Source organism: Dermochelys coriacea, chromosome 3 (genome assembly GCF_009764565.3).
Source record: "Dermochelys coriacea isolate rDerCor1 chromosome 3, rDerCor1.pri.v4, whole genome shotgun sequence".
Taxonomy (NCBI): domain Eukaryota; kingdom Metazoa; phylum Chordata; order Testudines; family Dermochelyidae; genus Dermochelys; species Dermochelys coriacea.
In genome coordinates, this window is record NC_050070.1 from 115,246,181 (window position 1) to 115,318,269 (window position 72,089).

The following is a 72,089-nucleotide window of genomic DNA, read 5'->3' on the forward strand; positions in this document are numbered from 1 at the left end:
CATATGCAGAGGTAATGCTACCCCTCTCATCCAATCATCACACTGGGATCTCATGTTCAATTGATTATCCCCCATGACCCTGAATTGTTTTCACAGTCACTGCTTTCCTGGATATAGACTACCGTACTTAATCTTTTTAATTATTAATTTTTAATCATTAGCCATCTTAAATAGACATCATCAACTTTCAAAATCACATTTCCACCTGACAGCTTTGGAGCTAATCTTGTTACAAGTAGCCCTAAGATTAATGTAACTGAAAGAAATTAACAAAATGATAGAGAATGTGTTTCTCTTTTTTCCAGTCGGTTTGTGGTTTTTTGCAGTCAACAGCACATTGTGTGTAGTCAGTGTCACTGTTTTGTTAATGGTACGTGGCTTTTCCCAGGACTTTGAAGAGATTGCTTACCACTAATAGCAGCAGCAGAGCTGAAAATAAAGCAGCATTAGGCAGAAAGAGATGATGGCATAGGAGCTTGAGGGGTAGAGAAACTGAAGCATGTTTGAGTGGCGTTCTCCGGCCCGCTCAAAAGATCCTTTTATATCTCAAGGGGAGAAGAACAACACTTAGCATTTTTTAAAGGAATTAAAAATAAATAGACACCTTAAAAATCTATTTTCTAATAAGCTTCTAGCCCTCAGTGTTGCAGAAAAAAGCTTGAAACGCTGAAAACTAAACCCTCAGAAAGCAAATAAAAAACCTACAGGTTTTTTTTTAAATCTTGTGATTTTTGGGGAGGGGAGGCTCAATCGTAATTTTTGAATGCTTCAAGTTGGCAATGCTGAAATAAAGACATAAACCAACAGAAGACAAGACCATAACATGGGTGTAGACAACTAGGACTGGCAGAGGGGCAGGGGACGGAGATGGGGGGGATATAGCTGCCTCCCCAGCAATGTAGAGATTGCATTTATAAATAAAGGAAAAACAGTATTTGGAACAGTAGCTCTTTTACCTCACTTCATTAGAAGTGGACAAATTTAGTCATGGTATACAACTACTCATTAAAATGATATTCAGCAGTTTAACTCCAATTTAACTCTACCCCTCCCATATTAAATAAATGGATAAATAAATAATAAAGTTGACTTTGCTCCTGCACAAAAACAGAAGAAAGGCAATAGAAAACAAAATAAGAAAGTGTGATTGTGGCAGCCCCAGGACTCCCACCGTTCCCTAACTATGATGCAGACACTGAAAAGACATTGCTAAGATCACGGGGAGAGAGAGCCAGCATTTTGAAAACTGCCCAACTGTGTCAGATTTTAAAGAGGATGCCAGCAAATGAGGTATGCTACAGAGTTGCAGCCAAAAGGAATGTTTGCCTGAGTCTGGGAAAACAACAGAACCGGAGTATTAAACTTTCCTCTTTCTCACCACATGTTTTGTTCCACCCCTTTTTGCTTATTACCCTTCAACCAGTCCCCATTTTCTTTCTTTTTGGGAAAGAAACTGTCAGTGTAAGGGAAAGTGCATCCTTCTAAATTAAACTCCAGGTCATGGAACGATTTTCTTCCCTGACCCCAGTCTTTATAGCAATTATATGTGTTTTGATTGGGATAATACTGAAAAGCAGCAAGAAAGGGAAGAGTGAGACTAAAAATAAATCTGAATCTCACCCATGGGTGGATGACGACCTCAGAGACAGCACTGACCTTCATGTAGAGGAAGAAGGTAAGGAAAACAGAACTCTACTTAGCATTTTTGTGTTTGATTTTCATCTGTTGGTATGAATAAGGGAGACACGATCCTCTGGACTAATGAGACAGAGTTAGTCTGCGACACAGCTTTGCCACTACAATGCACTGTAGTACTTTCAGTAGTACAGAGATCACAAATTCTACCTCTGGCAGAATAAGTCAGACCATCCCAAAGTAGCAAGTACTGGGCAACACGATTAGTTTAAATAAAGTAATTAATTGTGGGTCAGATTTCCTCTGAGATATAATTGTGAGAGGGGGCTAAAGAAGAGGAAATTGCCTCTCATTATGTTAGAAATGTAGGACTGGGATCTGCTTGGAAGTATGCTGGGGGTCAGATTTTTCAAGAAATAGGTAGGCAGAGAATTTGAACCTACAAAATGTGGCACTGATTTTTGCACTGGGAACCTCAAGCCAAGGCCTCTGTACTTATGGGGCATCTCTGGCCTATGCTAGCAGAACCTGATGCAGTATTGGTGTGTAAGTGTGTATGTGCACAAAATATACAGTTCCTCCTTTTTGCTCTTTGAATATACTTTCTAAGTTCTCTCTGTTTCTTCTTAAACTAATGCTGCAGATTTTTGCCCCTATAATTTTTAGAGCTCTTTTAAAAACTCTCATTTGATGTAAACAACTGTTTCAGCCATTGTGGTTTTAAAGTTTTATATTTAGGTTTTTATCTCATAATGATACATGCTCTCCCAGAGCCCATGTCTCCAATTCTTCAAACTTCAACCAGTTTTCTGCTCCTCTGTCTGTTTCTAATAAACATACCTATCTATTTCACAAGCCTTTTCAAGTTTCATTTACTAGTATCAGGTTTCAGAGTGGTAGCCGTGTTAGTCTATATCAGCAAAAATAACGAGGAGTCCTTGTGGCACCTTAGAGACTAACAAATTTATTTGGGCATAAGCTTTCGTGAGTTAGAACCCACTTCATCAGAAGCATGGAGTCAAAATACAGGAGCAGGTATAAATACATGAAAGGATGGGGGTTGCTTATCCTGCTGTTAATTGATGTATCTCATTAGACTGACCTCACACTTGGTAAAGCAACCCCCATCCTTTCATGTATTTATACCTGCTCCTTGTATTTTCACTCCATGCGTCTGATGAAGTGGGTTCTAACCCACGAAAGCTTATGCCCAAATAAATTTGTTGTTTACTAGTATGTATATCCAAAATCTCAATAATGGAACCTCATTAAGGTGTTGTCACTGTTTCCTAAATTATCTATAACTTTTTACATAGTCACTTCATCTACCATACCCTCCTTACACAATGTAAAAACTAATCCCCTACAAAATTAACAAAGTCCTCTCCTTTTATCACTTTATGCTTGAATTTTCTAGTTAAACTGTGGCAAATTAAAATCCCCGTGGCCAATTAAAGTGATGATCTGTGAATTCTCAGTGTGGCACTTTGACTATGAATGTCTCCATCGGTTTAAAACGTACATTTTCTAAACAAGCAAAAAAGATACAAGTCCTTCAAGACGGACCTTAATGCCGAAGGGTCATATTTAAAATATTTTACATTTTTTCTTTTACATGCTTCTTTTTTTTTAAATGCCAGTAATTTAAAATGGGCCAACTTAAAATTTTGTTCAAAATATTCACAAATTAAATTTAACTTTCATATGCAAACAGATATTTTTGTCCTGTTAGAAAAAGGGAGATTTTTAGACAACCTTCCTCCATTTACTGTAACTATAACACAACAAACATCCCCCTAGTACAGTAGGATTTTTTCACTTTTGAACAACAAGCAATAATCCCTCCTCCATGTGCTGTGAGGCTTAAAGTCCAACTTCTCTGCTAGGCAAGCACCTCTTCTTATCTCTAGAGTTCAAAGAGCCAAGGCACAACATGCTCTGAGCAAATTCTGCTCTGCTTCAGGGATATCCCAGAGACTTGCATAGAACTGAGATCAGAATATGGCCCTCCCTGTAGTGATTTATTGAGCTAGTAATGCCTTAATTAAAGGTCAGATCATACTCCCTTTGAAATCTGTAGTAAAACTTCCATTGACTTCAGTAGGTGCAGGAACAGAGTCCCTGTTTATTAACAGAGTTTCCATTATAAACTATATTTTATTTAAATAGCTTCACTCACTTTCTTAGAAAGGTTCATTTCTACCCGAAATGTCTCCTGTTTGACCTGTAGTTAGAGGAAAAATCATTCTATGGAAAGTTTCAGTTGAATGGAACCGGGTAATTTTAAGATGTTGTCAACACTAGAAATTGTTCTGCTATAACTATACTGGTATAGTTAAAGCAGTACAACCTCCCTAGTGTGGATGCAGTTGTATCAGTATATAAGTGCTTTATATCTGTATAGCTGCTTTCACACTAGTGCCCTGCCTACACTGCAAATGCTTTGCTGGTATAGCTATGCTGATATAGCAATACTGGCAGAGTCCCCTCATGTAGATGCAGCTTATGCCAAGAGGAGTTCTGTCAGCATAATAACACTATTTCCCCCAAATGACACTAGCTATGCTGACAGAAGCTCTCTTTCATCCACATAGCTGCAACTACAGTGAGGGTTGTGCTGGTTAGCTGTGTTGGCTATAGGGTATGGATGGTTTCAAACTTCTGACCGACAAAATCATGCCAACAAAATCATAATGTAGACCTGGCCTACAGCTATTTTTGTAAAAATAAATCACACCTCTAACCAAAATAGTTATGCTGGTAAAACTTCCAAGCAGAGACCAGGTCTAAGATAAGGGACTTGGAAAATAGTCTTTCAGTTTTGGAAAAAAAAATGTATTATACTTCTTGTACAACCATATTTGAGAAGCAGCTCGGTGTAAAACTGCACTGGAAAAACTGACCAGCAATTCTCCACCAGTGGTAGCAATGAAGGAGGCTGTAGTACAAACAGGGCTCAAGTGTTACCTTCCCCACTGCCCAGGGTGGGCCCAGTCTGTCATTGTACTGGTTGTGAATTATGGGTCTTAATTTTCCTAGTGAAGGCAAGGCCAAGGAGAGGTAGAACACAGTGTCTTTTATTTTATTACTTTTTTAAAACCAGATGGAATATTTTTAATTTATTTGCTACAAACCCTCAACTCTGCAAGAGCTAATTCTGCTGTTTTCTGTGACGTGGATCCCTGTTCATTAGCAACTAGCTTGAGAACTCCTATCCAGTTCACAGCCACCAACCAAAAGCCATCAGATGGGAATGAATTTTGGTGAAAATACCAACATAGGTGTAGAAAATATCAATAAGATATTACAATTTTGCAGTCAGAGGCCATCTGGAATCGCTGTCCCCACTTTGTGTGAAAAAACAAGGTTATGATAACTCTGTTTTCCTAATTAAAATTATTGCTTGTTTATTGTCTAAGAGACTAAACTAAACCAAATTGAGGCCATTTGAATTCTGAACAAGAGAGTGTGCACAGAGGTTTAATGCAGTTTAACTAATCCACTTTAAAATCATACGTTAGTTAATTCCGATAAACTTTCCTGAGCATCCTTGTGTAGACAAGCCCTAAGTTTCATTTTTCTTCCTGGTTCTTGGAAGAAGCCACTCAACCCTACTGAAGCTGCTTTACTGTGTCATGAGCAAGAGAACACACGTTGCAAAAGAAAGAAGAGAAAATAATATGATGCTAGTTGACGGACAAGTGACAGCTGCTATCTAGCACACAGCAAGGCAGAAGAAGGAGACAGGGTCTTCTTCTGTGAACCAAGAAGTAAAAGATTTGTGGGGCCATACAGTTCAATACAGTCCAAGCTTCGTCTATACTGGACCATGACTCTCACTTTTTTAACAAACTGGGGGTGAGTTGCCTGGACATAAAGCAAACCACATAGGTAGTGCTTTTACTGAATCAGCACGCCATAAGACTCAAGTGATATTCTTTGTATCCATTAGCACTAGCACTTGCTTATCCATCCATCCAGCAATCCATCCATCCAGCGAGCCTAAAAATGTGCAGTGCTCTGAAAATGACATACCTTTTGAGCAGTAACAGACTAGGTACAGTTAGTTTTACTGCTTGGCTGGACTCACCAGAGCTGCTTAATGGAATTAAATCACAGAGCGTGAAAAGGTTATATGCTACGGAGCGTTTTTTTGTTGTTCTTTCTCCAGTTTAAGAGGAGAATATTGCTTGGAGCCATCCAAATACCAATCATTTGTTAAGTGGAAGGCACACAGTACATTCATTTAGTGTCACGAGTGTCAGCACAGCAGATCTGTTTGCTCTTCTATTTCTATCCCCCTAGAAATTTTCTCATTTGTGTAGATTTTGTAGGTATGTGAGATTTTCTTCTTCTTTACATCTACAATAGCTATTTGCATCTGTCATAGCCATGTTCCAAGGCACTGTTCTGTTACCAAAATAGCACTATGAGCACTTCACTTTTGTTGAAAGCTATGGTAAACATATTTCTTTAACCTTGCCTTGAACAATGAAAGAGACTGAGCACCTCTTATAGCAACAAACTGTGAATTTCATAGCTGCAGTTCATAGTAACAGAAGCCCAGATTTTTTAAGGTATTTAGACATTGCTGCATAGAGTGTTTCAACTCCTAACTGATTTTGGAGATTAAATCTCATTTTCAAAAGGGATTTAGACACTTATGAGCCTAAATCCAATTGCCAATCAATGAGATTTAGGGTCCTAAGTGTCTAAATTCTTTTTGAAAACGAGATTTAGCCTCCTAAATCAGTTAGGCATTACAATACCTAAATGCCTTTAAAAATCTGAGCCAAAATTCTTTGCCTCTGTAAGCAGCGTCAGGATGAGTTCTACCCTGACATCTGGTGGCGAGTCATGGTGGGTTGTGGAAAAGAACTTCGGGGCTGATCTCATTTGCATAGGCACACTCACCCTACCTAGATGGTCACTTTGGCTGCTGTAGGAGCCCCAGTTTCTCTGTTGTTGGGGCAGGAATAAACTGTTGTTATCCTGATTATGTAAATCAATGACAGTGGAATTGTACTTGGCCTTTTGTTGTGATGGAGGGACTCACCATCAACAAAGCAGCACTCGCTAGGCAAGGGTCATGTGTTCCAAAAACCCAGTGAATGGAGAGAGGCTGGGGACAGGTGTTAATACTTGGTGGCATGGGCCCCCTGGCGAGGGCCTTACATGCTAATTGCACTTCTTCCTCTCTCTACTGTGGAATATCAGAGCTAATTTTGATTCTATTAGGAGTCTAGTTACAGGCTGCTGAGCTGAATTCACTTTGGGCTAATGGTGTACCAGCACTGAGGCTCCCCTACTACAAGCTGAAATCACTGAGTGTTGGGTTAAGTAGTGGGGGAGCCTGAAGATATATGGCGGAGCAGTTTGCGGGACAGCTGGCAGAGCAGAATGGTTCTTGGAGCAGAGCAGTTTGTGGGACGGCTGGTAGAGCAGAGCAGCTGGTGGAGCAGAGCAGTTTGTCAGATGCCTGGAGCAGCTCATGGGGGCGGCTGGCAGAGTGGAACCCCCATGGAGAGGTGGGGCAATCAGCTTTGGACCATGTAAGGTGCCCCTTAACTCCCCCCCCCCCATCTCCACCCAAGTTGGGAGGTAAAACTCTGCAGATAAACTTTTGAACTCTGAGGCTGTCCTGACCAGAGACAAAGACTTTTAGGTCATTGGACTTTTGGGGCTTTGGGTGATTTTGGGTTGCTGGACTCAAGAACCAAAGGGAAAGGACGCGTCCCAATTTGCTTAGGGTGGGTTTTTTGCTCATGGGTTGTGTTATGAATCCTGTTGGTGGTGTTTCCCCAACATAATGCCACATTGTTTCTCTCTGTTATTAAAAGACTTTTTGCTACACTCAGACTCTGTGCTTGTGAGAGGAGAAGTATTGCCTCTTGGAGGCGCCCAGTGGGTGTGGTATATATTTGTCCCAGGTCACTGGGTGGGGGCTCAAGCCAGTTTTGCATTGTGTTATTGGAATGGAACCCCTAGATACTGAATCTGGCCCTTGTTGATGCCAACTCTGACAGGCAGAAGGGGGTTACACCTTCAACTCGTTGAGATTTTTACAGTTATTCCACCTAGATCTAGACTGTTGCTGAGACAAGTTCAGACTAGTGAGTCCACCATTAACTGTTAAAAGTCCAGGATCTTAATATACAGATCACCTCTGAAATGTCTTCATAATCTTTGAATACGGTGTTGTTGTAGCTGTGTTGGTCCCAGGATATTAGAGAGACAAGGTGGAGGAGGTAATATCTTCTTCAGGCCTGAAGAAGAGCTCTGTGTAAACTCAAAAGTTTGTCTCTCTGACCAACAAAAGTTGGTCTAATAAAAGATATTACCTTGCCCACCTTGTCTCTTCATAATCTTCCCCAGTTAACTATTGCCATATTCCGCTAAGACACAAGTCGGGAAGAAATGCAAAGTCTCTTTCTGGAACAGATGTTAAGATCAGTGGAGATTTGTGATAAAGGAAAGTAAGCAAGTGAAATTGTTTTGTAAAGATGCATATAAAGCCAATTTACAGTAACAGACAAGGATCATTCAAAACAAAGTGAGCTGTTGTTGCCCTAAGAATCATCCACTGAGATCGTTAGCACTGGCAAGGGTGTGCTACAGTTATATAGAAGAGGTCCTATTTTAGTGAAGCCTGAGTCTGGCAATATACTCTCATTAAATGCACGCACCATTTCTTGTGTAATGTGTATACATACATACAAAAGTGTAATGCATGTATACAGTGTAATTTATAAGACCTAAAGAGGAATCTCTCCACCTCTCAACTGCTGCTTCTGCTCCCATGAGGTTGCCAATGTTCAGAGGTCTTCTCTTCATGTCAGTACATCACCTCTTAATATTATGATATTAGCTGTTGTGAATTATACAATAATAAACTTCAGCATATGAAGAATACAAATTGTTCATATTAATTCTGCACCATTTGACACACCTCTTTTATTAATGGCTGTGTTTATGCCTTGTAATAAATTACACATTAATGTAGTTATCGCTCTAATAATTTTTTTACTGGTTTTGCAGTAGGCTTACAAAGAGTGCTGACAAAGCAGGGCATTCTGTTCATTGACCTGCTTAGGAGGCAAGGTCAGACCAGTAGGTCTCCAACAATTGGCCTAATAGAAACTGTAATACATTTTATGGGTGGTGGTTCTTTAATTCTGAATGCCAAACTAATCCTCATTGTAAGGAGGCAACTAATGAGAGAGAATGGGGGCTACCATTTTCTAGAGTCCTCTTCATTTGGATATGTTAGGGTATTTTCTCCAAACACATTTCAGTTTACAAAAACTCACTACAGACAAATTGATAGGAATGTCTCTCTAGAACGTCAGCGTCTCTGTTGCTTTAGATATAATATTAGGAATCAATACAGTCTGTCTTGTTACTTCCACAAATACACCAGTCTGACACACATTAAGAACTGGGTTTGAAACCAAATACCAACTGTGGGCCAAATTCTGTCTTCAGATATGTGCACAACTCCCGTTGACTTCACTAGGAGTTGTGTGCAGCACATGTAAATTAAAAGGGCAGAATTTGGCCCTTTTAGTTTTGGGAATGTGTGAGATCAGGGTAACTGATTTCTTTTACAGAAGTACCAAGTGTATGATAAAGATGTGTGAATGTGCAGTTGATCAGATATGGAGCTGGTCAGTTAGAAGCAGCGGTGTGCTGAAATCTGATTCACAGTGGCATCCTTAACTGGTGTCATTTTATGTCTCTGTGGACTGCTTACATATTGTTTTTGTGAAGTTTTTATGGAGTACTTTGGGTCGAGGTTACCAGAAGATGGTTCCACCATGTAAACCCAATTTCTTGTGTGCCAGGTCCAAGGAGGAAGGGAGCCCTCAGCCCTGCCCACTTCTTTCTTTCTCTCCACTCCTGCTCCCTCTTCCCCGCCCCCAATCTACTATCTCCCAGGTTCCCAGTGTGTGGTGCTCCTGCTGCTACTTTGGTGGTGACATCAGCAACTTTACAATGTTTGTCCTAGTTAGTATTTTGGCATGCTGCCACCATATTCCTGAGGAATGAAAAGTGAGAGAAAGAAAATCACCATTTTTAACAGTTTGTAACTCAGCAAGAACCGAAGGGAATTTCATGGGACAAATGAGTCACTTCTGTAGCTTGAGGATTTTTCCCTTTCTGAATATTAAAGACATGCTACAAACAATGGAGATGTGAGAGCTTTTGAAGCAAAAGTCATCAGGATCCTTTAAAATGGAAAGTGTTAGGCCACCTAAATATCGGGGCTGCTTTCAGCTCCCTCATAACACAGTTTGCATAAGATGCATACCTTGGAAGGATACGCATTCTCCTTGACATACAGGTTTCTTTTTCATGTTGGAGATCAATAATGTTCCGGCAAAAATGTTAGTCTCTTACTTTACAATCCATTACAATTACATACCACACAGACTATGCTGACACACTCTCAAAGAAACTGCAAAACCACCTGATCAACATCCTCTACAGCAAACAGGGAAAGATTAAGAATGAGCTCTCAAAACTGGATACTCTCATAAAGAACCAACCTTCCACACAAACTTCCTCGTAGCTGGACTTTACAAAAACTAGACAAGCCATTTACAACACACATTTTGCTTCTCTACAAAAGAAAAAGGACACTAAACTATCTAAACGCCACAAGGGGCCACAACAGGGGTTCCCGTAACCCATCCAGCAATATTGTTAATCTATCCAACTATACTCTTAACCCAGCAGAAGAATCTGTCCTATCTCGGGGCCTCTCCTTTTGCCCTTCCACCCCCACGAACATGATACAGTTCTGTGATGACCTAGAATCCTATTTTCGACGTCTCCGACTCAAGGAATATTTCCAACACACCTCTGACCAACATATTAACCCACAGAGACCTTCCTACCAATACTACAAAAGAAGGACTCTGGGTGGACTCCTCCTGAAGGTCGAAACAGCAGACTGGACTTCTGCATAGAATGCTTCTGCCGACATGCACGGACTGAAATTGTGGAAAAGCAGCATCACTTGCCCCATAACCTCAGCCGTGCAGAACACAATGCCATCCACAGCCTCAGAAACAACTCTGACATCATAATCAAAAAGGCTGACAAAGGAGGTGCTGTCGTCATCATGAATAGGTCGGAATATGAACAAGAGGCTACTAGGCAGCTCTCCAACACCACTTTCTACAAGCCATTACCCTCTGATCCCACTGAGGGTTACCAAAAGAAACTACAGCATTTGCTCAAGAAACTCCCTGAAAAAGCACAAGAACAAATCCGCACAGACACACCCCTGGAACCCCAAACTGGGGTATTCTATCTGCTACCCAAGATCCATAAACCTGGAAATCCTGGACGCCCCATCATCTCAGGCATTGGCACCCTGACAGCAGGATTGTCTGGCTATGTAGACTCCCTCCTCAGGCCCTACATTACCAGCACTCCCAGCTATCTTCGAGACACCATTGACTTCCTGAGGAAACTACAATCCATCGATGATCTTCCTAAAAACACCATCCTGGCCATTATGGATGTAGAAGCCCTCTACACCAACATTCCACACAAAGATGGACTACAAGCCGTCAGGAACAGTATCCCCGATAATGTCACGGCTAACCTGGTGGCTGAACTTTGTGACTTTGTCCTGACCCATAACTATTTCACATTTGGGGACAATGTATACCTTCAAATCAGCGGCACTGCGATGGGTACCCGCATGGCCCCACAGTGTGCCAACATTTTTATGGCTGACTTAGAACAACGCTTCCTCAGCTCTCGTCCCCTAATGCCCCTACTTTACTTGCGCTACATTGATGACAAAAACAGACTCCAAGGAGAGACTGCTGAATTGGAATTAATTTGCAAACTGGATACAATTAACTTAGGCTTGAATAAAGACTGGGAGTGGATGAGTCATTACACAAAGTAAAACTATTTCCCCATGTTATTTCTCCCCCCCCACCCCACCCCCCACTGTTCCTCAGATATTCTTGTTAACTGCTGGAAATGGCCCACCTTGCTTGTCACCATGAAAGGTTTTCCTCCTCCACCCCCCCCTCCTGCTGGTGATGGCTCATCTTAAGTGATCACTCTCCTTACAGTGTGTATGATAAAAACCCATTGTTTCGTGTTCTCTGTATGTGTGTGTATGTAAATCTCCCCACTGGATTTTCCACTGAATGCATCCAATGAAGTGAGCTATAGCTCACGAAAGCTTATGCTCAAATAAATTTGTTAGTCTCTAAGGTGCCACAAGTACTCCTTTTTTCTTTTAGTCTCTTACTTCTTACCCTTGTCCTTGTGCCAGCTCCTTACAAATAATGTATGCACACGGTAAATGAAAATGAATGTTACAAATTTTGCAGTGATTTCTTTTTATTTACAATGAAATGCATATGGTCTAAAGTCCAGAATCTCTTTGGATTCTAAGTATGAAATTGGATAGGCTGCAATGCCCCCCATACGCTAAGCTATCCTCAGAAACATTTTTAAACCTGTTTATAGAATGAGCAAATACATTGTATGGGTCCCCCAAAAAACTTCATAGACTAAAACTGAGAGATAATTTCTGTTTGAACCTGTTCAAGACCATATAGTGACCCTCTTGGGACTGTGTAGTATCCCCTTTATTTTGGAATAATAGTCAAATGACAATTAATAAGATCATAAAAGAAAATATTCCAATTTTTTCAACTCTCTATCTTGGCAGATGACTTAGTATTGTTGAATGTCCATTATGTAAAGGCTAAATGGGTTTCACTAAATTTAATAACTGCAAAAAAATAAAACAAATTTTATCCTAAGAACTCTTATATGCTTGAGGAATGTATAAGGGGAGGAATGGATCTCCGAGCCAACAGAAATCTCATCTTATCAAAAAAATAAAAGGCAAGATTTCAGTGAAACGTAAGAATAGTTTTTAGGTTTTAAGAAAGGGAACAAATGATACGGCTAGTTTCTCGCTGGAAAGTATTAAGGGAGACTATGCTAGCTGGGGAAGATGCTTAAGGAAATCGAGGCTCAGGTGATCTTCTGTGGGATTCTGCCTGTTCCTAGAGAAGGGCAACAAAGGTGTGACAAGATTGTGACTATCAACTGATGGTGCTATAAGGAGGGCTTTGGGATGTCTGGCCACTGGGAGGCATTCATGGACAGAGGACAGTTCTCTCGGGATGGACTTCATCTGAGTAGGGAAGGAAATAGACGTCTAGGATGGAGGCTGGCACAACTGATTTTGGTAATTAATTGGTAATCTTTAAATATTCATGGTAAATAGGCCCAATGGTCTGTGATGGGATGTTAGATGGGGTAGGATCTGAATTACTACAGAAAATTCTTTCCTAGGTATCTGGCTAGTGAATCTTGCCCATATGCTCAGGGTTTAGCTGATTGCCATATTTGGGGTCAGGAAGGAATTTTCCTTCAGGGCAGATTGGAAGAGGCCCTGGAGGTTTTTCGCCTTCCTCTGTAGCATGGGGCACGGGTCACTTGCTGGAGGATTCTCTGCTCCTTGAAGTCTTTAAACCACAATTTGAGGACTTCAGTAGCTTAGACATAGGTGAGAGGTTTTTCGTAGTAGTGGGTGAGATTCTGTGGCCTGCGTTGTGCAGGAGGTCAGACTAGATGATCCATAATGGTCCCTTCTGACCTTAATATCGATGAATCTATGAAAGGGAAAGAGGTAGAGATGGCAATACATGAGCTGATGTAGTCAGTCATGCAGACACAAAAACATTATAAGAAAATTACCAGTTTATCTCCTTTTCTGTGTTTTGTTCAACTTAGAAAAAACATTGTTAGTTAAAAATCCCTTTTTTTTTCTTTTTTTTTTAAAGTCACACTTTCTACTTTCTGGGTTCATTAGGGATGAGACTAAGTTAGTGGAATTGTTATTAACACTCTTTAAGCACAGTTTGCTTGGCTGATTTGGACTAGGCCCAGGCTAAAATTGTTATGACTAGTTCCCATCTGCCAAACAAACTGGCCCTGATCCTCCTCTCACCTACACAAGTGCAAATTAGGAATAAATTCACTGAAGAAGTCAATAAAGTTATGTCTGTGTAAACAGCTGTGAGTAGAGAATCAGGCCAGCTGTGTGTTAATGTATGTTAGCAGGAAGCATTTTAAATCAATGTTTTATCTCCAGTTTAATATGGGTTTGTCACAAGTGTAGATCCCCCTTTCCCTCTCCCAATGCTGTCACACAGAAAAAGCACTGTGAAACCACAGACCTTAACCACAAAGTCACCTTTGAACTGAGCTCTGCATTATAGCACCTTTAGTATGAGAGCATAAGCTTTCGTGAGCTACAGCTCACTTCATCGGATGCATTTGGTGGAAAAAACAGAGGAGAGATTTATATACACACACACAGAGAACATGAAACAATGGGTTTATCATACACACTGTAAGGAGAGTGATCACTTAAGATAAGCCATCACCCACAGCAGGGGGGGGAAAGGAGGAAAACCTTCCATGGTGACAAGCAGGTAGGCTAATTCCAGCAGTTAACAAGAATATCAGAGGAACAGTGGGGGGTGGGGTGGGGGGGGAGAAATACCATGGGGAAATAGTTTTACTTTGTGTAATGACTCATCCATTCCCAGTCTCTATTCAAGCCTAAGTTAATTGTATCCAGTTTGCAAATTAATTCCAATTCAGCAGTCTCTCGTTGGAGTCTGTTTTTGAAGCTTTTTTGTTGAAGTATAGCCACTCTTAGGTCTGTGATCGAGTGACCAGAGAGATTGAAGTGTTCTCCAACTGGTTTTTGAATGTTATAATTCTTGACGTCTGATTTGTGTCCATTCATTCTTTTACGTAGAGACTGTCCAGTTTGGCCAATGTACATGGCAGAGGGGCATTGCTGGCACATGATGGCATATATCACATTGGTAGATGCGCAGGTGAACGAGCCTCTGATAGTGTGGCTGATGTGATTAGGCCCTATGATGGTATCCCCTGAATAGATATGTGGACAGAGTTGGCAACGGGCTTTGTTGCAAGGATAGGTTCCTGGGTTAGTGGTTCTGTTGTGTGGTGTGTGGTTGCTGGTGAGTATTTGCTTCAGATTGGGGGGCTGTCTGTAAGCAAGGACTGGTCTATCTCCCAAGATCTGAGAGAGCGATGGCTCGTCCTTCAGGATAGGTTGTAGATCCTTGATGATGCGTTGGAGAGGTTTTAGTTGGGGGCTGAAGGTGATGGCTAGTGGCGTTCTGTTGTTTTCTTTGTTGGGCCTGTCCTATAGTAGGTGACTTCTGGGTACTCTTCTGGCTCTGCCAAACTGGACAGTCTCTACGTAAAAGAATGAATGGACACAAATCAGACGTCAAGAATTATAACATTCAAAAGCCAGTTGGAGAACACTTCAATCTCTCTGGTCACTCGATCACAGACCTAAGAGTGGCTATACTTCAACAAAAAAGCTTCAAAAACAGACTCCAACGAGAGACTGCTGAATTGGAATTAATTTGCAAACTGGATACAATTAACTTAGGCTTGAATAGAGACTGGGAATGGATGAGTCATTACACAAAGTAAAACTATTTCCCCATGGTATTTCTCCCCCCCACCCCACCCCCCACTGTTCCTCTGATATTCTTGTTAACTGCTGGAATTAGCCTACCTGCTTGTCACCATGGAAGGTTTTCCTCCTTTCCCCCCCCTGCTGTGGGTGATGGCTTATCTTAAGTGATCACTCTCCTTACAGTGTGTATGATAAACCCATTGTTTCATGTTCTCTGTGTGTGTGTATATAAATCTCTCCTCTGTTTTTTCCACCAAATGCATCCGATGAAGTGAGCTGTAGCTCACGAAAGCTTATGCTCTAACAAATTTGTTAGTCTCTAAGGTGCCACAAGTACTCCTTTTCTTTTTGCGAATACAGACTAACACGGCTGCTACTCTGAAACCTGTCATTTAGTATGAGACATGACCATGGACAGAGGCTGGCAATCAACCCCAAAAGGAAATTTCACATGTTTGTAATTAGCCCTTTCTTGACTTTGTTCATTTGAATGACCTTTTAGGGGTATGCTTTGGGGGAAAAAAGTGTAGCACTCACATTTTATTTTTGTTAATTTAGCTGAATCTTAGCTATAATGTATTATTTCTTTCACAGCAAGGTACTATTCTTTAACCCAGTTTTCTGGATGCATTGATTGAAGCACAACAGGTCATGACTTGATGATGGGTCACACAAGGAGTCAGTTGCTGTAGCATGATTAGAACCTGGAATGCTCCTGGTCATTTGTTTTAAACAGCCTCTTTATTCATTGGATTTTACAATTAGAGCATTACATTAATGCTTTCTATCATCTGGCAGCTAGAAATTCTGGTTCTCCAGTGAGGTATAGGTACAAATTTAGGTTAAAACATATTATGGTGATTAATGTCAAATATATTTATGGCTTCATCCAGGAAGAAGAAAATCCTTACCACAGTGCATGCATTCTGCTCCTTCTTTCAGATGCTGATGGCAACTGGCAGGGATTAGATGAAAACATTGCACATGTCTCCTTCTCTGTTGAGCGTTACTCCGAGGATGAAATGATTAAAAGGTCAAAGGAATTTTATGAGCTTCTCAATAAGAGACGGTCTGTCAGATTTATAAGCAATGAGCCAGTCCCCAGAGAGGTCATTAATAACGTCATCAAAGCAGCAGGTATGGTACTGAATGAATGAATATCTTGAGAGTGACAGAAGCACTGGTCTCCTGTTCCTCAAATGCATAAGATAAGAGTGATATGGAAAGACATAGGGATTAAATCTTAGAAGATGCCAACCATGCTCCTAGTTTTAAATGCAGGCCTATTGAATCGGCACTGAATAAGTATTCAGAAACACTTGAACAGCACCAATGTGACTACCATGGTAACCTTTGGAATCCTACCAAGGTCACGTGGCTGGGATTGGGAAATACATTTTAGTTCTTTGCCAGAACTCCTGTGTGTCTGTCTCTTACTGCAGGGCCAGACTCAACTCCGCTGTAATCCCATTGACTTCAGTCAGGGATGAATTTGACCCCCATTATTTATCTTGTCCTAGAATTTGGCTGCTTTCAGTAAAGCCTAAAATTGTAAGAAGGATTAGAGTAGGTTTCAGCAGCCTCAAGCAGGATTACTAATACAGAGATCCCAGCCACTGTTTGCAGTGGATTGTTTCCGTGTTTAAAAATCTGTGAGCTGTTTTGTTACTGTACCTGCATGTAAGAAGATGGCAATGTATTTCAATTAGCTGGCAATCATTAGAAAACTGAACATGTTCTGGCACATGCAACAAAATGAACAAGCCTGCAGCATAGATGAAGTGCTCTGAAAGCTTTGAGGAGTGGAGAAAGGGGGGGGGTGGAAATCAGTTCTTGTCTGACTCTCAGGAGAAACAAAGTAATTGATAAACCACATTTAATTTGAGAGTGAGAGTGGTATCTTTAAATAGTTTGTTCATGGTGCATCTCAAACTTAAGCAGGGCTTTGGTTAGCAAATGGTTGTTTGTTTCTAAGACCTACAAACAGTTAAAATGGTTTAAAAGAGGGGTGGGGGAGCACAGTCCATTCAGTCAATATGAAGATCTGATCAAGCTCTTTTATACCCACTTTACTACTTTAAGGCATTTAAATCTTGCAAAATGTGTATATTCTATAGCTTTGATTTTATTCGTTTTCAACCAGTTAAATACTCTTTCCACTGCATTTGTGCATGGCAATTAGGACTGAGTGAACAAGTTCAGATTTCATAAACACTTACATGTGCCAGCTGCCTTTGGGTCTGTCAAATCAAACCTGTATGCTCTTTGGCAGTTGTTTGCATCCCAATATTCCTATTCTTTGTGTAAATTGGAAACTCGTTCCTTTTGGCTGTTAGGATGGTTTGCCCGAAGGCCATCAGCTTTTTCTCTGAAACCAAACAAAGCCTTTGGTTTTAATTGGCTATATATTCGGGCTGGTTGATGCTTTACTTTGATTTTAATACATTGCATTAGTATTACTGTATGGCACTTAGATGCCTGCTGACAGGCATCTTACATGTATGAAATTAAAAAATATCTAAATTCTCTCTTCTCATTTAAAGACAGTAATTGGAACAGACATTAGATTGGAACTAACCAGTGGATTTAACATGTCTGACATTGATCTGAACTGTGATGGTGTGGTCTCCTCTTAAAGGCAGTATTGCCTAATGGTCAGTCTATCCCACCACCTGGCGTGGCTCTTCAAGAGTTAAAAGGTCCAATTATAGATACAAGGAATTCGGAGATACTGAGAGAGAAGTGGTCCTGGGAGTAAGAATGGTTTAGGACGAAACCTTGTTCTTTAGGGGACTGGGGCCAGGAGAGAGGGTGGGGCAAGGCTTCCCTCTCTCCCAGCCAATGGAGGATTATCTGGGAAAAGGTGACCAGTATAAATGCTGCCTCCTTCCTCATAGCAGTACAGGTGCCTGCAGATACTGAAGGGAATAAGAAGGCTCCTCAATTAGTAGGGAACAGACATCAGCAGCAGAAGACTGCCAAACCCTCTGAGTCTGAGGATTAAGTGGGGTCAGCTGAGGTATAACAACAACTTGAATGACTCAGCTCCTAAGGAGAAAAATAAAGATTGAGAGTAACCTTGAGGGGACTGGGAACAGGATTTTGGGGGCAGGCTTCAGAGGAACCTTGAAAGCCAGAAGGACCTTTTGAGACTATTTGGAACTTTTTGTTATGGATCATTTTGTAGGAGGTTTTGTAATAAACAAGCCCAGGGCAGATATAATTAAGACAAGCATCAGGAGTGCCTGAAGTGGATGGACAGTAACTACAGGGGGTGTGAGTGATTGCTGGACCCAGACTAGAAGGAGATTAGTCTGTAAAAGAAAGCTTACCGGAACTGGTGAGGTTTTTATCTGTATTCAGTTTTATTACCATACTAGACATAGACTTGCGTGTTTTATTTTATTGTGCTTGGTAATTCAGTTTGTTTTGTCTGTTACTACTTGGAACCACTTAAATCCTATTTTCTGTATTTAATAAAATCACTTTTTACTTATTAATTAACCCAGAGTATGTATTAATACTTGGCGGGGGCAAATAGCTGTGCATATCTCTCTATCAGTGTTATAGAAGGAGAGTGAGGCAGAGAGTAAGTGCAGTACCACACTGATGCTGCAGGAGGCACTACATGCCCTACAACAGGAACTTCAGACTTTCCTCCAGGAAGAGAATGACCTGAGATCATCAACATCAATGGATATGAATACATTCTTTCCCATTTGGTCAGCTTGCTTTCTTATTGCTCTGTAATTCAGTCCTGTATCCCCCAGAAAGATGATCTGACTCTTCGTTTTTTTTCCCTTAGCATTTTGTTGGTTGATTTTTAATGTTTGCATTTATTTGCATAAAGGAACTTCTCCAAGTGGAGCACACACTGAGCCTTGGACCTTTGCGGTAGTGCAGGATCCTGAAGTAAAACATAGGATTCGGGAGATCATCGAAGAGGAGGAGGAAATAAACTACAAAAAAAGAATGGGAGACCGATGGGTTAATGACCTGAAGAGACTGAGGTACAAAAATCAAGGCAAATAACAGGCCAAGATTTTTCAAAAGTGACTTGAGAGTTTTGAGTGCCTGACTTGAGACATCTTGAAAGAACCTGATTTTTATAAAAGGATGAGCACTCACCTTGTCAAAACTGGCCCATTAAGTATCTCAAGCAGAACACCTGAATATTGAGGCACCCAAAATTTTTAGTCAGTTTTAAAAATCTTGGGCAAGGTAAATAAATAAATCTAACTTGCAAGCAATAAAGACAAAAGAAAAGGCTTGTTAGGGAATTTTATTCACACTAGCACTGCTTGTTTTTCTTCTTCCTTCAAGGAAAAACAGAATTATTCAGCTCAGTTTAAAAGCCTATTTTTTAGCCTTTTTCTGGGGGTTATAATGGATCATAAATTGAATATGAGCTAACAATGTGATGCAGTTGCAAAAAAGGTTAATATAATTGTGGGATGTGCTAATTGGAGTGTTGTATGTCAGACACGAGAGATAATTGTCCCACTCTTCTTGGCACTGAGGAGGCCTCAGCTGGAGTACTGTGTCCAGTTGTGGGCACCATACTTTAAGAAAGATGTGGACACTTTGGAGAGAGTCCAGAAGACAGCAACAAAAATGATAAAATGAGGAAAGGCTTTTTTAAAAAGCATGTTTAGTTTTGAGGAAAAGAAGACTGAAGGGGCATCTGATAAGTCTTCAGATATGTTAGGGGCTGTTATAAAGTGGGTGGGGATCAATTGTTCTTCATATACACTTATTTATTTATTACAGAGGTAATTATTATGCTGGTGCAAGATCAAACTACATGTGCACTATGTACATAATTAATATATCTCTCTCTTTGCATAATGAGATGAGATGTACATGAAAATAGGAGGAAATAGCTCTTTTATATATCCTTCTAGGCCATCTCATAAATTCTTATAACAACATATCTGGAATCAAAGTGACTGAAGCACAAAAGGGATGACCTACACAAGGGCAGGTCAATGATCTAGGTTAGATGGACATGTACTACACAAAATAGCTTTAAAACTTATCCAAAGTTCCCAAGTCAGTGGCCCACCAATAAGCACCACTGACTACAGTGGGAGTTATAGGAACCCAGAAATTCTGAAAATCATGCCACTGTCTTAGTTCGCAGTGCCTGTGGGTGAGTGCTCATGCGGTCAGTCCTCAGGTAGGAGGAGACAGATCTGCATCATATTCTCATGCAACTGCACACTAGAGAGTGGGCAAGTAAAATCTTTCTCTCATCCATCCATAGACTGAGAGTGCTGGGACCCAGGGTTCTAATTCAGGCCTGTTTCTAGGAAAACATCCAACAAACTTCATTTAAATGTTGTTTAAGATCAATAACTAAGAAGTAGATTTAAAAAACACCTGTTATAGCTGTTGTACATCTGTACCAACCTTTTATAGCCAACACACATATTATTATATATGATAGTGAAAACAATGAGACAGCAGAATAAATGTCTTCAAAAATCACCTTTTTGCAGAACAAACTGGATAAAAGTATACCTGGATACAGCTCCCTACTTGATCCTCATTTTTAAGCAGGTGTACAGGATGCTTCCAAATGGCCAAAAGAAGACCCATTACTACAATGAGATCAGTGTTTCTATTGCCTGTGGTCTTCTCCTTGCTGCATTGCAGGTACGCTGACAGCATGCCGTACAGTCAGAGTTGGTATAAACTAGGGTTGGGTTGTGCTCATAAGAATAGAACTGAACCTTTGCCCCAAACTTGGATTAAACCCAAATCTTATTTTTGAGGTTTCAAAAAGCTTAACTTGCTATTTTTTAAAAAAAATAAAAATAAAAAAATCACTCAAGTGAAAGTTTGAAGCTGAAATGTTCATCTATTGATAGCATGCGTTGTCATAGAAAAAATGACCTTTTGGACTAGCTAGATATAGGCCCAACTTTGAGAAGGTAAATCTTTCTCCATCCATACTGGCTAACAGTAAGAAGAACTTAACACGAAGCACATTGCTTAAATTATTTGCACCTCCTTTTAGACAATAAATTCAGGTGCATACAGGTTTAATACTGTCTTATTAATAGAGCTGCAGTAGATACCAATTTAAGCACTCATAACTCTTGTACTACACGAATAATGATGCTAGGGTTCTCAGGTTACCAGTATGTCAGTCTTAAAATGATATGCCAATACCATAACACAACTTCCTTTCATGAATCCCCAGGACAGTCTTGCTTTGAAATCAGTTTCAGTATTGCTATGCCCGTTACTTGGGGGGGCGAGGGGGAAAGCAGGCATATGTTTTATTTAACAGCCAGTGCAGTTTGTTGTTTTGTTCAAGGCATTTCTAAAGATGAATTTATTTCTAACGAGTTTAAAGCTCTGAACTGTATACACTGGACAATCAGATTGCTTGACTAGTCTCTTAACATTTAATTCTAGTCCTTCTATCTAATGTATGCAAAAATGTTAAAATAGTGAATATTTTTAACTGTTAAATCATTAATGGAGCACAATAACAGCAAGCCAATGCATTACCAGACCCATCTCTTTTAGTCTAAATTTTTCCGAACTCTTCGTTCTGAAGGAAAATCGTCACAGCAGGAAATCTGAGGAGGGAGCAGTGCGTGAGATTTAAGTGTAACACTGGTTTGTTGCTCCTCTACAACTGTTTATGGGTACTGTATGTCTATGTAAGACTCAGACTCAGGCTTGAGCCAAAAACCCCTTCTGTCTACACACACATCTCTCAGACTCTGGCTTGGACCTAGGACCCAGCAAGGGTGGAGGGTCTGAGCCCATGACAGGCCGTGACCCATGGTTCAAGCCCTATTGTTTTGCAGGGTAGATGCAGCCCCACTTGAGTCAGGTCTTGGGAGCCTGCCAAAAGTATCCAACAATCTCATGGGACAACTGCCTTTATCCTCTATCCTAAGAATCTCCAGTTGACTCAATTGAAAATGGAAGCCATTCCTCTTGGTGCACAGCAGCAGCTCAGTGAGTCAGTGTTAACCCTTCCATTGTCTTCACTGAGCTGCAAACACCATATGGGAGCCTTCTGTGTTTGCAATGGAGACTGAACAGAACAAGCTCTTCCAAAGCACGCTGCTTCATGATGATGGGAGCACAGCCAGCTTTGGTGAATCTCTGGTGCGAGGCCAGCAAAAGTGTGGTAAAACTTTAGTAAAAGTACCAAGAGTGACCATGCATACCAGAAAACTGCAAAGAAACTGGCAGCTTTGCCAATTTACTGGACTGGTGACCAGTGCAAGGGGAGCGGATTAAGCAACTCAAGAGCAAATGCCGGAAGACCAGGGATCAGATCCACACCTCAGGCAACTCACTGGCACCCTGCCTGTTTTATGAGGTGTTGGACTGGCACTGCACCCAGGACAGAGTAAACTGTGGTGCATAATGACCTGTCAGCTCGGATGTGCCCTGCCAGCTGCAGAATCTAGCATGGGGAGTGATGGGAGCCAGCAGCAGACACTGAATGAGGACCATGAAGTCACTTTGTTGCTGAAGCAGGTCCCAGAGTACACTTTGGAACAGGATCAGTGGCAACCTCTGGGTCCATACTCTGAGGAGCTGTTTGATGCCCCCTCGAGGAACCGCAGCAGACATGGAAGGGACAGAAGCCGCCCCTGAGCCTGGTAAGTTTCTGGCTCCAATTCAATATTTATTGCTACAGTAATGGAAGGAGTTTCCACTATATAGATCAATGCAAAAGTTCTCAGAAGCTCAGGCTAGCAGCTTGTAGCCGCTAATGGCAGATTGTATCACAGTGCCTTGGCGCACGCCTCCCCCTCATGTGGAGTTCAAAATGGCAACCAGGAAATGCAAACAGTAAAGAACAGCTCTAAAAAGTATTTTTATTGGAAACATACTGATTTTTGCTATGGCCACTCCTGTTTCTTAAAAATAACATTATATTGCCATGCCTTTGTTTACTGCTCTGTAATCAATCAATGGCCTATGGACCTTCCCGGAAACTGTGTATATGAGTGTTTGGGAAAACGTGATCCATTTTCAAAACTAGTCCATTTCAGTTAGAGGAAGTCCATAAGTGACAATCATCTATCCCAAGCCTGACTGGGGTTTGAATTTTTGCCAAGAAATGTAAGCGTGGGTAGGAGGAAGGCTGTGGAGTTCTGTGTGTTCTTATGCAGCCATAACAGGGTAAGCCCTGTGGAAGCTAATGCAGCCTGTTGATTTCCTCATGAATTCTGACCCAATCCCAGGTGCTGATAGCTGCGAGCAGGAACCCCAGATAGGTAGTCCGGTTGTGGGGAAAGGCATATTTTCCAAGGCCATTTTGGTAGATAATTAGACCACTCTACTCACAGGGCGATTTACACCTTACGTGCCCCTAGGCACAGCATCTTCAGCACCCCCACCCCCTGCCTACAGCTGACCTTCGTGTTTTCCATAAAAAATGAAGCTTTTAATGCACTTAACTTTTAGGCATTTCATGAATGCTGGCTCCCCAGGCACGTCTACTGTGCTTAATTGGAAATCCAGCCGTGTGCACTCATAGATGTGCTGCTCAGTTATATTGGAATACTCCAGCTGCATATGCTACAGGTTTCCTACCATCAGCTTTGCCAATATGCCACCGCAAGAACAGTTATGGCCTCCAAAATGTGAAAGGCTTGAAATGACAGAAAAAGGTTTTTGTAGCAAGATCACTGACTGCCTCCTTACCCCACCATAAGTAGTTCTGCAATTTTTGTAAAACAAAAACAGCTTAGAATTTTTAACTTGCCATTGTCTCTGCATTACTTTCACCAGGCCGTGTCCAGGGAAATTCTGTGGACTGAAACATCCCTTTCACAATGTATTGCAGTTCAGTTTTGAAATGTGGAATTTCAAGGACCTAAAATGCTACAAGAATTAATTCTGTGCTCCTCCCCTGAGCTCTTTGAGACAGCGACACTGTCTTGTCCTGTTTTAGGCCCCTTGCCCTCTACCGGCTGCTATACCTCCACAGCTTGACCCTGACAGTGTAGTTCAGGCCTGGCCCAGAGTACCTTCTGGACTGTTCCAAGAGAAAGCATTTCCATGATGAACTTATGGTTCAACAAGCAGGGCCAGTACCAGAAACAAAGGGACTTAAGACTGGAGAAAAAGCATGCCAAGAGGCAGGAGGAAGGCTGAGGCTTTCTGCACAGCTAGAGGACTGTGTTTCAGCTCGGGACTAGGCACTTGCTACACAGTTCCTGGTTTTTTGGAAATGTTCTTTTGTAACTGTTTGGATATTGTATGGGAAGTCATCTGCATGGCAATGGGTGACTGTTGTACTGTTTTGACACATTTATAAATAAAGCCTTTTATCTCATCAAAGTTTATTGCTATCACTGCATCTCATCATACAATCATGAATTGAAATAATAAAGCTAAACACATGACTGGGAACAATTAGGAATTAATAAGCAAACACTATTCCTCTATACAGTTAGGTACAGCAATCCACTCTTCAATCACTTCCTTATATGAATACATATTGTGACTCATCCTCCACCCCCATTTCATAAGTGGTCATGTCATTAATAAGTACATTGCGTGGCAATCAAGCCCCCACCCTCCCAAGCACTGAACCCACCCCAAAGCAATTAGCCCCATACTTCCCCCACAAAAAGCACATTCATAGAGTACTATTCCCCCTCTTCCATGGGGCCATACAAGTCCATAAAGTGGGAGCACAAAGCATCCCTGACTTCTAATGCTAGGGTGCACCCGCTCCAGCTGTGCTAGGTGCATTTTCTGGCTGAGGGCACTGATTCAGCAGCCCCTCACTGTCATAGGTCCATTCAGGGGGAAATGGCTCACCTCTGGCTCCACAAAGATTGTGAAGATCACAGTAAGGTACAGTAATGCAGACAGCACTGATGATACTGGCATCTAAACATGTCTGTAGACATCTCCAATGTGATCTCAATCTGCCAAAAGCACATTCAAACAACCATTCTACATCTGCTCATCATATAATTAAACCATCTTTTGTCAGGACCTCTGAAATCAGAGCATGTTTCATATGCCAAGGCAAAAGTGGGCACATAGGGTTCCCTAGAATAATGCTAGGGACAGTAACTACATTTATGACCATGTCATTTGGTGGGAATGGTGTCCAGCCTGTCCGTGAATGTAGACTCCTGATTGGTAAGAAACCCTGGCATTGTGAACTTTCCCAATGCAGCCTACATTGACATTCATAAAGTGATCTCTGTGGTCCACGAGGGCCTGCATAACAATAGAGTAGTCCCCTTTGCATTTTATGTACTCATGTGGTCCTTGAGGAGGGTAAACTAGGGACACACGACTCCCATCAATGGTCCTGGCACAGTTTTTGGAAACCCCATTCTCTTAAAGCCAGCAATTACCCCAGGAATAGCTTTGTATGCCCGCCATCTTGGAGTTAACCCAATGCCTGACTGCCTCAAAAACCTCTGCCACTACTGTACCCATCGTCAACTTTCCAACACCAAACTGCTTGACCACGTTCTGGTTGGAAGCTGGCTACCCCAGACTGCTGACAGCAACCTCCTTCTGAACTGGCAAAGGTGATCTCATGCTTTTATGTTGAAGAGTTGGGGCAAAGCTCACAAAGCTCCAGAAATGTAGCTTCTTCGTGCAAAGAAACCCACTGCTAAACCCACTGCTGTCATCCCAGGTCCCTATGACAATGTGATCCCACCAGTCTGTGCTTGTGGCCCAGCACCAGATACACCAATCTTTGTAGGGGGCATCAGTGGCTATACGGAGTGTAACAAGCAGCATCAGCTAGTGCGAGTCTCCCATGCCAGGTTGCTCTTCCTCCCCCTCTTCCTGCTCCATCCAAAGCTCTGTCACACACCTTTGGTGGGTCAGAAAACATTGCCAAAATGTCCACTAGTGCCTCATGGAAGCTCTGCCCGTTTCCTGACACGAGTGAAAGTACAGCAAGAAAACTTCTGAAGTCTCCTCCATGTTGGTTGGCAGGCTGTGTTGGCTGCCTATAACTTCCTGTAACATGCAGGGTGGGCAGTACAGTTTTCCCACAGTGCACCAGTCAAAGGGCCAGAGCAACCACTTTTTGGGAGAGTGCTGGGAGTCTGGGATATGGTCAGTTTGACTTGGGTTTGCATGCTGCACTGTGGAAGCTGGAGCCCCAGGTTAGAAAATTCTTAATGTAGGATTAAGAATCAGTGTAGATGCTCAGGCCCTGGGTTCTCGAACACAGGTCAGCTGATCTGAATCTTGCTAACCCTGGTCTTACATTGCAGTGTAGACATACCCTATGTGATTCTCCGCTCCCCCTCCATGTAACTGCGTACAAGGGGGGTGCAATGAGGATGTGGCTAAAGGAAAAAGGTCAGAACCTGCATTTTATGTCCCCAAATGGCACGGTGCTCTCCTCTACTCACGGACGTCCTGCTCTACGTGTCTCTAGAGTTAGTCTGTCAGCCATTGTCCCCAGTCATGGAGACTTGTATTGCACACCTTGCTCTCTTTCCCAATCAGAATTAGTGGGCGTAATCAGGCTCCAGATTATCTCCAGTATCACCTTAGCCAATGCCTCATCCAGCCTGTCTCTCGATGCTCCCTACCAGCTCGAGAGTGGCCCTGCTCCTCAGGGTCATTTGTCAAGCTCAGAGGCAGATTAAAATTTCCTGGGGCACTGGGCCAGAGCAAGTAGGGGCCCCTTCATACCCCTTTTGCCTGTAGCCCCGACCACAGCCCCAACCCTTTCTGCCTCTTCCCCGGGGCCCACTCCTATTCCACCCAGGGTCCCCTCCATTCCCCTCCCACACTGCAGCCCCGAAACCCATTTTGCTCCTTTCTGCCTCCCCCGCCCACTCCACTGCAGCCCCAAGACTGGAGACTCTCCATTCCTGCACCACAGCCCAGGACGCAACGGGGAGTGAGAGCTCCTCCAGTCCCAGGGCCACAGCACGGGGGCTGAGTGTGGAGCTTCCCTTGCTGCCCCATGGCTTCTGTCAGGGACAGGTGGGGGGCGCTGGGGCTTCCCTTGTCTGGGGGCTTCTGCTGGGGATGGGGTCAGGGGCCACTGGGAGGGGCTTCCACACCCTGCCTGGTGCCGCTGGCGGGGAGCGGGGTCGGGGCACAAGATTCCCCTGCCTGGCACTGCGGCCATGGAGCAGGGTCAGGGTGCGGGGGTTTCCCCCGCCCCTCCGCCCAGCGACTGCGGCTCTGGGCTTCCACCACCCAGCAGTGGATTTTCTCGAGGGCCTCCCAGTTGGATGGGACCCCTGGCATGAAACCCGTTGGCCCAGTGGCAAATCTGACACTGGCCCAGCTTCTAGAAATTATTTTATACTCTTTCAGAAGAGAGCCAGCCCTATGACTCCATAATACTTAGCACTACTGCAGCTCGCACTCTGCCTCTTCAGATCACTAGACAAGCTATTTCAACAGGAAGTGCAACCTGTGAAAATGTCATAAAACTGGCTCTCCTTTAAACTCTATGCCCTTTCATTCTAAAGCACTCCCAAAATGCTTAACCAGTTAAGCACTGGGCCATGTGCTGCTTAAATCCACATGCACAACTACCATTGAATCAATGAGAGCTGTATGCTCATGTCATGTCTAGTATCTGATCTGAGTGTTTGGCGTAATTCTTCATTTCCTTGTGGGATTTTATGTGGGAGGACTGGGGAATAAGTGAATGGATTTAATGAATGGCTCTGGGTTTTTAAAAACAACCATCCCACCCACACCCCCAACATTTTCATAGAAGATGACAGGCTAATCCTGTTTGGCACCTCCTGAGAGGCATGGCACTAAAGGTGCAACCCCTGGGGAAAGGGAAAAAGCTTTGTCACCTTTGTGCCCTCTGGATTCTGGGCTGCTGCATGAACTGGAAAAGCCCCGTATGTAAGATTGAGCAGCCCACAGGATTGATGTAACTTCCAGCAGCCTCCTCGTAGCTGCCTTAGCTCAGAATCCCTGTAACACTAAGCACTAAGGTTAGGTCCCTTCCCAGATTCATCTGCCTTGAGGCCTGCAAGGCAATAGGCTGCATAGGACTGCTTATGCTAGCCTATGCTACCCCCACAGTGGAGGAGTTCCTTTTGACTCCTTCACTGCCCTCTAGGCTGCTGGAACCATGTGCAGGGGCTGGAGTGAGAATTGGCCTCTGAATATCAGTGGTGGCGCGGTGCGGGGGAGCAGAATATGCCATTTGCCCAGCAGCCTGGTGTGTTTTATTTTAAATAGGTTAGGAAATCTCCTTTGCTCCTGGTAAGGCTACAAATACGTTAGAGATGAGCTTTAAAGGTTTGAAGCATATGAGCATGTTTGGACTGTACAGTAGGAAGAGGGGCATGGAAGGTGAGCTACAAACTCGGAGGACTGAATTTTATTTTATTCAGTTTAAACTGCACCTTGCCTCTGTTTGTCTGTCTCGTTCTAGAACGTGGGTCTGGTCACAGTGACCTCTACACCTCTGAACTGTGGCCCTCGCCTCAGGGTGCTGCTCCAACGCCCAGCAAATGAGAAGTTACTCTTGCTGCTCCCTGTTGGGTACCCCAGCAAAGACGCCACCGTGCCTGATTTGACACGAAAGCCATTGGACGACATTATGGTGGTTATGTGAGCTTGGGACAACTAAGGAAAGAAATTACTAAAATGCTCACTGTAAAGCAACACTGTAAAGCCCACAATATGCTGCTTCTCTCTGTCTGTTATACACAGCTTATCTTTGTCCTCTTAAACCTACCTGTGGATCTGGCTGTTTATACCCATATGCCTTTTTAGCACTAGTAATTGCAGCAGCTGCATCCAGTAAGAGCAGCAAGCAATCAAGCTCTGTGAATCTGATAGCTGCTATTATTGATGAGCCTGGTTGGTTGTTCCAGGGATATGCACAATAGCCCTTCAGTTGCTTTTATTGCTTCAGTTTCCTCTCCCCATTAGGGAGCGACTCTTTCCCTAAATTGGGAAAGAACCTCCTCATCCTGATATCTTTTGATTGTCACTTGCACAGTTATCTTCCCTTCGGGGGTTTCAGCAGAGCAAGGCAGCAGAGAAGTTAGCAGAGAGTGGGAAGAAGTCTAAGCAGTTTGTACATTGCTTGATGTACACCAGTCAAACATCGCCTGCCCACGAGCTGCATTATCTTTTGCAGAGGAAGAGGATATCTTCACATATGTTAGTACTACTTCTGCTTGATCAAGATACTTGGAGACCTTGTCTAATCTAGACATTGTCTCTAAACTTACTTCCTTTGCTGCAACTGGTGTAAGCCCCATTAGGGGAAATCTAGGGCAGACATGGCACCCACTATGTTCTAACTGGTATCATCTACATGTCCTCTGGGCAGTTAGGTGGCATGACAATGAAAATGCAGGTTCCCTGTCTATGCTAGTACTCCCATCATTGCTGCCCCTAGTGAAGCAAATAGAGGGTATGTTTACACTACAATTAATTACCCATGGTTCACCTGGATTCAGGCCAAGGGGCTGTTTAATTGCAGTTTAGATATTCAGGCTTGGGCTGAAGCCCAGGCTCTAGGATCCTGCAAGGTGGGAGGGTCCCATAGAGTAAACCACAGTACTGACTTTGGGTTTGTCTGTACAGACAGGTGCTGCAGCTTAACTGAAGTTGTCATTTTAAACTGATTTTGTTAAACGCATGCAAGAACTATGTGTGTGGACAGTCTCATTTTGAAATCTTTTACTAAGGCAAAGTTACAATGAAATGTTAACATACTACATTGTACATCACTTCTTCAGGATCTGTTTAATATTCAAAGAACCTGGTTAAAAATTCTGGCTTCCTGGTTGGGGAGCCCACCTCGTCTTACACTAAAAAGGGTGAACATATTTCTAAACACCCATCCTCTTTTGGGCATTTCTCTTGTTTATGTATTGATCTGAAAGCTTTTCATTATAAGGACAGTCCATATTTTACTATATCACAATTCCATAGGAAGAGGAGTCACATTTTTCCAATAAAATGCAATACAAAGTCTAGCAGCTAACAATTTACTTGTCATTCTGTTTACTATGCAGATGCTTTCCTGGAGAGTTAAGTAAGCAGGTCAGGGGACCTTTAGGAAGCCACCATGTTGTCTTAAGATAAAGTTCTTTAATAATTTCCTTCAAAGCCATCTAATTCCTGCACACACATGCAAGCACGTTCCCCTTTCCCCACAACCACTGCAACAGAGCACCTCCCTAGCAGTAAAAATATGATGGCTTTTAACTGGTGTCAAATGCCATATATGTGGTCATTCATAAACAATTTATTTGAGCTATTCTCTTATTTTGGTCTAAACCAGATTTACTTTGGTTTAGTTTAAATTTATTAGGAAGAGGTTTAATCTACACAAAACTAAGGCCTTGTCTACAGGGAAAAGTTGTACTGGTGTGACATCAATTCGTTTTTAAAGGAATATAATTACGTTGGCACAAAGCTGGGTATGGACACACATTTTGGCTTAGCTTAAACCTGTTCCCAGCTGACTTAAGCTAAACCAAAGTTCCTTTTAAAGTGAAATAAGTGGAACTACTGACAGGTTTCAACTTTTCTAACTGAACCAGTTTAATTAAACCAGTGTATGAGCAAGATCTTGTATTATATGGTGGTGGTTAAAAGAGTGAACACAAAATGAACTGTCAAAAAACAAAAACTGTTCTCTTTTTTCCATTCTTTGACTCTGGAAATTAATATATTAACACATCAAAAAGAAAATGAACCTGTAAATTGTTCATCGATTGTATGGAAATGACTCTGTTGAAAATTCCATCCAGCAAAGAGCCTTTGATACTGCAAAGCACATGTAAAAAAACAGAAAAATATCAATCCAAATACAAACATCTTGATAGTATTACAACAGTTGATGACACTGTATGAGAGAACCTTTTCAATCATGTTTAATGCTACTGTTATGTCAAGCCTGCTTAGATCTGCCAATATTGTACAACTATGCTATCATTTTTAAGACAGAAGTGAAATTGGAAGATAAGAAATTTTGCTCTTCTGTTTTCCTGCAGGACTTCCTTAAATAAAATGAAACATTCCATCTACAGTGGTTTTACTCTTATTAATTGAAGACTTTTAACTTGTTTGGTTCTAATAACTAATATGGGCAGAGATTAGCTTGGTGGAAATAGCATTTGTGGAGTAGTTTTGTATATCAAAGAAATAAGAAGCGATGGAATGGATAAGACAGAGTCCATCTGGGAAAAAATTACATTGGGGAAGAAAACTATTAGAGCCTCCCCTGGGGATAGTGCTTGGGGTGTGCTATAGACCGCCGGGATCTAATTTGGATATGGATAGAGCCCTTTTTAAAGTTTTTAATAAAGTAAATACTAATGGAAACTGCGTGATCATGGGAGACTTTAGCTTCCCAGATATAGACTGGAGGATGAGTGCTAGTAATAATAGGGCTCAGATTTTCCTAGATGCGATAGCTGATGGATTCCTTCATCAAGTAGTTGCTGAACCGACTAGAGGGAATGCCATTTTAGATTTGGTTTTGGTGAGTAGTGAGGATCTCATAGAAGAAATAGTTGTAGGAGATAATCTTGGTTCAAGTGATCATGAGTTAATTCAGTTCAAACTGAATGGAAGGATTAACAAAAATAAATCTGCAACTAGGGTTTTTGATTTCAAAAGGGCTGACTTTCAAAAATTAAGGAAATTAGTTAGGGAAGTGGATTGGACTGAAGAACTTACAGATCTAAAGGTAGAGGAGGCCTGGGATTACTTTAAATCAAAGCTGCAGAAGCTATCGGAAGCCTGTAACCCAAGAAAGGGGAAAAAATTCATAGGCAGGAGTTGTAGACCAAGCTGGATGAGCAAGCATCTCAGAGAGGTGATTAAGAGAAAGCATACAGGAAGTGGAAGATGGGAGGGATCAGCAAGCAAAGCTACCTTATTAAGGACAGAACATGTAGGGATAAAGTAAGACAGGCTAAAATTCAATTAGAGTTGGACCTTGTAAAGGTAATTAAAACCAATAGTAAAAGGTTCTATAGCCATATAAATAAGAAGAAAACAAAGAAAAAACAAGTGGGACCGCTAAACACTGAGGATGGAGTGTAGGTTAAGGATAATCTAGGCATGGCCCAATATCTAAACAAATACTTTGCCTCAGTCTTTAATAAGGCTAAAGAGGATCTTAGGGATAATGGTAGCATGACAAACGGGAATGAGGATATGGAGGTAGATATTACCATATCTGAGGTAGACGCAAAACTCGAACAGCTTAATGGGACTAAATCGGGGGGCCCAGATAATCTTCATCCAAGAATATTAAAGGAATTGGCACCCAAAATTGCAAGTCCATTAGCAAGAATTTTTAATGAATCTGTAAAACTCAGGAGTTGTACTGTATGATTGGAGAATTGCTAACATAGTTCCTATTTTTAAGAAAGGGAAAAAAAGTGATCCGGGTAACTACAGGCCAGTTAGTTTGACATCTGTAGTACTCAAGGTCCTGGAAAAAATTTTGAAGGAGAAAGCAGTTAAGGACATTGAAGTCAATGGTAAATGGGACAAAATACAACACCGTTTTACAAAAGGTAAATTGTGCCAACCAACCCGATCTCCTCCTTTGAGAAAGTAACATTTTTTTAGACATAGGAAACTCAGTGGATCTAATTTACCTGGATTTCAGTAAGGCGTTTGATACCGTGCCACATGGGGAATTATTAGTTAAATTGGAAAAGATGGGGATCAATATGAAAATTAAAAGGTATAAGGAATTGGTTAAAGGGGAGACTACAACGGGTCCTACTGAAAGGCGAACTGTCAGGCTGGAGGGAGGTTACCAGTGGAGTTCCTCAAGGATCAGTTTTGGGACCAATCGTATTTAATCTTTTTATTACTGACCTCGGCACAAAAAGTGGGAGTGTGCTAATAAAGTTTGCAGGTGATACAAAGCTGGGAGGTATTGCCAATTTAGAGAAGGACTGGGATATAATACAGGAGGATCTGGATGAACTTGTAAACTGGAGTAATAGTAATAGGATGAAATTTAATAGTGAGAAGTGTAAGGTTATGCATTTAGGGACTAATAATAATAATTTTAGTTATAAATTGGGGACACATCAATTAGCAGTAACGGAGGAGGAGAAGGACCTTGGAGTATTGGTTGATCATAGGATGACTATGAGCTGCCAATGTGATATGGCTGTGAAAAAAGCTAATGCGGTTTTGGGATGCATCAGGAGAGGCATTTCCAGTAGGGATAAGGAGGTTTTAGTACCGTTATTCAAGGCACTGGTGAGACCTCACCTGGAATACTGTGTGCAGTTCTGGTCTCCCATGTTTAAGAAGGATGAATTCAAACTGGAACAGGTACAGAGAAGGGCTACTAGGATGATCCGAGGAATGGAAAACTTGTCTTATGAAAGGAGAATCAAGGAGCTTGGCTTGTTTAGCCTAACGAAAAGAAGGTTGAGGGGAGATATGATTGCTCTCTATAAATATATCAGAGGGATAAATACTGGAGAGGGAGAGGAATTATTTAAGCTCAATACCAATGTGGACACAAGAACAAATGGATATAAACTGGCCACCACGAAGTTTAGACTTGAAATTAGATGAAGGTTTCTAACCATCAGAGGAGTGAAGTTTTGTAATAGCCTTCCACGGGAAGCAGTGGGGGCAAAAGATCTATCTGGCTTTAAGATTAAACTCGATAAGTTTATGGAGGAAATGGTATGATGGGATAACATGATTTTGGTAATTAATTGATCTTTAAATATTCAGGGTAAATAGGACTAGTCCCCTGAGATGGGATATTAGATGGATGGGATCTGAGTTACCTAGGAAAGAATTTTCTGTAGTATCTGGCTGGTGAATCTTGCCCATATGCTCAGGGTTTAGCTAATCACCATATTTGGGGTCAGGAAGGAATTTTCCTCCAGGGCAGATTGAAAGAGGCTTGGAGGTTTTTTGCCTTCCTCTGTAGCATGGGGCATGGGTCATTTGCTGGAGGATTCTCTGCTCCTTGAAATCTTTAAACCACGATTTGAGGACTTCAATATCTCAAACATAGGTGAGGTTTTTCACAGAAGTGGGTGGGTGAGATTCTGTGGCCTGCGTTGTGCAGGAGGTCAGACTAGATGATCATAATGGTCCCTTCTGACCTTAGAATCTATGAATCTATGAAATGTCTCCCAGGCATTTTGTGGGGGGTTTCATTTTATATTCAGTCACCCATTAAAAATTTGAACCAAGGTAAAAATGTGAGTCTGTATTTTCTGAAGAGCTCAACACCCAGCAGCTCACCTTGTGACACTTATGGCCAGGTTTTCAAAACGGCTCAGAACCCAGACTATGGAGCTCGTGAAAATCTGGTACTGAGTGAGCAATACATGAAAGTCTGGGAAATCAAAAGTGTAACTGTAAAACACAAAGCTATTAAATCATCCAGTCCATCTCCCTGCCAATTCAGGGTTGTTCCCTACAAGACACTTTCTAATGTTTTCATTTTTCAGTTTCTTACTGTGCTTGGTTGAAGCTCAGAACTTTTTGATTCTTAACCCCCTTCTGAATCTCACCCAGTAGAAAGCTTGGCCTTTGAGAAGCTGTTAGCATGGAGTAAGGATAGTAAACTCAACTTTCTGATAGAGTTTTCTGGGATATCTCTAACACCAGGCCTGTGCTTGAACTGGTATAACTATTTCAATTGGGTATGATTTTTTTTTTCACTGAAATAGTTATACTAGTATAAAGGTGCCTTATACCATGATAGCTTATTCCCTTTCATAGAATAATAGAATATTAGGGTTGGAAGAGATCTCAGGAGGTCATCTACTCCAATCGCCTGCTCAAAGCAGGATCAACACCAACTAAATCATCCCAGCCAGGGCTTTGACAAGCCGGGCCTTAAAAACCTCTAAAGATGGAGATTCCAGCACCTTCCTAGGTAACACATTCCAGTGCTTCACCACCCTCCTAGTGAAATAGTGTTTTAAAAGCCTTTAAAAACAAGGACTGGTTTGCACAGCTCCTCACACACCAGCCACCTCAGAAAAGAATTGTGAGTGAATGAGTAAGGCTGTTGCTATGGTTGGAAGGCAGAGAAAAGAGTTCACAGGCTGGGTTGTTTGTATGTTCGTTCATTTTATTGTCCAAAGTGACTGTTGCCACTAGAGTTGTCCCAAGCAGCAACCCAATTTAAAAACACTTGCTACACAGTGCTTTTATTTATAAAAGAGTGAATGCAGATGCTAAAAAAAAATTGATAGTCATAAAAGTACACATTAAATATAGGGTCTGCATTAATCAGCTGATTGATTACACATGGTCCAGGTGCAACTCCATAGCGGTGATCCCCAGCTACTTGTCGAATTCCAATGCTACTTTTGTGACAGTCTCATGCCCTGGGCTGTGAATTGCCCAAACCTTTCCAGGCTTAGTATGTTTAAAACTATCCAACTTGCTCAAAGCCATAAATATAACAATTTGCAGCTTGCAACAGACATTTGTATAACTAGTTGTAGTTGGGACTAGGGCTAGCTCACTCACCCTGCCCCCTCTACTTCGTTTTATAAAAGATGCATGTTCCCTACCAGCTCACTCATAAGGACACCCTTCAGGTGAACAGCAGCATTGCCAGTTGGAAAGGTATAAAGGAAAAAAGATACAAAGATATCTTGGGATAGTAGCTACTTCTTCCAGTGATGCAAGGTGAGTCCTAGAGACTGCTTCCAGGGCTTACCCCTTTCCTACCTGCACTATTTACCACGCTCTGGTTCCAAGCACAGCCCAATTCTTTCTCTGGGTAGAAATCTTCACTGGTGTTATTGGTTGCAGCCTGAGCCTCCTCTTGTCTAGCCTTGAGCATGTACATGAAGTCAAGAATACTGTAAACTAGAAGCAGAGAAAAGAAACACTACAAACAATCTCTTCCAGTATGTAAAGCTACAGCTGCTCTCTACCACAAGCTCACATGTCCTATTAGGATCTCAAGGACTAAACAAGGTTAATAATATACAGCACCTGCTGATTCAGGTTAATGAGGGCCTGGTAGCTTAAGTGTGAAAATGTGCTCTGGGGAGAGGTGAATTCAGTGGTGTTGCAAGATTTTAGTTGGTCAGTTTTCTGGCCCATGAGATAAATTAACAGTATTTTGTACTCCTATGTACTCTCTCCCCCAGAGGGTCTCAATATGCTTTACATAAGAATGGAACCTCAGTGTCCAGGTGAGTTAAGTAAATGGTTATCCATGCTTTATCAATGAGTAAACTGAGGCACGGAGAGATGAAGAATCAGGGAGTAGCTAGTACATGAGCAGCCTTGCAAGGGGAGGAATGGGTTGAAGATGAAAGGAGCTTTCCTGCACCTTCACCAGAGTGGAAGGAGGTGCATTTTATAAACACGGGGAAATGGGGTGGGTTCTAGAGAGTCCACTTTGCTATTTCATATGACTTTCTCAGATAAATAGGCCCCATCTAACCCATCTTTCTTCCTCCCTCTATCCAGATATATGCCTGGACACCCTAAAATATAAGAATTGACTCTAACATTTCAGTGGGAGGGTACTATGAAACTACTGAAAATGTATGCAATTCAAAAAGATTAAGTAGTAGAGCCATACTGTCAAACAATGATTGGGAGTGGATGATAGAGGATGAATCACTCAATGTTTGTCTGTTCTGTTCATTCCCTCTGAAGCATCTGGCTCTGACTATGGTCTGAAGACAGGATACTTGGCTAGATGGACCATTGGTCTGACCCAGTATGGCCATTCTTATCTTATGCCTTATTTAGCTACTACCAATCTGAACTACTATGATGCAACTCTTATTTTGTATAGAGCATCATCTCTTAAACTGGGGTTCGTGGACCCCTGAGGGTCCCCGAGGGTACTCTGGGGGTCCCTGAGCCCTGCTGATCAACTCCTCCCCCTCCCTCCCAGCATCTCCTGGAATCTGGTGCGATCTCCCAGAGGCTATTGAAGCCAAATCAGGAGATTTTAGGTGCTAAAAGTCCAGTTGGGCTAAAGCAGGCTCTCTACCTGCCCTGACTCTGTGCCGCTCCCAGAAGTGGCTGGTATGTCCCTGCAGCCCCTGGGTCAGGGCAGAGGGTGTCAGCGCACTGCCCCCGCCCTGAGCGCCAACTCCACAGCTCCCATTGGCCAGAAACTGTAGCCAATGGGAGCTGCAGGGGCAATGCCTGTGAGCAGGGGCAGACCCCCTAACCACCCTGCCTCGGAGCTGCTGCCAGAGGATTGTGCCGGTTGCTTTCAGGAGCCATCCGAGGTAAGTGCTGCCTGAGGTAAGCACATCCTGGCCGGAGCTTCACCTCTCACCCTCTTCCGCACCACAACCCTCTGCCCCAGCCCAGATCCCACCCCCAAACTCCCTCCCAGAGCCTGCACCCCACACCCCTTCCTGCCCCCAAACTCCCTTCTAGAGCCCGAACCCCTTTCCATCCCCAAACTCCCTCCCAGAGCCCACACCCTCTCCAGCACCCTTGCCCCAGCCCAGAGCCTACATCCAAACTCCCTCCCGGAGCCTGCACCCCACACCCCCTCCTGCACCTTGCCCCAGCTTGATGAAAGTGAGTGAGGATGTGGGAGAGCGAGCGAGGGAGAGTGGGGGGGATGGAGTGAGTGAGGCGGGGCCTCGAAGAAGGAGCAGGGCAGGGGCTTGGCCTCTGGGAAGGGGGTGGGGCAAATGCTGAATGGGGGATCTTAGGGGTCCCTGAAAAATTTTAAATCAAAATGAGGGGCCTTGGGTTGCTAAAGTTTGAGAACCGCTGGTATAGAATCTTCCATACAAGCTATCTCCTCAAATGCTTTGCAGAGTTAATTCAGTAGCAGATTCAGGGATATGTGTTTTATTTCAATTTTTTGTTTTTTGTGTAATATTACTGTACAGGTGATGTATATAGAAAACCTACTTCACCCATAATTGCAATGCCGACAAATATAAATGTTGATCAAATGCATAATATAAATAGATTATTGGAAAACAATACAAGACTTTCTTATGCATTGAAAGGTGTCAGAAATACATAGCTATAGCTTGTAGAGTTTCATAAGAGTATAAAGTATAGCAGTAGTTGCTATATTTTAACCCAGGGTGAAGTGTCAATTAACTTGGATAGTGGCTGGCTGACTTCAAAACAAAGAATTTAAATATTTATTATTGTAAGATGTATTTAGAAAACAAAGTCACTAGAAGTACTAACTACCAGTGGAATTGTCAGAGGAACTGAGGAGTTGGGTGACTGACTGTGCTCTTTTGAATATCCCAGCAAGAATATGCAAGTGGAATAATTGTAAAGCTATGTAGGATTCATTTTATACCAAGAATTTGTTTAAATAAAATCTTTCCCTGAAACAACAAGTAGTATTTCCAAAATGTACTGCTATGCCAGGGTGTCAGCCCAGGATTTGAGCATCACGATGCAGTTCTAATGCTGTTTTAATTTATAACCTTAAAGGCCCACTGTGAGTAGATAGAAAAGGAGTACTTGTGGCACCTTAGAGACTAACGAATTTATTAGAGCATAAGCTTTCGTGAGCTACAGCTCACTTCATCGGATGCATTTGGTGGAAAAAACAGAGGAGAGATTTATATACACACACACAGAGACCTTCCTGCCAACACTACAAAAAGAAGGATTCTGGGTGGACTCCTCCTGAAGGTCGAAACAGCAGCCTGGATTTCTACATAGACTGCTTCCGCCGACGTGCACGAGCTGAAATTGTGGAAAAGCAGCATCGCTTACCCCATAACCTCAGCCATGCAGAACACAGTGCCATCCACAGCCTCAGAAACAACTCTGACATCATAATCAGAAAGGCTGACAAAGGAGGTGCTGTCGTCATCATGAATAGGTCGGAGTATGAACAAGAGGCTACTAGGCAGCTCTCCAACACCACTTTCTACAAGCCATTACCCTCTGATCCCACTGAGAGTTACCAAAAGAAACTACAGCATTTGCTCAAGAAACTCCCTGAAAAAGCACAAGAACAAATCCGCACAGACACACCCCTGGAGCCCCGACCTGGGGTATTCTATCTGCTACCCAAGATCCATAAACCTGGAAATCCTGGACGCCCCATCATCTCAGGCATTGGCACCCTGACAGCAGGATTGTCTGGCTATGTAGACTCCCTCCTCAGGCCCTTCGTTACCAGCACTCCCAGCTATCTTCGAGATACCACTGACTTCCTGAGGAAACTACAGTCCATTGGTGATCTTCCTAAAAACACCATCCTAGCCACTATGGATGTAGAAGCCCTCTACACCAACATTCCACACAAAGATGGACTACAAGCCGTCAGGAACAGTATCTCCGATAATGTCACGGCTAACCTGGTGGCTGAACTTTGTGACTTTGTCCTGACCCATAACTATTTCACATTTGGGGACAATGTATACCTTCAAATCAGCGGCACTGCGATGGGTACCCGCATGGCCCCACAGTATGCCAACATTTTTATGGCTGACTTAGAACAACGCTTCCTCAGCTCTCGTCCCCTAATGCCCCTACTCTACTTGCGCTACATTGATGACATCTTCATCATCTGGACCCATGGAAAAGAAGCTCTTGAGGAATTCCACCATGATTTCAACAATTTCCATCCCACCATCAACCTCAGCCTGGATCAGTCCACACAAGAGATCCACTTCCTGGACACTACGGTGCTAATAAGCGATGGTCACATAAACACCACCCTATATCGGAAACCTACAGACCGCTATTCCTACCTACATGCCTCTAGCTTTCATCCAGATCATACCACTCAATCCATTGTCTACAGCCAAGCGCTACGATATAACCGCATTTGCTCCGACCCCTCAGACAGAGACAAACACCTACAAGATCTCTATCATGCATTCCTACAACTACAATACCCACCTGCTGAAGTAAAGAAACAGATTGACAGAGCCAGAAGAGTACCCAGAAGTCACCTACTACAGGACAGGCCCAACAAAGAAAACAACAGAACGCCATTAGCCATCACCTTCAGCCCCCAACTAAAACCTCTCCAACGCATCATCAAGGATCTACAACCTATCCTGAAGGACGACCCATCACTCTCACAGATCTTGGGAGACAGACCAGTCCTTGCTTACAGACAGCCTCCCAATCTGAAGCAAATACTCACCAGCAACCACACACCACACAACAGAACCACTAACCCAGGAACCTATCCTTGCAACAAAGCCCGTTGCCAACTCTGTCCACATATCTATTCAGGGGATACCATCATAGGGCCTAATCACATCAGCCACACTATCAGAGGCTCGTTCACCTGCGCATCTACCAATGTGATATATGCCATCATGTGCCAGCAATGCCCCTCTGCCATGTACATTGGCCAAACTGGACAGTCTCTACGTAAAAGAATGAATGGACACAAATCAGACGTCAAGAATTATAACATTCAAAAACCAGTTGGAGAACACTTCAATCTCTCTGGTCACTCGATCACAGACCTAAGAGTGGCTATACTTCAACAAAAAAGCTTCAAAAACAGACTCCAACGAGAGACTGCTGAATTGGAATTAATTTGCAAACTGGATACAATTAACTTAGGCTTGAATAGAGACTGGGAATGGATGAGTCATTACACAAAGTAAAACTATTTCCCCATGGTATTTCTCCCTCCCACCCCACCCCCCACTGTTCCTCTGATATTCTTGTTAACTGCTGGAATTAGCCTACCTTGCTTGTCACCATGAAAGGTTTTCCTCCTTTTCCCCCCCCTGCTGCTGGTGATGGCTTATCTTAAGTGATCACTCTCCTTACAGTGTGTATGATAAACCCATTGTTTCATGTTCTCTGTGTGTGTGTATATAAATCTCTCCTCTGTTTTTTCCACCAGATGCATCCGATGAAGTGAGCTGTAGCTCACGAAAGCTTATGCTCTAATAAATTTGTTAGTCTCTAAGGTGCCACAAGTACTCCTTTTCTTTTTGCGAATACAGACTAACACGGCTGTTACTCTGAAACCTATGAGTAGATAGGCCTGCTATAGAATTATAGGATTGGAAGAGACATTCAGAGGTCATGGCAGGACTAAGTATTATCTAAACTATTCCTGACAGGTGTTTGTCTGACCTGTTCTTAAAAATCTCCAATGATGGAGATTCCACAACCTCCGTAGACAATTTATTCCAGTGTTTAACCAACCTGACAGGAAGTTTTTCCTATGTCCAACCTAAACCTCCCTTGCCGCAATATAAGCCTGTTTCCAGGATGACTGTGAGCCACTGATAACTACTCTCTAGGAATGGTTTTCTAACCAGTTTTGCACCCACCTTATAGTGGCTCCATCTAGGTTGCATTTCCCTAGTTTGTTTATGAGAAGGTCATGTGAGACAGTATCAAAAGCTTTACTAAATCTACTATATAACCTTTAAAACTCATTAAGGCCAGAGAAACAAAACCTGGGATCCAAACACCTCTAATCTTTGGACTGGCTTAAATCTGGACCAAATTTTGTATCTTTAACTCTAGCTCCCCTTTTGCAGGAGTTCCACTGCAAATAACAGATCATCAGAAGACTAGAATATGAAGGATGGTTACTTGATCACCACTACTAACTCCAGCTGTAGTATGTAACGGCATAAGACATAGCAGAATTATATCTGAGTGGTATCTGAATGGTCAGTCACTTACAAAAGGTTTCAAGCACTCTCCTAGAAAGGAAGAGCTCCCATTTTCTTAGGGAGACATCAGATATCACTATTCTTGGAATACACAGAATCACTCTAGGGGAAAAAAGCCCCAAGGGAAGAAGAAATCTTCTGAAGACTCCTCTCCCTCCTCCCCAGCCAACTTTTTGGATTAACTGCTAGTGAGGTAGAGAGACTACTGAGCTTTGAAGGGAGGGTGGTTGACTAACTTGATAGAGTAGGACTTATTATAAAAGCGGAACAGTAATTAGGTGAAACGGATACTATAGCTTAGGTAACAGTCAGACACCACAAGGAACCCAATAGCCCTATCAGGGTATCAGCAACTAATCATATGAATATCTTCTCAGCACCATTCATAAACTCTACCTACCATCCAATGCGTTGTTCCATTAGCAATGAATTGCATGGAAGACCTTCCCTGAACTGCTTAATAAAATCACCTCCTTCTTCAAATTTCTCCCTCAGACCTACCTCTGCTGTGATGCCTACAAGTAATTAGCCAATTACTAATGGCTAAGTGAGAAGGACAGGTTTTATATATATATATATAAAACTGTGCATATTTTGTCCCTCTTCTACTCTGCATTTCTCACTTGTCTTTTTAGGTTGTAAACTTCTCAGGGCAGGGATTGGGTCTTGCTAAATGTATGAACAGAAAGTAGTGTGTTGTCCCCCCTGCTTCTCCCCCTTCTACAGAAAGTCAAAACATTACTTTCAAGAATATAGGTGCCATTATATGCCTGTTAACTGTGTTGAACTGTTCTCTTAGGGCATGTCTACTCTGCAGTTAAAAACCCACAGCTGGCCTGTTTTAGCTGACTTGGGAGAGCGGGCTGTTTAACTGGTGTTTGCCGTTTGGGCTAGGGCTGCAGCCTGAGGTCTGGGACCCTCCCACCTCCATGCTGGAGACTTCCAGAGGAGACGTGAGTGACCCAGACAGCAGACATAGCTCTCAGCTGCTCCTTGTTATGTAACGCTGCTTGTCACTTTGGATCCCATCACCTTCTGTTAATGGACAGGCTGAGTTGTCTTAAATCTTTTTTGGCACAATGCCAAGAGTAGAAAGATAAACAATAGATCACCTAGACTAAGAAAATCTTGTATTAAAAGATGAGAGAGATTCTCGCCCCCCCCCTTTTTTAAATTCTATTCTCACTATTGAACTTGTTCTCTACCCCTGCCTTTGGCTGCTTCCTTTCCATTCCAAAGTTTGTTTATTGCCATTGATAACTTTCTGTACAAAGCTGAGCTTTCCCACCAATGCCTTATCTATTAGATCTATTTCTATTTACCTGTTCCATCAAATAGAACCACAACTATGAAATCTTTGTAAGTGTAAATTTCGTAGGATGCTTCTTCGCTCTTTTAAACATCAAGATGCCTATGCTAGGTAGCACTGGGTTAGGAGAAGAACCTTACTTCACAAGGGTTAGAAGGTAAAATCCTATTGGGCTAAATTGATTGCTGGCAATACAACTACAATTCTTTTTTTGATCTTTATAATGGAACAAGTTCTACGTAAACTTAGGACCAAAGAGGGCTATTTTGGAAGGATCTTTGTAAGAAGATTTGAAAAGTCAAACCCCTCTGGTGCTACATTTCCACAGTTAAAAAAAAATTGAATAATCCTCTTAAGTAACAGGCTTACTGATCATGAAATGAATGTAGAGATGCTGGTTTAAGGAGAAATTATATTTGTTTTCCTCTGGATTTACAGCTGGAGTAACAAGACATGAGCGATCTTAATAAGATCAAGTGGGGCTATCAAGTTGTAGGAGCTTTAGGCTGATGTCACAGATAAATGGGTCACTCTCAACATGCTAAATCATACCAACATATGAAAATCTCTGCATTTCTTATAAATAAAAAGATGCTTATCTTTAAATGCCATGCTTAGGTTTAGGAGCAGTGTACCTATAATTGATCATCCAAATTAGACTGTCCTGTAGAAGCAATTTGGAAGTACACAATTGTTTTTTAAACAATGGGAGGAAATAGCCTGTAGACATATCCCAAAGAGCTAAATTACTCTCATGTCTACAATAGATGGTGGTGACTGTTTCCTCCTTATGGTTAGGAGCTCAGCCTACAAAACTCTGTAAGACAAGAGTTTCCCTGGGCAAACTATTTCCATTTAAAGAGTACATGTCTGATAGCTAAGAAGCTTTGAATAAAACAATCGTAAATATTCTGTTAATCAAAACTCACAAGAAATCCTGTGCATGTAAAGTATAGCTGATTGAACAATAGTGAGATCTTCAAACTATATAGGGACTATTTCTTACTAACATAGTATGAGATGGTATTAGATGGTCCCTGCCCAAAAGAGCTTACAATTGAAGCTTAAGACAAGATACAGCACCTTGATACAATAACAATCAGGAAAAGCACAAAATAGCAGCAAGACAGTTATGAGCCGTGTAATAAGGAAACAGCAAACCATCTACTCATCAATGTCAACTTTACGTGCCTGCAGTGAATTTTCAGCATGAAACCATCCTCCTCTCCTCTGAATAGAACTATGTAACTTATTTGGTGAGTATTACCTTCCGATTTGTGTTGGTAAATTGTCCGGGAATGGACAGTGAAATTCATGAATTTAGTCATTACTCAGAATTATTAATGAATTTCTTTAGCACGTAATTGATGTTCTGTGGATCATTTGAATTGCAAATGAACATACAATTTGCAATTCATGCTGTAATTAGATAACTCAGTGTCCTTGGTAAATTTGATTGCAATATTCTAACCTTGTGCTGTGTTGGTTAGATACAAGTCATCCAATCGGTGTAGAAAAGCAATACTACATGACCTCTTTTCAGAGTAGCAGCTATGTTAGTCTGTATTCGCAAAAAGAAAAGGAGTACTTGTGGCACCTTAGAGACTAACAAATTTATTTGAGCATAAGCTTTCGTGAGCATCCGATGAAGTGAGCTGTAGCTCACAAAAACTTATGCTCAAATAAATTTGTTAGTCTCTAAGGAGCCACAAGTACTCCTTTTCTTTTTACATGACCTCTGTAACTAATCCAGAGTGAATTTGCAGATTTTATGATCAAATAGCTAAACACTAGTTTTTTATGTGTATTTGTACTAGTAAAGGTTGAATGCTTGAATGTTTGTAGAAAACAAATGTGAAAGAGTTGCAAATGTGATTGAATCAAAATTCACTTCAGAATTCAGACACATTAGTGCTGACCTGCTAGTATTCATGCTTTCAAACCCTATTGGATGTGGGAGGTGGAGTGGACCAGCTATGATCAGGGACCCAGGAGCAGCATGGAGGAACACCCTGCTGCACAAAGGCCCAAAGTCTTTTTGGGATTTTCCCTGCAGAACACAAGATCACCTCCTGACTGAAGGGTCATCACACTTCCTATCCACTCCACAATAGTGAAACTGTACCTCTTTCACCCCAACCTATAGGTTTCAAGTTGCAAAGATCCCATGGCATCAAGTAGTTGGGTTGGGGGGAAAAATATCCCTGCAGTGGGTTATTCTGTGTGAAGCAGCCTTTATAATAATGGAATTGTACTCTACATGACTGTAATTTTTTTTAACCGAAACTACCTTTCCATAAGCAATGGCAATTAAAATATATAAATGGATCTTTTCTCCATGCATCTTAGATTCTGAACATCAAAGCTGTTTAAGAATGTTTGTTGTGCTTTTTAAGAACTGAAGCACTATTTAAACGTCAGAAGAAGTTGCTAAATTTTAATTAGTTATTTTCTCATTTATTTTCCTAAATAAAGCCTTGGCACTTGTCAGTTAACTGTTCAATTGTCCTTTGTGTAGCATTAATGATTTTCCACCTCTATCTGCTTCTAATTGTCAACAAGGAAATGTGCAAAGTAATGTACTAGCAAGAATTGAATTAATTGTTGTTACCTTGAGACCACTAGATGGCATAATTACGCTACGTGAAACATGGGCTCTTGGGTGCCAGGTCAAAAAGGTTTTAGAGTAGCAGACAGAAAAGGAGTACTTGTGGCACCTTAGAGACTAACAAATTTATTAGAGCATAAGCTTTTGTGAGCTACAGCTCACTTCATCAGATGCATCCGATGAAATGAGCTGTAGCTCACGAAAGCTTATGCTCAAATAAATGTGTTAGTCTCTAAGGTGCCATAGGTCAAAAAGGGTTTGCACAGTAATTAAAAAATTGGCATATTGTTAAATCACTTGAGATTTCATTTTCCTGTGACTATAAATCCTTATAATTTCATTTCAACTTTATGCTTGGTAGATAAACTAAATATAGATGTGCTTTGAGTTAGTCACCCAAACAGATTGTCACATAGATGATGATGCTTTAATAAATGTCTATTTCCCCTCTGTGGTACATCCTGACCAAGAAAGGGCCCGGTTATTCTTTTGTATATTTCCCATTTATTTTCACTTGTCTCCCTAATGCCCACTTATACCTCTATACTCCTGCTCAAATCTCCACAGACCTAACCTATTTGCAGTTAGAACATAGAAGCTGGCCAATTTCTTCCCACAAACTTTTTTCCAATGCTAGCTAGTTCAAAAGACTTCACTTGTAAATGTACATCATAAACCATTTCAGCCTGAATGTGCCATGGCTGGTGATGACCCATGTTATAGTTCTGCCACGTGACTGAAAGATCTTTGGGAGTGATTTCCCTACTTGTGATGCATTCAGCTCTCTTTGGATACTGCTATCATCAGTTAATTAATTATGGAAAACATTATCTGCAGTTAAACATTTTCTCCACTATTCTACTACTAATAATCGATGCAAAGTCATTTACACTAAAGAACAATGTTACCCCACTCTGGCAATGTAAACGGGCTTTAGAGTGGGCAATCTGATACATTTACACTCATTTAAGACTCCTTTCCACTGCCAAAAAGAGTGTAAATCAACCTTGCTCTAAATGAGAATCAGGCCCATGGCTTTAAGTAAATAGTTTAAGACATAACTTCCTTTATATTACAAACTTCAGTGGTCTTAAGAGCTAGAACAGAGCATCCTTCTTTCTGAAGACGGCCTAAAATGGGAGGAGGCCAGGGGTGAAATACAGTGTGAGTGTATGGATACAATGAGACACGCAAACTAACTTTAACATAATGTTAAAGTTGAGAAATTAAGTACTCCGTGTATGTTGGCTGGAATTTTGAAAGAGGCTTAAGAGAGCTAGTACCTAACTCTCACTGAAAGTCAATAGAAAAGGAGTACAGTGAGCTGGTTGCCTACCTGCCCTCTGTGCCTTTGAAAAGGTTCTGCCCCTCCTTAAGAGCTAAGGAATTCTACATGAATTCCCATTGCACATTCTGTACATTTTAATGGTAGACAGTAGATGTAATACACAAAGTACAGTAGTATTTGTGGTTGGAAGATAGCCTGGTGGTTAAGGCCCAGGACTTGGAGCCAAGAGATTTATTCCTGACCCCTCTGTGACCTTGAGCAAATCATTTAACGTCTTTGTGCCTCTCTTTATCCTTCTGTATATGGTTACTGGAAAGCATGTTTGAGTGCAAAGAGTAGTCCACATAGGAAACTCAGGAGAAAAAAATAACAAAGTAGTCCTTGAAACACAAATGATCTCCTGATAACCCGTACTCACTTTTGCTGCACACATCGTTTTTCCAGATTTCATATCTGTGTTGTATGTGCCTAAGCCTTGTCTTTGTGTGCTCATTAATCACGCACATGTTCTTCCCGTAAAAGTCATAGATATTGAAAGAATACTGGAAGTGTAGGAGGCAAGGAGTGGATAAACACTTCAGAAATATTTTAACATTATGCACACTCTGTCAGCAATGAACTCTGTGCACTGAAGGGAGCAAAATGTGTCGGTAGGAACATAAAATCCTGTTGACTGCTATTTGCTCTGCATTTTGGTTCTTTCCAAGGGTGATTTCAGATTTCTACTTAATACAAAATGTTAAATAATCCTCATCTATAGTCTGTTGTCATCCTGTCTTTCATGAAGAGGAAAGTAACTTATTAGTATGAGACAGCCACTGGCTGGAACAGTACAGTAAAAGGTATCATCCATGAATAGGGCAAAAGGACACTTAGAATACTGCATGAATGATGCTTAGGTAGGTATGATCTTTGTAAGTTACTTGTATTGTACTTTGATTAACTGATTCTTGCATGCTTTGCCTGGTTGCCACTATGGGCCGTGCAGAACACCAAGGGAAAAATGTTTGCAGGCTTGCAAGGAAAGTAGAACTCATTTTTCATTCTACCAGTGAAATAGTTGCTATAGAGGAAAGTCTGTCTGGGAAGTCTGAGCACTGTAAGTTGATAAAGAAAAGAACAAATGCATGGCTTTGGGTGGAAGGGAGGAGAAATAGGAGGGAGGCGATTGATTTAATTCCCCAAGCTAAATAACAGACCTGAAAGATCCTATGCCAATAATACTGCGGTAATTTTCCTAGGCACTGTAGCGGCACTGTTGTAAGCTGTAGCGAGTTTTGGGGTGGCTTCTGAGACCTTATCCACTCAGTTGTTTCTAAGAACGGAGCTTAACTCAAAACTCGTCAAAGAAGTTTCTTTATTGGCATACAATCAAACTACACTTCAGTTGATCACGCTTAATTGTAGGGTGTGGGTATAGGGCATACCAGACACCAAAATTACACAGCAAACGTCTTCCTTTACATACTCGTACACATTACATTGCATCACGCATTTTGGAATTAGCTTGGTCACTTTTGTAGGAATCAATCTCTGTACAGCATGCTCTGCCCATGTGCTGTAGGCACAACTTACTCTTTACTTCATCTTTGCATTTCCAACTTATCTCGTCCATTGTAAATGGTTCCCTGGGTGTTCCCCTTTATCTTAGCATTCTGTACAGATATTCTGCTTCCAGACTGCTGATCCATTTACCTCTCTAATCTCGTCTCCCAAGAACGGAGGTCTCACCCATGTCCAATTACTCATGCAAAGCCAGGCCTGCAGAGTCCAGCGGCTCCTAGTGGCAGGCGAAAATTCTTCAGGAGAAATGGAATTCTGTGAAATTCTCCATTGCGCAGTGGCGCAGAATCCCCCAGGAGTGTAAGTTGTCAAGGTAAAAGTTTCTTAAGCACCTTTGTCTCTGCTTCTTGGCATGACCAATGCTGCCACCCTCTAGGCATCTGACCTCCCCATTGCCTGCCTAAGGCCAAGAACAATCCAAGAAACAAGGAAAGATAAGTGTTTGCCTCCCTAAATCGCATATGAGGCCTAATTGGTAGGCATACTCAGAGGCTGACGACTGGATTGGGCCCTGTTCAAAATCTGGCCTCCACTGAAGAGGTGGGGGTGCCCACAATATAATTTTTAGCCCAGTGGCTAGAGCACTTCCCTGGGAGACCCAGGTTCAGTTCCCCCCTCTGCCTGAAAGGAAAGAGGATTTGAACAAGGATGTCCTACCTCTCATGAGCATGGTCTAGCCACTGGGCTATGGGATATTTTGATGTGGGGCTTCCTCCATCTTTCATGCTGAAGTTGTTCCACTTGGATAAATAATTCGAGTGACTGGACCCAGAGGCTACCACTTCCCAGGTGGGTGCCCTGACCACTGAGCTACAGAATCATTTCCTCACTCACTTTCTGGCCCAGCAATGGCAGGGGAACAACTCCACAGCTGCTCTTTATGGGCATTGCATCCCCCTAAATCCTTTCCTATAGGTTTTTACCATAATAGGGGTGGTGATCCAGGCCATTATTTTGGGATTGGTCAGACAAGCACTGGTACAGCCTAGCATTTCTCACTCTTGGTCGGGGTTGAGTCTGCAGCAGTTTTAATGAACACATTGTCAACTGATTAATTGTATTTTTACACAGTAAAAATTCAGCACTGATACATGCTGCGTGCACTTCCAATGACTTCATTTGGAAATGTCCAATCGTATCTGAGCGGGAGCTGTAAAGTGCAGGTTACAATGACAACATCTTTTGTCAATAGTACAGGATTTCCTGGGATTATGTTCAAATTCTTGACAGTCGTGGGGGGGAAACATTATGGTCCCTGACAAAGTCCTGAGAAGGCCTCCAGTATTTCATAATTTTACAAGGTCACTGGGCATTATTCCAACCAGCAGCCTGCTTTGAGCATAATGAGTCTGAGTTGCATGTAGTCCTGTTGGATGATATTTAAAATCCACAACTTCAATGCAATCTGCATTCTGGCACTTTCTTACGGCTCATGACTATGTTTCTTGAAGAGCTAAATATTGTGAAGATACATGTACTTGTAGCAATGGATCCTTAGTGTCACTTTGCCATATAGACTATGGTTATGTCTACACTACAGCTTATGTCAGCATAATTTATGTCACTCAGGGATGTGAATAAACCACCCCCATGAGCAATATAACCTACACCAACATAAGCGCTTGTTTGCACAGTGCTATGTCGGCAGACGAGCTTCTCCCACCGACATAGCTTCTACCAGTCGGGGTGGTGGTTTTATTATGCCGGTGGGAGAGCTCTCTCCTGTCGGCATAGAGTGTCTTTACCAGACGTGCTACAGCAGCACAGCTGCATTGGTCTGGCTGAGCCACTGCAGCACTGTATGTGTAGACATGCCCTGAGTGACTCTTGCCAATAGCTCTGAGATTGACAGGTTGTATCATCTCCCTGACATTTTCTCCCTTTGGGTTTTTAACTCTCTCACCTTCTGATCCGAGCTGAACAAACAATTTGAAATGAATTATTTAATGAAGGTAGCTGCTTGTGCAAACAAACAAATTCTAATTTCCTTGAATTTAATCATTATTTGAATTTATTCAATTTTTATGTTTGAATGTTTGCACTCTGTATATTGAAGGCAAACAGATCACTGCAAACATTCAATACATAATCTTCAAAATTCAAGCTATTTTGCGTAGCTGTAATTAGGCAGGTAAACCGCATGATTTTTTTTCTACGGTTCTATGGTTGGTGAGCACACTACCATGTTTAACACAAATTTAAAAATTAATTTCTTCAAACATGCATTCAGCATTGAAATTTGTTTTTGTGAACATTCATGCCATTAAGTTTGACAAAGTGAACGTTCATGGAATATGAACATGGAAGGGGCACAAGTGGCCACTCAACTTTATTAAATTAACTTGTTTTCTGTATTTGCAGAAACATTTTTGCAGTATTTGTCTTGCTCTGATACTGAAGCCATTAACTGTGACAGTCCATGGATTGTTTCACCAATAGTCAGGGCCAATATACCTGGCCTCTGACAACTCAAATCATGAGTTTAGAGAAAGGAAATGTTAGTGCCATTTGAAAAACAGATGGCACTGACTCACCCTAGCCATTGCTGAATGTTCATTTTTGCATCTGAATCATGGGGGTTTGGTACATCTCTCCAAAGCAAATGATCAGAGTACCACCAAGCAACTACACTGGCAACACCTAGGATATAACACATTCTATAACATAACTAGAGAACCCTCCTTTCCCATCCACATTAGCAAATATAATGTTGTCCAACATTAACCGTGCAGCCAGTTTTGCTAAAATATAGTTATATTTGTAGAGTAAATGGGCTCTTACTGGTTATTTGACTTGCCAAATGATTCCATGAATATGCTTTGTAGTGATGGGGTGCCTACCCCACACTGTGCTCTAAGGGGTTAATAGCATCTTAGGGTGACTGCGTGAAAGGCAGCCAATCAGAGAAGGGCTGAGAAGAGCAGACAGTTAGGGCCTGACAGGACTATATAAGAAGAGCTGCAGGGCAGAGCAGCTTCAATAGTTGCCTGGAGCTTGAGGAGGGAAGATCAGGCTCCTAGCCCGAGGAAGGTGTGTCGACACCCTGGACAGAGCAGTGCCACCAGCAGGGACTGAGGAAGCTAGAGAGAACTCCTGGCTAGTTGCTAAGACCGGCAGACTTAAGACCTGAGGTAAAGGCAAAGAAGGTGCTGGGGGATGCAGGGAAGTGGCCCAAGGAATTTAACTGGGAAGTTGGAGGGGACGCAGTCAGTGGCAGCCATTGAGAGGGTCCCTAGCCTGGGACCCAGAGTAGCGGGCAGGCCTGGGTCTCTTCCCACCCTCTTCCCCCACTTGCCAGTGAGAAGTGATCAGATAATTGGCTGCAGTTGCCACTGAGGGAAGTGGCTGGACAGCAGGCTGCAGGTCCCCCGGAAGGAGGGAGAACAGAGTGTGACACAGTCGGAGGGCTGTGTCATTGTAGAGGACACCACAATCCTGGGTGTGATGTGGGTCCTGGAGCAGAAGTGATGGCAGCGAGATACCACCAAAAGAGGGCGCACTGGCAGGCAGAGCCAATCCTCAAGACAGCCAGCTGGTGAGACACACCCTGTCATATTTGGTCACATGATTATTCATTTTCAGGATCCATCAGTTATCAGCTCAGCTAAGAGGTACTAGACAGCTGTCTGTCCTTTATCTTTCCTTTTTGGCTTCTCCTATAGCTGGTTTTGATGCTGGGGATGGGGTCTGAAATGCATGTCCTTTCTGATGGCAGTGGGAGGAAATATTTCTTGGTCAAACAGTGTGACCAGGAGCTTGGGAATTCTGCCGGTATTACACCTCCTGTTGTGGGTGCATTATTCGTGTTAAGCCAGAAACCATCACTTTTGCTGGGTGCAACTGATTGCGTTGGTACATCACACACTGCACTTATACAAATTTTGGTGCACTTGATCAGAGTGTTTGTCCCCACATTCTTCCTTCTCAGAATGGATGGTCAGCCCTTGCTTTCTCTCTCTTAGGCACCTGCACTTTATGATTTTTGAAAATGTAGCCCTTAACCTTTCATGGTGCTGAGTGGTTGATCCTGACAGAGATCTGCCTCTGGTTTCTATTAATTACATTTGGTGGAAGGCAAACACAAAGGGACCAGGTTAGATTCCAACTCCCAATGTATCTGATCCCCATCCTTCCCTAGCCATTGACCCAATGGAGACACTCTGTCATTTAAAACGTGTAAAGCATTTGCAGAAGTAGCATCAATCTGTGCAGAGATGACCTTGCGGGTAAATCCTGCAGGAAAAGTCTCTAGTTAGAACTGTTATAAAAAAATCCTGCTGATACAGCAACCATGTCACATTAATGCTTGTTTCTGAGTCAGCAGTGAGTACCGGGCAACATGAAACTGGCAAACGTCCATGCTTTCTACTCCTGTCTGGGAACTTCTGATGTCACTGCAAAGGGGAGAGAATTGTGTCTGCATTCAGGTGCCTGGTGTACCCCTATAATTATTTCACATAGATTCTAGGCCAGATCTTCCGGCCAATATCAGGTCTGCCGAAGATCTTCGTTCCCAGTTCCTATGTGGAGTGGGGCAGGATCGGTCAACCCCAATGCACTGTTACCTCTGCTTTGAAATTGTGGAAAAGCTAGCAGGGAATTAATGCAGCCTTGGGCTGTCTTAACTTTTCCATGGCTCCCTCCAACCTGGGGAAACTCACCGTGATGCAGGTGGGGAGAAACTTGGTAGCCTGGGAGCCATGTTGTCAGAGAGTTGCAGGTGCACGGAGTCCCCTGGGATCAGATGCAGAAGGTATTAGCATTCTCAGGATCCTTGTGGTTTGGAAAAGTTCCTAAGAAAACCCTAAGGTGTTGTCTTCCAGCCTTTCCACCCCCCACCCCAGTAGAGCACCCTCTCATGAGAGAAGGTGATTCAGGGCATCATGGTGAATGTAGGAACACTCTAACAATAGTAAGGGGACTTTTCAGTTCTATACAGCTTCCCATCTGTGGATCTCGCAATGCTAAGTTACCATTAGTGAATGAACCGCTGGGAGGGAAGGAGGTGATATCCTTATCTTCCAGAAAGACAAACAGAAGTCTAGATCAGCTGAGTGACTTGCACCGGGTCATAAGTTAACCAGTTGCAAAGTTGGGAGAGAACCCAGATCTCTACTCTCCCAGTCTTAGGCACAAGGCCATGCTCTCCAGTCCCTCCTTCAATCTGTGTAAAAAATTATTCTGCTTTCATATCTCACAAACCCATCTTAAGGTGGGGAGCAAAGGAACAAGATCTGTCAGAGAGGGTGTCAGGGGATGAGAAGAGATAACATAGTGACAGACTCTTATCTGTTAATTGGAAGCTGGTGACATCTGAAAGTGGGTAGGAAAGCCTGTCATCTCTTAATCCACCCTGGCTGCAGATTCATGCAGAGCAGATTGCGGGAAGCTATTGTCCAGCCACTTGGGTGGGAGGAGAAGAGAAGAGTAAAGCTTTGGAACCTAGAAGAACCTTCCCCACCCATCCCCATCCAATCCAGGTAGAACTAGTACGGTTCTCTCTGTGAGTCAGACCCCATTTCATCTTAGTCTGGTTTCCTTTTTCTCTCTCCTATCCCCTTCCTGTGCTCTGGATGGCTGGAACCTCAACTTTTCAAAATTGGGCCAGGCTTTGTAACGTGAATATAGCCTGTCCTGCTTGTATTCTGCTTAGATGACTACTTGTTGGCTGTAACGTGTTGTTTGTGCTAGCTGGGTAATGAAGGAGTTGTGTTTGTGTTTGAGGACCGTTGTCATCAAGACACTTAAGCATACATGCAAGTGCCTTGAATTTCAATGTTGTTGTAGCCATGTTGGTCCCAAGATATGAAAGAGACAAGGAGAATGAGGTAATAGCTTTTATTGGACCAACTTCTGTTGCTGAAAGGGACAAGCTTTTGAGCTCCAAAGGGCTCTTCTTACCTGAACAAGAGTCCTGTGGAGCTCAAAAGCTTGTCTTTTTCACCAACAGAAGTTGGTCTAATAAAAGCTATTGCCTCGTCCATCTCATCTTTCTTGAATTTCAATGGGACTTAAGCCTGGGTTTAAGTGCTTTGCTGCACTGGGGCTTTGATGAAGAAATGCAACAAGTTCAAATATTTATAAAAGCATCTTTTACTAAGTTGAGGATCCATCACAAAAAAATGGGTGTTTTAGTTTCTTCAGCAGGCATTTTCAGTCATTCAGCCAAGAGGTCTCTAAAATCTCCCTTCTCTTTCAGTACCAGGGTTTTCAAATGGTTCAATGTTTTCCACACTGCTACAGGTTGGTGGTTGAGTGTTGGATACTCTTTGGCACCATGTGAGGGCTGGGGAGAAGAGGTTTTGAGATGATAGCTGCTTGGCAAGGCATGAAACAATGCACAAAATGTTTAATATCCCCAGAGTGACACAGGAACTGAAAGCTGTGGGTTTTTTTCTAAAAGGTATATGGGTAAGAGGAGGCCACACTGCAATAAAAGAAAATAGTTCTTATTTCCTCTCCAAACACGTCTGGAGGTCTTCACTTTCAAATGGACCAATCTTAATAAATGTCTTTGACCTTCTTAGGATGTAAGAGAGGCATTTGCCAATATTTTATAATATCCTTCATGAATGGCCCTACAGTATGAATAGGACTATGTCTCCTTGTATAGTTTTAGACTGCAAATATGTCCTTTGGGGGAAGGCAGATTGCTTGAGTATAAAACAGTGAATAGTCCTGTTCAGCAAAAGGAACTCTTTCTATGGAGGTTTTTTCCACTTTTCCTGTATATTTTTTAAAGCTGTAATTTCCCTCTTACCTCCAGTTCCCCCCTTCCCCTTTGAATTTTTTAAACACTTTAGTCTTCCTTAGTGCAACATGCTTTGGAACAGCTGACTCGTGCGTACAGTTTCCATAGTGAATAACAGAAGCATGAGGTAGAGAATAGACCCATTTGGTGACCTAGTCCAGTGGTTCTCAAACTTCATTGCACCGTGACCCCCTTCTGGAAAGAAAAATTACTACTTGACCCCAGGAGGGGGGACCGAAGCCCAAGACTACCTGAGCCCTGCTGCCCTGAGTGGGCCAAAGCCTGAGTCTCTCTGCCTTCAGTGGGGAGGGCCCCCTAAAGTCAAAGCCCGAGGGCTTCAGCCACAGGTGTCAGGGGGCTGTAACCTGAGCTTTGCCACCCAGGGATGAAGCCCTTAGGCTTCAGCTTTGACCCCAGGCAGTGGGGCTCGGGCTTTGGCCCCCGGTCCCAGCAAGTCTAACACCAGCCCTGGCAACCCCATTAAAACAGAGTTGCAACCCACTTTGGGGTCCCGACCCACAGTTTGAGAACTGCTGACCTAGTCTATCCCTTGGCTAGTGAATAGTTGTTTCCTACATAGTTTTTTTTTCCAAGTTCTTTGCCCAGTGCCATTCTAAACTCAGTTGTAACAGACTGATGGAAGAATGACTATAACTTCTCACCATGAGCCTGATCTAATACCTTCTGACGGCAATGGGAGCTTCCTATCAGTGTTAGAACAGGCTCTGTGTAGACACCTTTTTTAAGGAACTAGTGCACAGCTCCAGTTCTATGTTTCATTTTTGTCTCTCTAGCACGGCCAGCATGGTGGTTTTATACAAGTGACTAATGACATCAACCTGTTTTTCCCCTCCCACATCAAAGCATATAAACAAACTTGTGCACACACACAATTGCTGACATTTAATCTTTTGACAAGTTCTCAGGTGCCAGATCCCATGGAGGTTTGCTCTTATTGCAGCCACTGTACCTGATGCTTCTCAAGCTTCTGTTACCCAGGCATTAGGTGATGAAGGAACTGAACTGTAAAGCTCAGGATTCCAGAGGTTTTGAGTGTGGCATCTGGTAACATAGAAGTTACAACGATAAGTCCAGGGTAAATGTACTGAGTTGGGTGTCTGTATTGTTCTGTTAGATTGCAGAATGGGAATAATGGAGAGAAACTAATTATTTGGCAGGCAGTACAGCTACAGCACAAACCTGTGTGTTTGAATGGCTGAAAGATCTATGGTTCTGACTTTCATACTTTGTTACTGAAACATAATCAAATGAATCATCAAGGGATAAGGAAAGTGTTTTTTCAGCTGATTAAAATGAGTCACTGTGATATACTGTATATTGTTGTTGTTGTTAAAGTATCTACTTTTGAAATCTTGGTAGGAGTTGTCATCCGGAAAGACACAGGGTATAAAATTGCACTGATACCACACAGTTTTCTTATGAAGCACCAGATGACATTGTGTATATTGCTATAAATAAACTGCTTAAAAACTAGAGAGTCTGAGAAGCTGCTTGTGAAGACTGAAGTTCTATATGACCAGTAGATCCACCTTTGAAGAATATTATTCATAAAATAAATTAACTTAAGAAGGGGCAACTAAGTGTCTCACCTCTAAAAATCTTAAAGTAGGGAATGGAGACAATGGGGTCTAGACTTAACTTTTTGGAAGCTGGACCTAGATCTAAATGTTGTACAAAGCAAACTAGTGTGTGGAGAGAAGTCCGTGATGACAGGCATAAGGCCAAAGCTTAAAATCATGTAGTTCTATGCTTTATTTAATATCTTTTAAGTGAATTGTCCCTTTAAATAAAGTTGATAAATAAATTTTTTGCCAATATTACCAAAAATTTTGGATTAATAAAAGTTAAAAATTTAAAGTTTCATTTACTTGTCAATATTAATGATCACTTTTGTTTTTTGCATTTACCTCAACTTAGGCAATTTAAAATCAATTAAGTCAATTTCTCTTTCATTTGTAGTCAATTTCACTTCCAGTGTGTTACTGCTGCCATGTTTGGCTTTCAGACATTGCAGAGCAATGTCTATTAATTTGAAAACCATTTGTTTTGTTAGAATCTTTTTTTAAAGAAATGTGGGAAATCAATTCATTTGATGGTCTTACTCTTAGGTTTTATGAAAAATTTCACCCAATATTTAATTTGTTTGATAGATTCCTAACAAACATATAAATGTAGCTTTTAAAAATAACCTCTTTTAAAAAACAGTTAGTGGAACATGAATTTGTAGTACCAAACAAAAATTCCTACAAGCTATTAATGGCTTTTCCAAGGGGGAACAGCAAGAGAAGCACTGAAGATATTGAGCTAAGCTATGTACTTACTGCTGATGAAGTTCCACTGATACAAAACCTAATTATGTGTTTGTATTGCTACAGGTCACTTTCTGAGATGAAGACAAATGATCTATTAAGTGTTCAATGAGTCATGATCTGTTGCATGGCCCAGTGGGAAGGCAGGTCCTTTCATCTGACCTTGACTAACCTGGAAGTGATGGTAAGTGGAGATGTTTGTTATGGGAGGGTATGTGTGGGTGGATTTCAATCATGAACTGCTAACCAGACAGATGTACATTGATCAGTAGGAAAAGTGCAGTTTAAAATTCAATATAACCATTTTTAAGGCAGAAATTCACTTTCAGCTATGATTTCTGATCTAACTGCACAGTTCCACACAGAATATGCTATGAATTGTACTAGAAGGTATTGTCTCAGCAGTTCCTTTACCATGGAACTGCTTACCACAGCCATCCATAATAATTGGCTTTCTTATTCTCATTTAAAATCCTCTCTTTCTGTTCTATCTGTTGTCAGCCACTGGACATAAAGAAAGTGGGTATTTCCATCTCTCCTTGTGGATCAGAGAGTGATCCTAGAATAATACTCTAGGCCCTGTCTTCCAAAATGTGAGCAAGACAGCTAAACAGTTTGCATTGGCTTCATAACAGGAGGGGGTGGAGGAAAGAAAAAGCAGCTAGCTGCATCCTCACACACGGATCATTTAAACCTCCAGTTCATCTAATACTGTTTAGTCTTTTTTCCTGAGTCTGACCTCAGTGGCATTGTTAAATGTCTGGTTACATTATGTAGTTACAGTAGATCAAATGTAGCTGCCTCCTTAATAATGACACTGAAATCAATGGCCTTAGTTCTGCAATGATCTCCATGTAGACAAAGTCCTGTGCCTACACTGAGCCCCACTGAAGTCAGTTGTTTCTGTTTTACATCTTGCCATTGGCTCAGTGAATTGAAGTGTTTCTCTCCATGAAGTTGCTAATGATGTGTTCTGATGTGAACACTTTTCCATCACAACTGGCAACAATTGGCAGTCTCTGCAGAGCAAAAAGATTGAATGGGCTTTAAAAGTGGGTCACTCTTTGACCTCCTTTCCTCCACCCCGATGCCCCCAATTTCTTATGATAATAGTCTTTCCCTTTATGTCATGTGTGAGACCCATTAGAGGGGAAGGATGGTAAAGATTACAACTTTTAGGGCCCTGATCTATGACTTACTCTTCAAAGGTGCACTGTCTTTCCAGGGTCTTTTGAACAGACAGGCTAAACTTTTAGAACAAAATTAATTTTAATTTTTTTTGCCATAACTCTTAGCTCTTCAGTTGTGAAAACAAACATGCTTTGGAAAACCAACATAAAGGAATCAAATGTCTTTAAACTAAATTTACAGAATAAAAAAGCTTGTTGTGAGACTTTATTTTCTCCTGAATGTTCTGTTTTCACAATTTCTAACTACAAACTGACAAAAACCCACTCAGTCTACAAACTAGTCTGTCGCATTTTTTTTGGGTGGGGAAGAAAGAGAGATTGCTAGAGACATGGGAGCGACTGGGAAGATTTCATCACCTTTATGAAGACAACAACAATTGTTAATGAATAGTGTCATGCCAGAAACTTGCTTTCCTAGTGGTTGTCACAAAGCTACAGATATATCTGTCAGCATGGAGGTAATGAGCTATAACTGCAAGGTCCCCATGCTGCTGCTCCGAATAAAACAAGGTCTGTTATACCACAATATAGTCTTCATTTTTCCTTAAGGAGTTTGAAATATTTCTTCCTAGAATGCTGAACATTTTTATTTATTTTTAGTTAATGAAATTTTGAAAATTGACACTAAAGGTATTTTGTCCAGACATGGTTATGAATACCAATGGCTTCTACGGCCCCTCTTTCCTTCCCCCAACACTCCTTCACCATGAAATATATATTTGGGTAGCAAGTGAACGAAGTGCCAGCAACCTAAGGTTTAATAGATGCAGAAAGCTTTGTTTGTAAATCATAGCCAATCTTGCTTTGCACTCTCCAGATGCCATAATTTAGTGCTTGTACACTGATAACTCCATGGTGCACTTTGGAAAATGTTGCATCCAGCTGTTTCTGTCATTGTCACCAAGGGAGTTGTTTGTACAATAGCATAAGTTCATTGAGCCCATCTGGTGACTGCGCTATACTTCCTTGGGTATCAAATTATTTATATCTATCAATTTCATATTTGCATCTGAAAAAGAAAGAAATTTACATATTTTCTACTTGGTTTATGCAGAGTTGAGTGAATGCATGTGAATGAACTGAATGAACTCAGCTTTATTTGCTGCCTGATTATATGAGCAGATCATGATTTCTTTTGGTATATCGTTTGTTCATCTTTTAAAATATATTAACTTATGAATTGTTTGCAAACACTTGAAAATCAAGACCTTGTGGTTAGCTGTGATTGCTCAAAGAAGTTACATATTTTGGGGGAGAGGGGGTCTGTTCCATGACTGGATGAGTATACACTTCCAACATGAATACTTGAGTGTGTAACATTAACATTTTGATTCTATGAATATTCACACGTGAGTCTCTGAAATTTGTTTCCACAAACATTTGTGTCAGTAAAACTTGATCATTTCACAGTTCATGGTTGGCAGACACAAAAGGGGCATGTTTATAGCACCAGCAAGTTATAAAATAAAATAAAAATTTTTCTATTAAAATTCATTTTTGCATTATTCATCCAGGTTTGTTAATATGTCCAGGAAGAGGATAAGATCGTCCTCCGATACAATGGGGTGGGGTTCATACAGATACTTACAAGAGCAATTAAAGGAAGGTTTTTACATACCATATGAAAGAAAACTTTTTTAAAGCTATTTTTGTGTTTTATTTATATATATTTATATTTTATATATATATTATATATATATTATATATATATATATAGTGTGTGTGTGTGTTTGTGTGTGTGTATATGATGCCTTCTATTAAGCTGCTGTAGTCCTTCACTGCTGCCACTGACCACCTCATGTTGTGCACTTGGCAAATTCTGAAGTTAAACAGGGTCAGGTTAGATCATTACCTGGACAGGAAATCCCCAGAGAAAACCCAGGTGCTGTAGGAAATGGAAGTGATAGTTCAGTATAGACTCTCTTCTTGAGATGTTGACTGAGTCCTATGTGAGTAAGGGGGCACAGTATCTTTAGAGAAGCCTGTGTTCTTTCATATATTAATCTTTTAAGTACTGAAGATCTTTTATATATCAGTTTTATTGGACACTTGTAAATTGTGGTACCACTTGTTGGCTTCATCAAGCCATCTTGGCCTATTGAAAATTAGTAATCTAGTATCTTTGCAAAATTTTCACATGGAATGCTCACCATATGATGCACTCAGAGGCACAGTGATGTAGTTAAGTTACCCTATATTAGATACAGGTGTGTGGACTTGGTGAGTGACCTATGAGGTGCATATATTTTCAGATGCTACAGTCAGAGGTAATAAATCTCTGAAGTGTAAAAATATAATATGGTGTGTAATATTAGAGACTCACTAAAAGAGAACAAACAAGTGTGCTCATTTTACAAGTGAAAAGATAATTTTTCTAGTTGCCAATGGGATTTGAAAATCCAATTGTATTCTTTCTGACTCTTAAAATTATTAGTAATTATCATTCATAATAATTTTGCAGTCAGAAATTGGCTGACAATATCTTATTGATAATGCACAGATGATGACAGCTCACTCTTCTATATATGCATGGGCTGTGCAGTAAAAGTGATTTTATTTATTTATTTATTTATTTTATTTTAAGCTGTACCTCATTATTATGATAGCTGGTTTGCTTAAATAAAGAAACTGAGTTTAGGAAAGAAGAAACACAGTGTTACAGTGATCTGTTACAGTTGGTATTTTGTGATAATTCTTCAAATAAACCCATACATTATAGACAAATCTTGTGATTTTACTGGGTTCTCAGACTGGGTAGATAACCTGCATTTCTACATTACGAGAAAATAATTGTGAATGCACCTAGAAGTTCTATAAAGAAACTATGTAAAAATGAAGCTATGACCAAAGAGGGAAAGGTTGTTGAGAAAGGTGCAGAGGAGCTTGTTCTTGTGGATAAAACACAGGAAGAGGTGTCCAGAGATCTAGGTTCCATTCCTTGCTCTGCTACAGAATTGTCTGTATGACCTTGGGAAAAGTAAATTTCCCTTTCTGTGCCTCAATTTCTTCTATCTATAAAATATAAACAGTAACTATATACCTTACAAAGATGCTGTAAGGCTTCATTTAATATATGTAAAGCATTTTGTGGTGCTTGGGGATGAAAGGTGCTGTATAAATGCAAGTTATTATTTATTATGTATTGTTGTAATTTAATAATTTGAATAAGGTGCTAGGAAGTGGTGGAATGTGGAGGAAAGGGAGAAGTAGGCTTTGATGACAGCAGCTGGATGAAAGGAAAACAGCGCATGTTGGAGGCAGGGTTTTGGGGGTGGGTAGGAGGAGATTGATGAGTGCGAAGTGGGCATGCCGGGGAGTGGGAAATGGGAAGTGTTGTAGGGAAATAAATAAAAAGATGAGTGAATGGGGAATGCTTGGTCAAAGGAAACAGGGGATAAATGAAGGTGGGGAAGAAATGAATAAAAGTGTGGATGATGGATAGAGAATGAAGTTAGAGACTGAAAAGATAAAGCAGCAAGCCTAAGGGTCCATGGAATAGAAGCCAAGCCTGGGACTACTGACTTTTCCCACAGTACCACGCAGAGCTGCAGCCACTGTGGAAAGTAAGTCCCACATAAAGTACCACACAAGGGAGGCAGAGTCACAGTACCCTGTGGCACTCTGATTGGCCAAGCAGCCTATTTAACTCAAGGGGTTGGCCCAGGAAGTTCTCTGGGCTGGGCAACCACAGACTTTGGCCTGAGGAGACTCCAGACTCCACCTTGGCTGAGATTAGACACCAGAAGACAGACTCTGATCTTGACTCTAGCCTGACATTGTCTCCATCTCTAATCTTCAGTCTCTGACTCTGATTCTTGCTTACCGAACCTGGCTCTTGCCATTTTTCTAACTCCTGCTCAAAGACTACAGTCCCTGATGTGCAGATCCCAACCCAGTTGTGACCTCTAGGCCAGACTGTCAGTGTTTCTCAAATGCAGCCACAGCCTCCTGGGCAGTGATATGTGCGGGGAGGAGAGGAGCAAAGCAGTGGACCCTCCCTCAGGGCCACCAGCAGGGAGGCCCTACCCACCCCTAGAGCCCCACATACCAGAAAAGCAGGCAACCAATGAGTTCCCCAGCTTCCTGGAGGTAGTGAGGCTTGGGGTTGGTTTGGGCTTTAGCCCTGGGGCAGCAGGCAGCAGGTGGCAGGCTCCAGTCATGGGGCTTCAGGCTCCGGCCTTGGACCCAAGCCACATGGTGGTGGGTGCCAGCCCTTGGCTCACCCCCCCCCCGTCTCCTCACCCACCTACCCATCCAAAGCTTAGTTTGTCCCCTGGCTTGCCAGGGTTGAGTAAGTCTGCTGTGAAAAATGATATTTGTATGTTTGTTAATATCATTTTCACTGCCTTATGTCTAATAAGTCTGCTGTGAAAAGGGATATTAACAAATATACAAATAATACTTTTCGCAGCAGCGAAATTACAATGATTTGGACATGTATATGTGCATGTTTACTTGTTTTCCCTAAAGTTAATTAAATATTTTAGGAAAAATTGTCAGAGTTGTTCACCAACTCTTACTGGTGGCTGCACTCTAAAGCTACCAAAAAATTAGTTGTGAGAACCCCTGGCCTACGTCCCGTCCCTTACAGCAAGACGTTGTCAGTGTACAAGGGAGTCAAGAAAGTGAGTGATGGAGAGGAAATTGAGTGAAGATCAGAGAGATGTTGATGAAGGTTGAAGAGGAAAAATGATGTTGGATCAGGGAAGTTATAGTGAAAAGAGCATGTTTAATGAGGGGAGGGTTATGTAAGGATTTTGGGGAGAATGATGGACTGTAGATGATGGCACAGGTGCATAGATGTAGGAAAGGAAATTGAAGAGGGTGACGGGAAGAGGAAGGGAAGTAAGGTTGGTTGGCTTATAATACAAGTGGCTGAGTGCAAGGAAAGAAAGGGAAGTGCTACTAGGAAAAGAGGAGTGATGTAGAGGTAATGGGAAGGCAAAGAGTTGATGGAGAAAGAAGGAGGACTGAGTTGGTTGATAGAAGGAATCCCTTTTTACAAATATGGCCTTTGGTAGGACTAATTTTGAATACTGAGATGGTCACTAATCACTATCACAATGTATAATAACTCAGGATGTTAATGTGGCATAACCAGATAGGACATATCCTCTGAAAACTGTGAAAGGTAAAATCTCAAACTGTTGATAATCTATAGGTAATGTAAAAGTCAGAATAAATTACAAAGGAAAAGTATATATTTTTCTTCCCTGAACTCCATATATTCTTCTTCACTAAAGCGTTTTTCTCCCCCCCGTCTCTCGGCAGTATTCTCTGTCTATCCTTTGTAGAGCATGCATCCTTACTGCTTTTCTAGGGGAGCAGACCTCAAAACGCAGAGATGATGCCAGCTGTTGTCAAAGAGATAAAGGCTGGAGGGAGTCCATCAGGCCACTGACATCATGTGCACTTCCTGGCTGAAATGTAACCGATCTGCTCAAAAAACAAAAACAAATTTGTTTCACAAACCCCATGGTCCTACTGTAGGACAGCAGACCAGACTCTGCTTCATTAGACTGGTGTAAATCTGGAGTAACTCCACTGGCTGACTGCACAACCTGGCCTGCTACCTCTGTACATATGAACTGCTGTCCCGGTTCAGAGTTCTTCACTAATATCCCTATCCCTTTGAATTTAAAATTGAAGCATTATGCTTAGGGGAGCTCTCACTACAGTGATAACCACCCCCCAAACTGCACCACTATGCTATTGTTGTAATATCTTAGTTTCATCAGGACAGCTATACCCATCTATCTTCAGCATTTGTGACGCAGGACCCCTTATTGCCAGTTGGCATGGGGCACAGAGAGAGGCAGAGAGGTTACAGGGAGTTCCTGCATCTGGTATATATATTCTAGTTCACCAAAGAATGTCGTGAGGTCTCAAATAAAAGCTGATGTCACACTGATCATCAAAATCATTGTGAAACAGATGTTGTGTGAGGAGTGATGTATATACACTGAAAATATGTTCTTAGAGTCTCTGGCTAGGAAATAGTCACCAGCAATGGTGAAAAAAAGGTTTTCTGTCAGACAAGAGATGTTTGTCCATCTATCTGTTCACATGTAAATTGAGCATTGTCCCCTTCACAGTGGGTCTCCTATCACCAGTCTGAACTGAAATGCAAATGAAGGACTGTAAGAATTTCAGGAAAAAACCTAATAAAAGAGAAACAATAGTGGTGGGGGCGGGAAATAACTTTATTTGGAGGTGCACTTCAAAGGTTTGCTCTACTATATTTGGGAAGGAAAGAAGACACCCTGGCAACTCTGAGACCACCTCTGAACATCAGACCTCTTCTACTTAGTAGCGTAAGTATAGATTTATGTGCCTAACTTTAGGCACCCACTTGTGGTTTTGGTTTACTTTCCATTGTCCCGCTATATTCAGGCTCCTGGTAAAGACAGTTTCATAGATTCATAGATACTAAGGTCAGAAGGGACCATTATGATCATCTAGTCCGACCTCCTGCATAGCGCAGGCCACAGAATCTCACCCACCCACTCCTATGAAAAACCTCACCCATATCTGAGCTATTGAAGTCCATAAATCATGGTTTAAAGACTTCAAGGAGCAGAGAAGCCTCCCTCAAGTCAACCATGCCCCATGCTACAGAGGAAGGCGAAAAACCTCCAGGGCCTCTCCAATCTGTCCTGGAGGAAAATTCCTTCCCGACCCCAAATATGGCAATCAGCTAAACCCTGAGCATATGGGCAAGATTCACCAGCCAGATACTACAGAAAATTCTTTCCTGGGTAACTCAGATCCCATCCATCTAATATCCCATCTCAGGGGATTTGGCCTATTTACCCTGAATATTTAAAGATCAATTACTTACCAAAATCCCATTATCCCATCATGCCATCTCCTCCATAAACTTATCAAATAGAATCTTACAACCAGATAGATCTTTTGCCCCCACTGCTTCCCTTGGAAGGCTATTCCAAAATTTCACTCCTCTGATGGTTAAAAACCTTCATCTGATTTCAAGTCTAAACTTCCTGGTGGCCAGTTTATACCCATTTGTTCTTGTGTCCACATTGGTGCTGAGCTTAAATAATTCCTCTCCCTCTCCCGTATTTATCCCTCTGATATATTTATAGAGAGCAATTATATCTCCCCTCAACCTTCTTTTACTTAGGCTAAACAAGCCAAGCTCCTTGAGTCTCCTTTCATAAGACAAGTTTTCCATTCCTCGAATCATCCTAGTAGCCCTTCTCTGTACCTGCTCCAGTTTGAATTCATCCTTTTTAAACATGGGAGACCAGAACTGCACACAGTATTCTAGGTGAGGTCTCACCAGTGCCTTGTATAACGGTACTAAAACCTCCTTATCCCTACTGGAAATGCCTCTCCTGATGCATCCCAAAACCGCATTAGCTTTTTTCACAGCCATATCACATTGGCTGCTCATAGTAATCCCATGATCAACCAATACTCCAAGGTCCTTCTCCTCTTCCGTTACTTCTAATTGATGCGTCCCCAACTTATAACTAAAATTCTTGTTATTAATCCCTAAATGCATAACCTTACACTTCTCACTATTAAATTTCATCCTATTACTATTACTCCAGTTTACAAGGTCATCCAGATCCTCCTGTATAATATCCCGATCCTTCTCCGAATTGGCAATACTTCCCAGCTTTGTATCATCTGCAAACTTTATTAGCACACTCCCACTTTTTGTGCCAAGGTCAGTAATAAAAAGATTAAATAAGATTGGTCCCAAAACCGATCCCTGAGGAACTCCACTGGTAACCTCCCTCCAGCCTTACAGTTCGCCTTTCAGTAGGACCTGTTGCAGTCTCCCCTTTAACCAATTTCTTATCCACCTTTTGATGTTCATATTGATCCCCATCTTCTCCAATTTAACTAATAATTCCCCATGTGGCACGATATCAAATGCCTTACTGAAATCTAGGTAAATTAGATCCACTGCATTTCCTTTATCTAAAAAATCTGTTACCTTTTCAAAAAAGGAGATTAGGTTGGTTTGGCATGATCTACCTTTTGTAAAACCATGTTGTATTTTGTCCCATTTACCATTGACTTCAATGTCCTTAATTAAGTTATCCTTCAAAATTTTTTCCAGGACCTTGCATACTACAGATGTCAAACTAACTGGCCTGTAGTTACCCGGATCACTTTTTTTTCCTTTCTTAAAAATAGGAACTATATTAGCAATTCTCCAATCATTCGGTACTACTCCTGAGTCTACAGATTCATTAAAAATTCTTGCTAACGGGCTTGCAATTTCAGGTGCCAATTCCTTTAATATTCTTGGATGAAGATTATCTGGGCCCCCCGATTTAGTCCCATTAAGCTGTTTCAGTTTCGCTTCTACCTCAGATATGGTAATATCTACCTCCATATCCTCATTCCCATTTGTCATGCTACTATTATCCCTAAGATCCTCTTTAGCCTTATTAAAGACTGAGGCAAAGTATTTGTTTAGATATTGGGCCATGCCTAGATTATCTTTAACCTCCACTCCATCCTCAGTGTTAAGCGGCCCCACTTCTTCTTTCTTAGTTTTCTTCTTATTTATATGGTTATAGAACCTTTTACTATTGGTTTTAATTCCCTTTGCAAGGTCCAACTCTACTCGACTTTTAGCCTGTCTCACTTTATCCCTACATGTTCTGACCTCAATTAGGTAGCTTTCCTTGCTGATCCCTCCCATCATCCACTCCCTGTATGCTTTCTGCTTCTTCTTAATCACCTCTCTAAGATGCTTGCTCATCCAGCTTGGTCTACAACTCCTGCCTATGAATTTTTTCCCCTTTCTTGGGTTACAGGCTTCCGATAGCTTCTGCAGCTTTGATTTAAAGTAATCCCAGGCCTCCTCTACCTTTAGATCCATAAGTTCTTCAGTCCAATCCACTTCCCTAACTAATTTCCTTAATTTTTGAAAGTCAGCCCTTTTGAAATCAAAAACCCTAATTGCAGATTTATTTTTGTTAATCCTTCCATTTAGTTTGAACTGAATTAGCTCATGATCACTTGAGCCAAGATTGTCCCCTACAACCATTTCTTCTATGAGGTCCTCGCTACTCACCAAAATTAAATCTAAAATGGCATCCCCTCTAGTCGGTTCAGCTACTACTTGATGAAGGAAGGCAGTTGAATTATTATGAAATATGTAGCCCATAGACACTAAGGTCATGCTGTGATGCTCCCCAGAAATAACCAGAGTTGGGAAACACCTCACCACCACCCACAGGCACTGACTTTTCTTTTGCCAGTGGATGCTTCACCACTGCTCTGTGCCAAGGCCCCACCCTCACTCCACCTCTTCACACCCCTGCTCTACCCCCTCCCTAAGGGCCCCCCACCTGCTGTTCACTCCTCTTTGCCCCCTCCTGCCAGCCCTGGCACCTGCCAAACAGCTCATCAGTGGCCAGCCCTCAGGCTGCAGGACCACTGTGGCTGGTGGGTGCTGGGCACCTCCTGTTTTTTTTCTGTGGGTGTTTAAGTCCCGGAGCACCGAGGGAGTTGGCACCTATGCCACCACCTTCCATAGTGTGAAGTAATCATGTCTGCGCCTGCTGTGGATCAGCTCCCTGAAACTATGGGCTCTGGCAGCACAAGCACAGGCCTTGATCTCTCTGTACAGACACCGGGAGACACACAGCAAACCTCGACTCCTCAGGCGGTCACCTAATCATCTTCTGAACCAGATGGCAGGAGGGGAACTGGCCAGCAGGAGGCATTTAGACCCAAGCCACAGAAGACCCAACATTGGAGACTGGACAGTTAGGGGGGGCCTAATCAGAGAAAGATTGCACAAGGGACCCAACCACTGGAAAACTGAGGTCTTAGGACCAAACAATGGAGGGGAGGTTGGGCAGGTAGTAACCTGGTGAGCAGTGGGAAACAGAATGGTAGGAGGCTAGGTCCTTTGCCAGCAGGGGGAGACTGAAGACCAGACCTGTTGTGGGGATGAACATCCTGACATAGTGGGCCAACTGGGAATAGGCAGCCTTGCTGGTGACTGGACCAGTGGGAGATGTCTAGGGACAGGAATGTGCAGATTGTTGTATAGCATATAATTTTTTTCATTATTTCCCTTACTTCTCCCTTTCCCTCACTCTCAGGAAATATCTTCACTATCAGAAAATATACTATTTTATATTTACATTATTACTGTTCCTTTACATTGCAGAGAGGGCTGTAGCTGGGCAGGGGCTGTGAAGTGGGGCATCTGTGTGTTTTGACCTGCACAGTAGGGTTCTTGAGCTAGTAGCTGTTGGCTACATTTTTAAGTCCTTGTAAACAAATCTGTGTGTGGGAATGGGCCTGTTCTGTTCATTCCCTCTGGGGCACCTGGCATTGGCCACTGTCAGAAGACAGGATACTGGGCTAGATGGACCTTTGGTCTGACCCAGTATGGCCATTCTTATATGTTCTTATGTCTTTGGTAACAAATTATTGTGACCAGATTCTATGGGGTGGATTATCTGTTTCACAAAGGACTTTAAACACATTCTGGACGTGTGAAGGAGGCAGAATTAGGCCTCAGTGACTGGGAATATCTTCATGTGATGTGGTGTGCCAATCACACACTGGGCCTGAAGGGGTTCATGAGAGCCTGTGGGCACAATCAATCTCTCCCTGCTACACCTCTAATAGGGGTCAAGCCTGGAGGGAGGAGTTAAAAGGGCTGAACCTGGGTCAGTTAGGCCTTGACCAGGAAGGAGAGCAACTCTAAGTAAGTGAGAGAAGCCAGGCTGGAGTCAGGGAGTGAGCATGGCTGCTGGCAGACAGAGCCTCTCTAAAAAAGATAGACCTTCAGTAGAGAGCACAAGGCACTTGGGAAGGAAAGTGGGTGGAGTGAGTCTACTCGGGGTTCTGCCTGCTAGTGGAGAGGCCTGTCAGGAGCAGGAAGACTCCTGCTGAATCAGGAACTGCCATGGGAAGGGAGTGGAGAAAACTCTCTTCCAGTAGCACCAGCTGGATAGGAGAAGGTGCTAAGAAGCTCTGCAGTGAGCAAAGGGAGGAGGCTTACAGAGAACAGAGCTAGTGGGAGCCTTGGAAGAGGCTGCGCAAAGGCCCAGGACAGGGCAAGGGAGGAAGTGGTCCAGGGAGGCAGCAAGTGTTTCTGTAATCAGGCCTTCATTGCCTATTCAAGGGTCTCTCCCCCTGGACTGGATCGCTGTGGACCAGGAGGACTTGGGTTCCCCCACCAGTCCACTGAGGAAGGTGGAACAGAATCCCAGACTACAAGTAAGGACTATTGAAGCCCTTTGATACCAGGGGTAAGGACTTGTGAGTCCAGACTCTGACTGAAGGTCCAAAGTGAAGTTGATGGACTATTATTTGTTGGACTGTTGGTTTACCTGGAAGGGATGGGACTCTATGACCCAGGCAGAGGGCTAAGTTGTAAAAAGAATCAGACCACCACAGAGCCAGAGGGGCTGTCAGCGGGAGGTAGGGTGTGTGTGTGTGTGTGTGTGTGTGTGTGTGTGTGTGTGTAAAGAAAACAAACCTGCTGTACCAGGCCCAGCCATCAGGAGATGCATGCTTACACCTTTGCATAAGCAATCTCCACTGCCAGCATAGAACTGCAAGAACAGCCTTATGGCAACCTTACTCCCAGCCCCTGGCAGGTGTGGGAAGGGTTGTGCCTGGAGTGCACTGTATTATGGCTGTTCTATGTTTCCCATGGACCAGGGGACCATGGGAAGCATAATGTTAATTAGAGCAGCCTTGAGGCTGCTCTAAATGACACTAGACATCATCCCACTCTGAATGGCCCCAAGATATGGGGAGTGCGAATGTGCTTAAAGTGATCTTTGCCTGCATCTCCTCCATTTGTGCACTCCACACAACAGTGTGATAACTGAGAATGGGGTCATTCATTCTATGAGGAAGGAAGATGCAGCTTGTGACTATCTGAGTTGTCCAGCCGCCTAGTGAGGCCACCAGCCTTATCTATTGGCAGTGAAAGTGTTCTCTTTAATCTCATAGGACTGGTATCGTCTCCTCAGATTATATCTCATAGGCAAAGTATAAAATGTTCCCGGTGGCTGCATATTCATTATCTCAGTTGTTATATGTTTTTATTGGAGGCTAGGGAATCTGACCCTATGCAGTTTGCCCTGGGATGGGGAGGTAGGACTCTTAGCAATGAAGGAAGGAAACAATGTGTCATTGTATCCCAATGGGTGGAGGTAGCACAGGCACTGCTGACTCAGGAGGAAGAATTATCTGGCATGAATCCTGAAGCGGTTAGATTAAGGCCATGCCCTCCTTACTCAGCAGGTATCACAGCAACAAGATTGCCAGCAATGTGTTAAAGATAAAGCTAAAAAATAATACAATTGTTCCCCATGATTCAGCTTCTAGATTCTCTTAATAAGGAAGGTGTTGTCAGCTTGGTATGATGCAATAAAAGACTCCTTTCCTCCTCATTCATTGAGTCACATTATTTGGGGGCAAGAAACGTAAAGCTGTTCAAATAAAACCAGGACCAATCTGAAAACTCAAAGCAAACCCAACCTTTTCTGGTGCTTGAAAGAATTTTGCTTAGCGCTGTCTCTAGAGATGAGCCTGACCTATAAAGCTCAGATCCTAAAGCCAGGTCTACGCTACAGAATTATATTGACCTAATTTATGTAGGCATACAGCCACCACAGTTATGAAATCATTGTGTGCGTGCACACTTGGCTCCTTGTGTTGGCAATGCGCATCCTCACCAGGAACACTTCAATTGTATGGGGCATTGTGGGACGGTTCCTGAAAGCCAGTAACAGTCAATGTAAGCAACACAGTGTCAACCTTGACAGTGTGACAGCTTTTTTTTTTTCCACCAAATGCATCCGATGAAGTGAGCTGTAGCTCACGAAAGCTTATGCTCTAATAAATTTGTTAGTCTCTAAGGTGCCACAAGTACTCCTTTTCTTTTTGCGAATACAGACTATCATGGCTGCTACTCTGAAACTTGACAGTGTGTTGACTTACTTACTTTTAACCATGACTCTATGCTTGGGGACATGGTGTTACTAAATCAGCATAGACAGGCACTTTGTCGGCAGAAGCCAAATATATGTGAAGGCACTTCCACAGCTAGGTCGACACAAGGCAGCTTACCTCCACCTAACTGCATAGTGTACACCAGTCCTAACTTCCATGCAGTTTGAGGGTGTTTGCATCTCTCTCTAACTAGATTAATTCTGAGATTTTTTTTTTTAATCGCAGTTCTTTACAAGTGCATAATTGAAGTGTTCTGCTAGCTGTTGCTGTATCGAGGCAGTGGTCTCCAGGGGAAAAAATGCCAGCAAAGTGTCTAGTGATGGTCCATTTCCTTGA

At 42.2% G+C, this 72,089-nt stretch overlaps 1 protein-coding gene across 1 annotated transcript; it reads left to right on the plus strand.

Annotated features, from left to right (window-relative positions):
* The first annotated feature begins 1,324 nt into the window (after positions 1-1,324).
* Positions 1,325-31,170, plus strand: IYD (iodotyrosine deiodinase). Its single transcript, XM_038396284.2, has 5 exons — positions 1,325-1,675; positions 16,100-16,294; positions 19,008-19,167; positions 20,659-20,815; positions 28,554-31,170. The coding sequence occupies exons 1-5, from the start codon at positions 1,501-1,503 to the stop codon at positions 28,734-28,736; spliced, it is 870 nt and encodes a 289-aa protein (XP_038252212.1). The 5' UTR covers positions 1,325-1,500; the 3' UTR covers positions 28,737-31,170.
* The last annotated feature ends 40,919 nt before the right edge of the window (positions 31,171-72,089 follow it).

Coding starts and splice junctions, on each gene's coding strand:
- IYD (XM_038396284.2), top strand. CDS start 1,501: ATGGAACGATTTTCTTCCCTGACCCCAGTCTTTATAGCAATTATATGT. Junction 1,676..16,099: donor CCTTCATGTAGAGGAAGAAG/GTAAGGAAAACA, acceptor TCCTTCTTTCAG/ATGCTGATGGCAACTGGCAG. Junction 19,168..20,658: donor AATGACCTGAAGAGACTGAG/GTACAAAAATCA, acceptor ACCTTTTTGCAG/AACAAACTGGATAAAAGTAT.